Raw genomic sequence first — 58,229 nt, 5'->3', positions numbered from 1 at the left:
GGTGGAGTCACGTGTCTGTACAGCGCCGCAAGCCGCGCAACCTGATTGGCGGAATCGCCGCAGCCGCAACAATTATTCATGGGATTCCATGGGAGCGTGTCCAGGGACAGGGACCTGCACTTCGGAGAATGCATATCATATTTCAGCTGTTCGTAGGTGTTCGGTCAGCTCATTCGACGCACCGAGATATCCTCTTGCCGGGCCTTGTGTTGATATTATCATGTCAACTCAGGCCAGCAGCAGGCAGGCAGGCAAGACAATATCACAATCCTTTTCTGCTGCTTTTTCTTTTCTTTTCTCTAGGTAGCAAGCCAGTTAAATAATTAAATGGACGGACAGACAGACAGGCAGACGCATGGGGACGGGCGGAGTGGTGTGGGCTACATGTTGTGCTCGGCAAAAAGGAAATGGTGATGGTACATATGTTTACATATATCATGATTATTCACACTCAGGATCTGGATGCCGAGATGGCGACACAATATGTACGGCGAGGAGGTGTAAGGGAGACAGGGGACGGAAGAGAGATGGAAATGTGAGTTTCATTACTACCGAGACAAGAGTATTGTCACCCGGGCTTCCCGGCCGACAACACCCCATGGCTGTTACAATGGCTGTTACAATGGCTGTTACAATGTGCCTCCCGGCCGACAACACCCCATGGGGCGAGTGGCCCCCAAGTGCCAAGGCGGCCACCACAAGGTATACACAGGAAAAGATAAATAGGACCTCTATTCTCGCACTACTGGAGGAGCCCTCAACAGTGCGAGAAGTCGATGTCTCAAGGACACCTTTATACAATCAAGAATCAAGATACGTGTTCAACCCTCTGACTCTTCGTCTAACGATCCCACCCCAAATCTCTCTAACACTACTGCTATGGCTATGATGGCTACCGCGATAGCTATCACGATCGCTGCCTGCTTGCAGAGTGAACCCGACCCGACTCGGCTCGGCTGGATCGACATATCAGCTCCTTTCACTCTCCGAATACCTAACGGATACACCCGTTCGTACGCATCCTCCCAGCTCTCGTCAACCCAATAGTTAGTCCAGAATTCTTTCATCTTCTGCGGTTTGATAGAAATATCTATCTCCCTCCGAATTGCTGTATCGCCATAGGTTCCTTTAGAGATTTTCAAGAAAGGAAGATTTCTTGATGGTATCTCTCCGAACGCGAAAGTCTCCTGAAAAATCGACTCTGGGACACCAGTAGTATCCCGTTCCCACACCTCCCATAGTATCTTCGGTGTCCCAATCACCTTGGCGGTACCGCACCAAATCACACCGGTTGTCTCGTCTCTTCGGAATTCCTGAGAGACTTCGGTCGATACCGGAGATTTGAATGTTGGCGTTTCGGTCATTTTGATCAGAATAACGCGTTGAATATCAGCGTTATTATTCAAATAGAACGGAGCGAGACGTCGGAGGTCTGAGAGAGATTGAGTCTGGCCCACTTCGATAATCGTATGAATTCTATTATCGCCCATACTCTTTCTCCATCGAATAAATAAGTCGGGTATTTTTTGCGCTGATACGTAGTCTCCTGTGACCATCCTGATAGCTGAACCCTGCTTGACTGATATCTTCGACGCGAGAGTAGATATTAAGTTTGATCGAGTATCACCCGCGAGTTGCGTAAGGAATTTGAGGACGGTCTGGTGTCTGTAGCTTGGGGGAGACATAATAGTGATAAGAGAGAGCGAGCTATCGAAGAAATCCCGAAATAATTTCCTAAGAAATATCAGCGAAGGAAGAGGAGTCTGGGATCTTGGGGCACCGTACCTTTCTATACACAGGTCAAAGTTGGAGTCTTCTTGCAGTTTCAACCACGACTCTCGAGAAATGGTGAATTTGATGGGTTCGTCGTCTGGCGTGAAACGAAGTTTGTGTGAGACGACGTCTTCTGCGAGTTTGAGCACTTCCTGCAATTGATCAGAGTGAGTGGGTAGTGGCTGAAGATTCGACTGTTGTGGTGATGATGACTGCGGCGCGCAGGACGTATTACTATCAGAAGAAGAAAGCGAGCCGGGCGCCTGGCCAGGAGCGCTAGGCTTCAGCGCGTTGTTTGAGCGTGAATTCATCCTGTGAAGGCTGTGGCACATATGTCACATCAGATGGTGAAGATAGTAAGGCAGTGCGAGGGCGGACACGTCTTTTGTGTGCGGAGGCAGTTGTATCCGGTCGAGTACTTTACATATTCATGTATAACAACGGTGGAGCAGGAATCACCTCAAGTGCATAATACACCAAAGCCTTTGTTGATACTGGAGGCAGATCCACCACAGAAGCCTTTGTTGATACTGGAGGCAGATCCACCACAGAAGCCTTTGTTGATACTGGAGGCAGATCCACCAGGGCTGCTTTGTTGATCGGACACGGATGCACAGCAGTCTCTGCCTTGATAACACGGTGGCTTTGTTGATGACACTGCGATGTCTGCGAACAGAGCCCCACCAAGGCTTTGTTGATCGAACACGGATGCACAGCAGACTCTGCCATTATGACAGGGCGTCTTTGTGAATTGCACTGCGATGCCTGCAAACAGACCCAAGTAGGGCTTTATTGACTGCACAGGGATTTACTCTGGCTTGATGAAAGGGTGGCTTTGTGGATTGCACTGCGACACACTGCAAACAGACCCAAGTTGTCACCCGGGAAGCAGGGCTGTTACAATGACTGTTACAATGCGCTTCCCGGCCGACAACACCCCATGGGGCAAATGGCCCCCATCAGGCGCTTGGCCCCCATGGGGCCAACGGCCCCAAATGCCAAGGCGGCCCCCACGAGGCATATACAGGAAAGAGATAAATAGGACCTCTATTCTCGCACTGCTGGAGAAGCCCTCAACAGTGCGAGAAGTCGATGTCTCAAGGACAGCTTTATACAAGAATCAAGATACGTGTTCAACCCTCTGACTCTTCGTCTAACGATCCCACCCCAAAGCTCTCTGACAAGTATGGATGGGAGAGTTTCCAGACTTGGCAACTCTGAGGGTGGTGTGCTGGTGATCCCGTCCCGATAGGCGCCGAAGGGACAAACTGCCGCCTAAATGAGGCTCTGTCCAGGCTCGGTGAGGCCCGATCCACTGCCCCCTCTAAGAGCTCTCCAGGCTCCAATTTAGGCACTAGGTAGTTAAGTGCACCCGACTCCATAAGCCATGCTGGATCAAGAACCCATCCCCCCCTCCATCCCCAGCCTCCTCCGTCCACCTTCACCTCACTTCGACTCAACTTTGTTGGGAAGGGGCAGCCTGCGTTAGGTATTTTAATTGATATTTCATCACAACCCGAAAAGATATCGCCCTGCGTCAATACTGCCTCCCTCGGTCAACTCCAGCTCAGCACTCGGAGGCGATCGCCCGCTCATACAACCACGGGATTCAGAGGGCTGGTCCTCCATCACGGTTCGGACAATAGTGTTGTACAGCCGTTCAGTCAGCTCGTGCAGACGCTCCGTGATAGTCATTCTCAGTTCATGCAACCACGGGGTTTCAGAGGGCTGGTCCTCGAAGATGTCATCGCTGCTGGAGTCGTTAGAGTCGAGGTCAGAGTCGAGGTCAGAGTCAGAGGCAAAGAATCATACCATTGTTGAGCCGCTGAGTTATAATCAGCGCCGTCCCTATAATTGTTCCTGTCCACAGCCCCGTCTTTGTTTGAGCCGTTCGTCACCATCATCGCCAAAGGCATTGACGCCTCACAGCAGCGTCCTCCGACAGCAACAGGTACCGCCTTGCTTACTAGTGGGGTCGAGCCCGCGCCATTCGCACTTTGTGCCCCGGTTGTGTTTGGTCTCGTGGCGGACGTGGTCCTTGTTTCTAGAAAAGCCGCCGGTGAGCGACGTCGCCACGGCGTCCTGATGGCGAGGACGGGTGCAGGGATGTCACCATGACCGACGTTACCCTGTGTGGCATTGGCCTGACCTTCGACCGTGACAACTGTGTGTAGTGCATACAAACTCGAAGTCGATGTTTTCTTCCTCATCAGCGTCGCCTCCCCCACTAGAGTCGATGAAGCGTTCGTCCAGGGAAGATTGAAAGTCATCGGTGTCATCATCAGAACTTTCCTCGAGCCGAAGGTAAGAATCTTCGTCATCCTTTTCGTCATCCTTCTGGTCAAGGAAGTCGTCCCCGGAGTCTTCCACCGTGCCAGCCAAGAGAGAGTCGTCAAGCGGCAACAGGTACCGCTGGAATTCCTGAGACTCGGTCGTCAAGAGAGAGGTCAGACGCCACGAATTCAAGAGACAAGTCACCTCTCACAGCTTCTGACTTATTTAGTACGTAGAAACGTCCGGATCTGTTTTCTACCAAGTCTTTTGGTCGGTTAGATCCTCGCCATCTTTCGACGGAGGTGACTTGTCTCTGAAGCCCGTGAAGTGTATCCTTGCTCTTGACGATGGTGGCGTCTGTGTTCTCTCTTGACGACTGAGGTACTTTGTGTCTGGAAGACATGATTTCTATCCTTGCTCTTGAAGACACAGTGCGCGGACATGTGCCTGCAGCGGTCAGCATGCGAACAGCAATAGGTACGGCATCGCTTACTGGCGGAGGAGCAGGTAAGGAGTTGGTGGTGCAGAAGCTGCTGTGTGCATGTCAGAGACCTTTCCTTGTGCAGATCGTATGGAAATCGTATAGACTTACAGCTGACGACAAGCTATGGGGGACACGCAAGTCGGAACCTGTTCAGCGAGTCAGTAAGAGACTTCCGTATGAGAAGCGGAGGGGAAAACCACTCACGGTGTGATGGTGGTGATGGTGGTGGTGGTGTTATTGTTGTTTACAGGAAGCTGTTCAGGGAGTCAGTAACAGACTTCCGTGTGAGAAGCGGAAGGGAAAAGCACTCACAGTGTGGTGATGGTGGTGTTTTAGCTGTTGTTGTCTGCAAAGGCAGAAAAAATAGAGAGAAAAAAAAAGGAAAAAGAAAGAAAAACAATAACCACAGGACCAGTTCGGATAACCAGTGGGCTTTCAAAAGGCACCATCCACCTTAGCCTTGGCAACCACCAAAATCCTGCACCACCAAACTCATCTACGCGCTGCTGGCGAGTAGCGTGCGGGCCTTCCGAGTTCCCACGGGGTGTTGATCTCTAAGCCCATGAGTGGAGCCTCGTTCTGGGGTCGCGCCTGCGAATCCGTGATTCTCACCCAATCTAAAACCAGCGCCGCGATCAGGCTGAGCATCAAACAGTGCCCAGCCCCTTCCTTCGTCTTCTGCAAGCGGTCCAATTTCACCATCAATATATCTCTTCAAGCACGTACCAACGCTATCGTCATCCCTCCGCCATCCCGGATTACATACCGATACATTTATTTCTCTCGCATTTCGCGTCCAGGGCTCGCAAAATCACCCTTAGCTTGGCCACGCTCGTTCGTGGCCTGCCTGCACGTCTTTCATTCCCAGACCACGGACATCCCTATACAACCTTTGGCAGAAAAGTCCTCTCCTGTGCCCATAGAGTATGACGAACAAACGTTCCCGCAGCGAGTCCAGCACGCACGGTTCTACACCTCGCAAGCGCCCCGAGCGCCGCTCAGAGAATCCCGCCTCGCCTGAAGTGCCGGGAAGCATCTTGTCCGCATCGGACGAGTCGATCGACGAGTCAGAGAGACTCTGGCCCGTCGAGAAACTCCGGAATCACCGTGGCAAGCGGAACAAGTATCAGTATCTGGTCCAGTGGGCCCCGAACCCCGACACCGCGGAGACCTATGACCCGACCTGGGAGCCGGAAGAAAACATTGCAGATGACTTGATCCAGCCCTACTGGGCGGAAAAGAAGGCAAAGAAGCAGCAAATCAAAGAGAGGAAGAAGAGCAGAAAGAGTCAAAAGCAAGCAGAGAGGGAGAGGAAATCGGAGAACAACACGCCCTCCAGACGTTCGGAGCAAGAAAAAGATGCCAATGAACAGCCCGACAATCCGTCACCAGGACAGGCAGCAACCCACCCGCAGGACTGTAGCAAAGCCAAGGTCGATCTCATCTTATCCTCGAGGACTGGGTTTTGGGACGAGGCTGATGACTCCTCAGACCACTGGTTTCCGCCGACACCAACCCCGGCGGGAAGAGTCCACGTCTCAGCCGACGTCCAAGCCAGCCCTGAGTGGGAGGCTCTGGTGGAATTCGAGCCCGACTCTCTTCTAGAGTGACTTGTGGTCTGGAATTGAGCCAGGTCCTGCTCGAAAATCAGAGGTGCAAGGTGAATGGGGGAGAAGATCAAGAAGAAGATCCGCGTCAGGAGCTGAGGCAGAACAAGCATCGAGGCAAAAGGACAGGGAATGCTATCAATTTGTTAATAAATTCCAGGCACTATTATAGATAAGGATAACGCACTGTCACTCACGACAATATAGAAATTGGCAGCGTTCCCCATTTTTAAGCATTCCCAATCTCGCCATAAAAGGTACGCATGAGATGCTTCGTCTCCCTAGCTGACTGCCCAAATCACAATCCAGATACTCTGGGCCATCCCTTGAGGCGTCATTCTCTCGCTATCTCACTTCTGCTGGGGCGTTCGAAATACCTATTCTCGTCTGGTGCCTAAATCGCAGTGAATTGAGCATTCCAAATGTCTGACCAGATAGTTGCACCAATCGTCCCATGTCCTGTCACGGTTGCTTGCCACGGCTGGTCAAAACATACGTTATATAGTCGTATGACCGTGCGATATACGGTTGGCACGCGGATAGCAACAGGTACCGCATCGCTTACTGGCGGAGAAGTAGGCAAGGGGTTGGTGGCGCAGAGCTGTTGTGTGCATGTCAGACAGAACCTTGCCTTGTGCGGATCGTATGGAAACCGTATAAACTTACAGCTGAAGATAAGGTATGGAGGACACGCAAGCCGGACGTGTTCAGCGAGTTAATAACAGACTTTCGGTTGAGAACTGGAGGGTAAAAGCACTCACAGCAGGGTGGTGGTGGTGGTGTTGTTGTGGTTGTTGTTGTCTGCAGAGACAGAAGAAGAGAAAAAAGGAAAAAAAGAACAACAAAGGGATCACCTCGGATACCCAGTGGGCTGCAAAAAGCTACCGACCATCTTGGTCATGGCAACCACCAAATTCCTACACCACCATCTCCAAAGTATTGATTTCTCACCCACTTCGTGTGCTATATAATTACGCTGTAGCCATTTCAAGAGCCCAGGTGTCTTACTACGTAGATACCAGGGTTAAAAGTTGAAAATCGCGTATACCAGACCCTGGCCTCAACAGCAGCGTTGAGTCTCTCGTCCATACTCTTGACCGCATTCTTGATCATTTGCCTATCGATACCAGCCCAGCCCTTTGTAATGGCGCTTGGAAATCGATCAAGTACCTCTTGACGTCCTCCTGTCGTGTGTCAAAGCACTGGATCGATCGCCTTGGCGAGGTATTTGAGCTCAACCCGGAGGTCCTCAAGCGGGTTCAAGTCTGGCGGAAGTGGCGGCCATTCTCTCAACACTGTTCCATGATGTAATGAAATTCATCTTCGCCCCGCTGTCGAGCAGCGTGCGGACATTCCGAGTTCCCACGTGGTGGTTGGTCTCTGGCTCCATGGCTGGTGCCTAATTCTAGAGCCCGAACTACTGGTCCGTGCTTCTGCGCTAATCCAAATCCGGCGCGGCGATGGCGCCCAGCCTGAAACTGCGCCCAGCCTCCCACAGCGCCCAACCCCTCCTAACCCCTCCTTCCTGCGCCGTCTGCAAGCGGCTCACTTTCACCTCACCCACATCTCTTCGATTAAAAACCACCGCCCACCTTCATCCATCTCTCGTCCCCGAGAGATTTGCAATACACGTCGGAACATTTCTTTCTCTCCCATTTCGCGCCGCAGAGGCTCGTCGAAGGTGCCCACAGCTTCGACCACGCTCCTTTGCGGGCTGCCTGCACGTCTTTCATCCCCAGATCTCCCACATCCCTCAACAACCTTTCGCACCAAAGTCCTCTCCTGTTCTCGCAAAAGTATGACGCCGTCAAAAAAGCGTTCCCGCACCGAGTCTAGCGCACAAGATACTCCATCCCGCAAGCGCCGCTCAGGGAATCATGCCTCGCCTGAACAGCCAGAAGGTCTCACGTCCGCACATGATACTCCATCCCGCAACCTCCGCTCAGGGAATCATGGCTCACCTGGACAGCCGGAAGGCCTCACGCCCGCACACGATACTCCATCCCGCAGGCGCCGCTCAGGGAATCATGGCTCACCTGAACAGCCGGAAGGCCTCACGTCCGCACCCCACGAGTCGTTCGAAGTGTCGATCACGGGGCAATACACATGGTGGCCGATCGTGGAAATCCTCAGTCACCGTTTTCAGGACAACAAGCATCAGTATCAGATCGACTGGGAACCACATCCCGTCACCGGGGAGACGTATGTTCCAACTTGGGTAGGTCATATGCAGCACTTTACACAATGGCCTATTAACCGGGGTATAGCAGAACGAAGATGACCTTAAAGAAGAGTCGCTCACGTCCTATTGGAAAAGAAGGGACGCAGCCGATGCACGAAATCAAGTGAAAAGAGAGAGCTCACAGACTCAAATGGACGAAAGCGACGACGAACCCATCTACTTAGGGACAAGGGTAGTGGGTCCCAGGTCTCGTTCCTTCCAAGGCTCCTCAGCTCCGCCGGCACCACCCGGGGAAGAAGAGTCCACGGCCCAGCCAATGTCCAGCCCAGAGCCTGAGGAAGCGTCCGAGCCTGAGGCAGAGTCAGAGCCCGACGAAGCGTAAAGCCGGAGTTCAAGCCCGACTCTACTACAGTGTGACTTGTGGTTTGGAATTGAGCCAGGTCTGCTTGAGGATCAGAGCCGGAAGGTGAACGAGGGAGAGGGTCAAGGTCAGGATCGGAGTCAGGAGCTGGGGCAGGACATCAATCGAGGCAAAAGGACAGAGGATCGGAGTCAGGAGCTGGGACAGGACATCAATCGGGGCAAAAGGACAGAGGATCGATCGAGGCAAAGGGACAGAGGACCTTATCAACAGTCGATGGATTTTAGGACCTCATGGAGATAGAGATCACACTCTTTCATTCATAGCAATACAAAAATTGGTGGAATATCCCACTTCTGCGGACTCCTCATCTGGCGATAAAGGTGCGCGGGAGATGCTTCGTCCCCCGAGTTTGCTGCGCAAACCATACTCAGGATTCCCTGCACCATCCCCTGGGGCGTTATTTTCTCGCCATTCCACTTCTGCTGAGGCGTTTGAAATACCCGTTCTCGTCTGTCGCCCGAGCCGCAGTGAATTGAGCACTCCGAGTGTCTGACGAGATAACTCGGCACCAATCCTCCCAGGTGCACTGCAGTCTCTGTGAGCCAAAGCCCATTCGTATCTCGTTGGGGCACGCTTTTTCGTCACTCCCGGACGCTTTTCAGCCATTCATTTCTTGATGGTATGGGTGTGAAGAACTGTACGAACAGAGCTGCCACACACATCGATCTCAAGCCGATTCCTCAAATGTTTGCAGGTGACCTTGGGTGAAAGGTCAACAGTGCGCAGTCTGAGTCTTTGGGTGCTTTTGGTGGGGGTTGAGGTCCTCCTCCCGCTCCGGCGTTCTCATCCGGCCGAAGCTTTTGTGTCACAACACAACACAACACAAACTGCGGTCTTTGGGAATATTTGAAATTGTGGCGGTTTGCCGCGCGGACTTGCCAGCTACAAACAAAGGCAATAAATTATTGTTCTTGGGGAATCTATGTGTGCATGACGCCCAGGCATAATGACAAACGAAATAGAACTCAAATTCGTGATTATTGGTTGAGTAATTGATGATCGAGTGTGGCGGAGAGGTGTTTCGACGCTGGTTGCTATGGGACTGGTGGTCGGTGACATTCCGAAGGGTTCACTCCCCCCTCTAGGCGCTCTCCAATCCCTAAATGGGGATCCGCCTAGGGTGGTGAAATCCCATCCACTCCCCTCGTAGGCGCTCTCTACGCCCTAAAATGGAGGTCTGTCCAGGCTCGTGAAGCCCTATCCACTCCCCTCTCCAGGCGCACTCCAGGCCCCAATTTTGGCACTGACAGTCAAGTGCACCTTGCCCCCTCACCTCACCCATACGGGATTAAGAAAAAGAGTCCCCATCTCCAGCCGCCTCCGTCACACCGTCACACTCAGCTCGACTCGGTTGTGCCGTACTGAGAAATAACGACCAGGCATAACGACACACAAAATGGAACTCAAGTTCATGATTAATGGTAGAGTAATTGAGGGTTGAGTGTGCTGGGGAGGTAATTTCAGTGGTGGTTGTTATGGGACTGGTGGTCGGTGATTTTTGAAGGGTGCTGATAATAAGGGTCTGTCCTGGCTGGTGAAGCCCTATCTACTCCCCCCGTAGGTGCCTCCAATCCCTAAATGGAGCTCTGTCCAGGCTGGGGAAGCCCTATTCACTTCCCCCTCTAGGTGCTCTCCGGGGTCCGATTTAGGCGCTGGCAGTTTAAGTGCACCCTGCCCCCTCACCCACGCGGAATTAAAAAATCCCCCATCCCCAGCCTCCTCCGTCACCACCGTCACCCTCAGTTCGACTCGGTTGTGCGGTGTTGAGAAACGGCCACCAAAAGCACGACTCTCACTCCCAGCCCCTGGAACCACGCGGTGATTGTCACCTTGCAAAAGGGCAGTAAAGAGCGGTTTAGTCCTTCATCCAATATATTCAACAGCAGCCTAATGTTTGGATCACAACCTGAAAAGTTATCGCACTACGTCAACACTGCCTCCCTCGGTCAACTCCAGCTTAGCCTCCTCAGCACCCCCAAAACCCCCGTCAACAGTGCCTCCCTCGGCACTCCCCAGCCCCTCCGTCAACACTGCCTCCCTCGGCGCCGCCCAACCCCCCCGTTAACTCCAGCTTCGCCTTCTCGGAGGCGATCTCTATGTTGAGGCTCTCTTCCGTATCGATGTTCTGCCTAACATACAGGAGGAGCTTGAGGAGGCAGCAGGAAGACCGAAACAATAGTCCAATCCTCCTGCTTTCTTCCCAAGCTCCTCCTGTATGTTAGGTGAAACATCGACACCGAAGAGAACCGCAATAACACAATCCTCCAATTTCTTTCCCACTTCTTGCACTGATGTAGCTTCATCCTCGGACCCGGATGCTTCTCCCCTGCGAGTCACGTGCTCTTCTGCTCTGTTTGTGACACTCCGTGAGAGTCAGAGTCAGAGGCAGCAGGAGGACGGACGCGATAGCACAATCCTCCAGCTGCCTTCCGCTTCCTATCACGGTTCGGCACCTGACAATAGCGTTGTATAGCAACATGTCCAGGCGCCGAACCGCGATATGTTTGTTTGTTTTTTCGATATGACCGCGTCCAGAATCTCAGACCTTGACGTAGAGAATTCATATCGTGTTTCAGCGTCAACAGTAGTTTTGTCAGCTCATTCTGACGCTCCGTGACCTGGTCTGTGAGCCAAACGATCTTGCTGAGTGCTTGGCTGGCGAATTCACACGTAGTGTTCGGATGATCGACAAGGAAGTTCTCATAATCGCTCAGGTTCTTGAGTGGTGAGGAAATCAGGCCTGCCGGAAGCTGATCGACTAAAACTTGTTGTCCCTCTGCCGTGGTTGAGTGCTGAACGAGAAAATTGAGATCGGGGCCTTGCCTCTGATTGACTGTTATACTTTGGCCGTCTTCTATTCTTTCTCCTTGACCCTCGGTCTCCATGTTCAACCGATCGGGTTCATTTGCAAGTGTCTGACTACCGTGAGGGAGGATCTCTGGAGAGGTAGGACCCAGTCGGGATGAATCTGGAAAAGCCCCTGGCGGACGAACTCGTGGTGCGGCAGGCGACCGGAGGTCCAGTGTTGTAGGGTAAGGACAATGCTGAATCGTTGGTGGGACGGTTCCTTGGGGTGCGGTAGTCTGGCGCTCGGCTACTTTCTCAGGGGCCTTGGCCGTCTTTTGAGATTCCGAGGCTGAGCGCCCTTCCTTCTTGCTTGTTCTGCTGTTGACAGGTCTTCTTGGGATCTCTTCGTCCTGGTCCGCCATTTTATTCCTTGTGTAAATGCGGTGGATGTCCGGTCGGCGAAGGGATGGCAGTGTTCGGAGAGAGAAGTGGTGAACAGTGAAGTGGTGTAAAAGGAAGTGGTGTAGGAGGAAGTAGTGTCGAGTGAAGTGGTGTAGAATGAAGTGGTGTAGGAGGAAGTGGTGAACATTGAAGTGATGAAGGATGGTGGTCAGCCTGCGGAGCCGGGCAACGATCAGGATGAAAGGGCTTGCGAGTGAATCGACGGATGAATCGATGGGTGAATTGATGGATGAGTTGGTGGATGGGTTGAGGAATGGTTTGATGGTTGTAGGTGTCGTTGAAATCCCGCAAAATTGCTTTGGGCTTGATGTGGTCTCTGTCAAGGAGCTCTCTTGCCGGTTCACAGAGAAAGAGGAGGTGGAATTCCCACAGGAGAGCCTTGAGATTTGTGCAATCTCTGTCAAGGCGTTCTGTTGCAAGTTCGCACACAAAAAAAGGAGAAGAGGTCGCAAATGCCACGCACCGGCACACTGTGCAGAGAAAATGATATGAACACGCACTCGAGAGAAGAGTTCCCAAGTGTGCCAGCCTGCGACGTGGTAAATAAACACCGCAGGCCGGCAGCCAAATGGTCACGTGCCAACCAGGACTTGGCAGAACCGTGACAAGAACATCAACCGGGTTTCTGTGATGTCAAAGCAGATCGGGCATTCATAAGCATCCTTTGCCTTCCTCAGTCGTTCGGCCCCCTTGGCTTCCAGCTGTTCTGCATTGCGAAGTATCGCATCCGTATCCAGCTGATTACCCGATGTTGGACGAATTCTTTGCTTACAATGATACGGGTCGGGTGGCAACAGGCCTGCCGGAGCCGAAGGTTCTTTTCTGCATGTATTTGTTCACTTGGATTTGAGTACATGTCGCTACGGCTTTGTAGGATTCAAGCTGATCTTCGTCGAAGATGACCCGTTCCTCCTGAGTCTTTTAAGGAGTGAGCTGGACCATTGGTTGGCTGACCATGTATCTTCGACTGCTTGGTTCGCCTCAGAAGGGATAGCCCGCAGGAGAGCTTGTAGTGGTAACATGGCCCGTTTCCTTTCCAAGACCATCCCTGCCTTTGAGCAGACGTACAATGGTCGACGTAAATCTCTCCCAATTATTTGTTATGGGGTCGAACCCGAGTGAACCTGATGAAGGTGAAGACATGTTCGGTAGAATGTTGCATCGGCGTCCCAGAGAGAGCCCAGCGAACTCGACACGCATACGACACACGGCAACGGCTGACTTTGTATTTCCATTCCTCATGTGTTGTGCCACGTCAAGAAACACGAACCGGGGACCTGTCTCCGAAGAGGATCGGGTAATCACTGCTCAACAACCGGCGGTTTCCCATCCTTCAATTTCTCGGCCTTTTCCATTGAGAGCATTCTTGGGTTTCGGCTCCGCGGTAAGAAGTCCCTACATACTTTGTCAGAACTACATCGGAGGCTCTGAGCACGGACCGCGTGGCTTTGCGGCCGTCGCCATGGAGGATATGGACATCCAGCCGAACACGCGGGAGAACCATCCTTTCGATTTCTGGCTTCCATTGATGCATCAGTGCCATGGTTGCCATGACAAGGGTAGGGCAGGGTCGGCGGGAGGGGGGAGGGGGAGGGATGTCCGAAAAAGAGCGGGCTCAAGCGGCTCGCCAACTCCCTGCCGATGTTCCCATGACAAAGAAGGCATCAACGTTTGGCATATAACATACCGTAGCCGAGAATGGCGACGCGGGGCTTTTTGGGAGTGGACTGGAAGACCATTCTTGCAGTAGGTGATCCTGCAAACCCGAGTGCATGGAATGGTTGGATGAGTCTATCTGCATAGAGGCTGATTACTTGAGATGAACCTAGCGGCGAAGAAGTATTTGCAGGACGACATGGCCCGGAAGCTCGGGGACAGGGAGGCAAAGACTCTCGATAATGGACAGTGCTTCCTGTGATCATGGCTCAAACGAAATCTTCATTCCCTCTACTTGTGCCGTCGTCGCCAGTCGCCGGTCTTCCGCGTAGAGTGCAGTTGTGTGGAAACGGCGGAGCTTCGGTACGCCGTTTCATGAGGTGCATAACCAAGACCACCGTCGACTCTGAGGTAGACAGCTGGCCGACCATTAAGTCCACCATCAAGCCGGCCTCGATCTTTGGGACATCAAATCCGACCCAAAAATCTCCGTATACCTCTCCAGCATCGGGGAGTGTCCCAAGGTCGCACCCGTCCAGGCAGGATGACATTGTGGGCTCGAGATCCAGGGAAGTGTGGCACATTCCGGACTTCTCGTTTGCTGAACATCGAAACGTCCACATCTCGGCCTCGGCGTCTGACGAGTCGGAGTCTGCCACTTTGAACGTCAATGACGATCCTCTGCTTGGAATGTCCTGGGGCTTCAATGCTTTTTTCCCTCTTGCGTCTCCTCTGGGTCATGCTGGGAGCTTGAGCCCGAGCTCGAAGATTCCGGGACACGGTGCACGGCTGTTCGCAATCGGTACGATGTCTGGCATTGTCATGCTCTGGGACATGCGGGCCAGTCTCTCTCCCAGTCCCGAAGTGCCCAGCACCGTCTCACCTCGGAGGGTTACCTACACCGAATCTCCCCAGATTGCATCCCTTGCGTCTTCGACGAAATCGACGCCATCGCCTCCCGAGGGACGAGTGGCAGCGATCTCACGTGACCAGAAAGAGCAGGCCGGAGTGATACTCTGGATTGAGATGTTGCCAACACCATCGTCCTTCGACCGACCGCCTCGGATCTTGGCAGATGCACACGACACATCCAGAAACGCTGCAGGCCCTGGTAGCCCTAGACCTGGCGCCGCCAGCAGTCTGTGCTCTGAGACAGGGAGCGCTTGATTCATGCTTTGGATTTGTTGGCAATTGCTTCGTTCCGTCGTGTCTCGGCTGTCTCCAGCTGAAGGCAGAGCTGCTCTCGCTCGATGACGAGGATATCTGACCAACATTGGTGGAGATCGCTCACAGACTTGTTGAGGCTGAGGCAGCCGCAAGAATACGCCTCGAAGTTACCATGACGCCGTCAAAGAGTTGGAGATCCTGAAAGCCTCCATGACTGTCGTCTTCAAAAAGAAGGAACACTTGGCCACGGATGTCACTATTCCACGCATGGATTTCAAAGAAGTTTCGTCGAAGCTTGGAGTGATCAAACAGAAATTCATCAGCATCGAACACAAGGGTGGCAGCCTGCAAACGGAGCTCAAGTCTCTGAGGGAAGAGCTCATCCAGGCCAAAGAAGCAAGGGACAAGGCACTTACGGAGCTCAAACAGGCGGGTCCCGAACGTGATGTGGCTATGCAGCATACGGACGACGCAATCGGGGACCGAAAAGGTGCTGTTGGAGCGCGTGACAGCACCATCTTCGACCACCAGTGTGCGAACAACGGTCTTGTTCGAGACCAGACCTTGCTCAAGAAGTGCCAGTTGAATCTGAAGTCGCTGCAAGGTCGGTGCAAAATAGTCATCAATGAGTGCGATGATGCCATAACCAACCAAACCAGTCCGGAGCATGACCGAGATGAGCTCGTGGAGCAATCCATGGAGGCTGCCGCCCGCGCCCATCACGCCGAGTTCGAGTCCGAGAAGGCAGTCGGGGGAAAGGCAACATTTGCGCTGCAGTTTCGCGGGCGGCGGAGGGATGGACGTCTTGTGGCTCCTGACGGGGAAGTTGAAGGGGAGTATTCGTGAGTCCTTGTGGCAGGGTTTTGTAGATCGTGGGCCGGACCATGAACTCTCAACGCAAGGAGTTTGCCTGCCAGGCGGTGTCATCCCATGGATTCATCAACCAACTCGACTCCGAGTAAACATGTGTGCCTCGTTTTAGCCGAAGATCGCGAGGCGGTGACTTGGACTACTCTGCCCCTCCGTTGCCTCGCCGACCCCGTCGTCGGGACCATCAACCAACCTCCTCCCGGCCTTTCAGAGATGAGGATGAAGGGCCTTGGAGTGATGCATGCTACAGGACCGCCTCCGCATCATGCCCCTGCCAGAAGGCTGACGAATTTCGGGCGTCTGTGTCTGCAACAGATTGTGGAAGATACTTGCAGATAGGCAGCCATCATGCATTACAATGTGGTACACATGGCTATCTAAAAAAGTTGCAGGATCAGTAGCAACCATGTCAGTGACATTTCCCGCTCTAAGCCTTCTCTCCGGCCTCAAAACCCGTCTTTTTTGGCCCCCGAAACTCCCTGAACTTTTCTCGCCATCAAATATTCGTCTATGCCATGACGGCACACCATTCTCAATCACATCAAGTCTGATCCTTTGTGAAGGACTCCTAAAATACGGTATCGGATCCTCGCAAATCCCCTCAAACTCAACTCGACCTCGTTCCCTTGACGTCAATCGTGCTTCTGTTGGGTTAGTTAGCTGGTGAAGCACTTCTCTACCAAGTATGTCGGGCAGTACAGACTTGAGAGCAACTCCTTCACACGGGACGAGACGTACCTGGTTCCTGTGACTGTGATGCGCTGAGAGTGTTTTGACTCGGTTCAGATCATCGCCACCACACTGAGAACCCATGCCGAAAATTCGCGCCAATGCGCGTCCTCCAGCCATGCTTGATCAGTAGCCACTGGAGCGCGGCTTGGATCACCATCCCCTCGTGGAGCGCACTGTTTCTCTTTATCTTCAACATCTGCGGGTCGTCCAGAGGCTTCGACGGAGCAGCTGAGCTGATCGTTGTTTGTGTCCTGCAGCTGTTGGCTCAGGGGAGGGGCTCCGCTTTCGGCACAGGCCTCCGGGTCCTTCGTGATGTCTGTGAGGTTTCTGTTGCACTGTTGTAGTCTCTGGACAGTGTTCTCAAGATCTGCAACCCGGGTGACAAGCATCTGATGAGACCTCTTCAGCTCTTCGTGCTGAGTGTGCTCCATTCGGAGTTGGCGGTCGAGACTCCGTACTGAGCTGAAAAACGCCTCCGGGCGAGACATGGCTGACTCCATGAGCTCCGAAGTGGTTCTAAGACGGAACTGCTCAAATCCTGTCGTGAATGGCGAATTCGGGATGACGCAGGTAGGCATCTCGACGTGGTCATCATCTGCACGAGCCTTTCCTTTGCCTTGTGGCTCGTCCACCGGGACAGGAGACGTATCGACAGTGTTTGGGACTGCAGGGGGTAGATTGTCTTGATTTTCTGTTGGGTTCATGCCATTGTCTTCCGTTGCTTCTTCCCCCGGGCAAGCTCTCTGTCCCGCTCTTAGACGGAGACTTGCGAACGATAGGCGGCTGAAAAGTCGACGAGTTCGAGAGGGTTGGTCTGTGGCTCGTGTGGGAGGGCGGAGCGGTGCTTTGCCGGCGTCCATGGTTGTCAGAAGAGGAATGGCTTCAGCAGCTGAATAAAGAAGGTTGCAGGCTCAAGGGAAGGTCAAATAAATCTTGCAAGAGGTAACAGCCGAGCCGAAGTAGTTGTGAGACAAGAGCAATGAAATTGCCGAGCTGAGGACACAATTGACAAAGGTGGCAGGATCAACTGAAGTTGAAATGCGTGTCGAAAGAGGTAACAGTCCGACCAAAGTTGTTGTGAGATCAGGAGCAATGAAGGCGCAGAGTTGACGACACCGTTGACAAGGGTGGCAGGATCAATTGAAGTTGGAATGGGTGTCGCAAGAGGCAATAGCCCAACTGAAGCGGCTCTGAGATCAACAGCAATGAAAACCTGGAGTTGACGACACAATTGACGAAGCTGGCAGCAACTGAAGCCCAAATGGGTGTTGCAAGAGATAAGAGTCCAGACGAAGCTGTTCCAGGACCGACAGCAGTGAGGATGTCAAGTTGACAACCCAATTGATGAAGGTTACAGAATCAAATGGAGCTCAAGTGAAAGCTGGACGAGGTCATGCCCAATTTTGAAGATCTTATGCTCAACAGCAATGAAGAGGTCAAATTGACAGCTCAACTGCAGCTTGTAGAGTCGACAGTCCGAATCAGAAGAATGTGGATTCAACAGTAATGATGATGCAGGATGGGAAGCCCAACTGAAAAAATGCACAGTTCTCAGCCTAGTTGATGAGAGTGAGAGCATCTGCAGCAGGTCAAAGAATGCTTGCTGTAAGAGATCAGAGCGCAATCTGAAGACTGTAGGTTCAAGAGCAATGAAAGTGCAGAATAAATATCCCAGCCGATGGTTGCAGAGTTTTCTGCCCAATTGTGGAAGGCGGCAGGTGCAGGACGAACGATGCAATTGTGCACCACAGTGCAATCCATGGACAGGTGAGCGTAATCAACCACTGTACTCTTGTACTCTTCAGAATTGGCTACTCGCTACTCATCTGTGCCCGTATTTGCTGCTTCCCACGGGCTGCCTGTAACAAAGCCACCACGTCTGCTCACCCCCAGCTGGCAGGGCACAAGACGCGGCAAAACTGGAGAGAAAGAACATTACGTTCAGCCGTGATGGGGACAGGGGAACAAGACGTCCGCTGCGACACTCGATCTGTGAGTATGACTTGTTCCTCATCTGCTCTTCGCTGCCGCCACCTCGCTCCGACAGAGACAAGAAAAAGGTGCAGACGTACATGCTGATTTGCTCCGGAACAGCTTCTTGCCCTCCTCGTCCTCTACGCACTCGGTTCCCATTCTCTCGAGGCACAGCTCGAATCAGAACAATCCATCTCGCACAACATGTGGGTAGGTCCCGCTGACGAGGACCAGCTCTTCGCAGAGGAGGTCGTAATATCTTGATCAAGGAAGTTGGGTTTCGAGATGAAGATATTCGGAGGCTGTTATCTATCGCCAGCCTCATACCAACCGCCGCCCATGTTGCCGCATTGGACAGCCAGAGAAGCCTCGCTCCAGGCTGCGCACACCCGCCCTATACTCGAGGATCTCTGCCTGTTGTTTCGTGTTGAGCTGCTGATTGCATCATTTGACGACGGGCTGTGGAGCGGGTTGACTGCAATTCGTATGTGGTTAGCTAGTTCATCTGGAATCATCTCTCGGTCTGGGAGTTTCGGATAACTGTAGCTGAATGTCCTCGTGCTGCGGACATCGACAGCGGTGACCAACGTGCTGCCATCATCAGGATGGAAGGGCGTCAGAGCTATTGTCTGTTAGTTCCCACACCGTCAGCGGTTCGGGTGACACCGACCGATTGTTCCCGAATCGACACACCCAACATTTTCACGACCCATATGCATTCACAGTTGGCTGGATGTAGCTGTCCCGGTACAGCTTCTGTCCCATGGCGAACAACCGATCGAAGTTGGCATGAGGCATCGAGAACGACAGGTCAAGACCTGCGGTTTCTGAGATTTGCATGTGACCATACCCTCCTATGCTGTTGAGGATGCTTTTGTGAATGGACTCAAGTCCATGCTCTGAAGAAAAGCTCGTGGAGGGAGGAAGCATGCGTCGACATGCGCCACATATGAGGAACTGCCAGAAAATCATGAAACTGACTGTCTGCGTATGGCCATTGGGGGATATGCATACCTGTATGGGATTGTTGGTGTTGCTGAAAGTCTTGCCGCACGTGGCGCACATGTCGTGAACGTCGATATCGTGGGAGTCGGGATGACCTGGGGTCTGGAAGTCCAGTCTACACGGTGTACAGATGGTCGTAGCACAGGGAGTCGACGATGTGAGCCCGGCGCACGGAAGGCGACACGAACAGCCATGAGAGGGGGCAGTGGTTCAGGGCGCCTTGGAAGAAGCTGAACTGGCGGTCACAGACACGGCAGGAGTCGGAGTGCTCGTCGTGGTCGACCTGGAGCTGGTTTTCTGGGATCATGATGATGGTGGTGATGGTGGGTAGGTAAACGAGGCTGCGATGGGTGGGAGGTGCAAACACTGCAAACATCGTTCCTCCAAAAATGGGATTCAGCATCTCCGCGGCTGCTCGCCGACATTTGACATCTTCTTCACTCACCTGAAAACTCCCCGGGCCACAGTAACGTTTGAAACATCCCCGTTCTCACCCTCAGAGTCTCAAATTGTAACTGACATCTCCTCAACAAGCGCACTCTCCCCTGAACTGGGAAGATTCAGTTCAGGGGAGAGTGTCATCGGAAAACATGTACCCCTGGCAGCAGTCTAGGCCATCCTCTTCCCATTTTTCGCCGCACTGCTGAACTGGTTTGTGACAAGATCAAAATGCCACATTCTTCTACGGCTTGCTGACACCAACTTTCACCTGTCTACGGCAAGTTCAAGACTGCCCCACGGCATGTCTCCAGCCGCAGCAATATCTTCTTCAGTTGCAGGCCTCCTTGCTGGCGCATCTGCGACAACGTTCTCAACGCCTGGAATCTGCCGAACCTCGAAAATCGAGGAGCCTAATTCATGCAAGCACTGCCTCACCAAAACTCCTGGAGGATCCGTCGCCGGTTGATTCAGCTTATCCGCGAGAGTCATCGAATCTGTCTTCACTAAAAAAGCCACACCATACAACCAGGGTTTGAACTTCTTGAGGCTCTTCAACAGTGCTTGCACTCTGTCTTTCCAGTATCATATCCAGCTTCAAATTTCGACCCAATACCACTCTCATACCTGGCAGGATGCCGACGCTTCAAGTTCTGTTCTGACTGCGTCAGAACGGCGCCCCATCCGTCGATACTGGCATCAAATGCAAGGATAAACAAACCTGCACCTTCGTCATAATCAACACTGACCAGCGCCGGCGCCGTGGCCAACGCGATTCTCAACGCCTCCATGCAAACATCATGTTCTTCTTTCCATTCCCATTGCGGAGCTCGGTAGAACAGTATGGAAACTCAAGTCGGCACCACCGGCAGCCACCTGCGCCTCTCAGCTGGTGAGGAGAAAAAAAATCAACCACCGCCATATTCACTCAACAGCCTCATCGACATGGTCACTTCGGTCTGTCAAACGAGGACAATGTGAAGACAAGGGGCTCCAGCCCCGTCCCCCATCTCCAGCTTGATGCCCTTTTCAACAACCGAAAAAACACTCAAACGCAAAATGCATATCCTTCGATCCAAACCCGATAGTAAACAAGATACCCAAAAAACCTTTCAACTCCGTTCGGTTTCCCGGTGTTGCCCATCTCACAATCTTCTCGAGCTTCACGGCACCAGGGTACCTTTCTTCACGGGCACAGACGTACCCAATAAGCTTGGTACTGGCCATGTCAGACCGAGATTTCTCGCCTGGAGCAGTCGCTCCAGCACGCTCGGTATCACACAAAACTTGATCCAGATTCTGCAGATGCTCCATGATGAGCTTCCGAAATCCATGAAGGCATTCCCCCTCAGAATAGTCGATCTTCGGGCATTTGATCGGCATATCATCCACAAAAGGTCGGGCAGTCTTTGGAATCTGCCCTGCCAAAACGTTGTTGGAAATTTTGATAAACTGAGCCATCGAATTTGCGCAGAGTTGTTGGTTTCACCAAGCCCAATGCCATCTGGACTGCATTCATGTCTCTGCATCCAGTTGCCAGTTCAATCTGATCGTATCCGGAAAACCAAAAGGATACACATGCCACCAAAGTCCTCAGCAAAATTATTCGAGGGAAAGTGGCAAGATTGAATCGCGAATGGTCACCCTGTTCATACTCATTGCCGGATTTACCATTTGACACTCGCCTGGCTTCTACTTGGCCATCAGGAATAAGGTTCCGATAACGTCCATGGCAAGTTTTCACAACGCCCTTGTTCACATGATCTCCAACCAATTCAATCATCTTTGGTTCCAATGCCTTACGAATGTGGAAGCTTTTCGCTTGCCATGGCTCATGCGGTACTGCTCGGATCAGCTGAGGAGCCACTTCAGAAATGGTCTTCCCACTCTCTGAGAAAGTCCAGGAAAGTGCCCCTTCCCTGTTGAATAGAAACTCAACCAAAACATCTTGTTCCGGGTGACGTTGACGAGCTTCATGCCCGTGACGAGGAAGAGGTTGCTGACGATGGCAAATCTCTTCCTGGGCTTCCTCAGACATGGCTGCACGGCCTCATGCACGTATCCCTGGGTCGGCTGCATGAACTCCTCCGGAAAAGTCTCATTCATCGAGAGGAGCGAGACGGGTTTCCAGTACGGTCTCGGTGTCTTCCCATCCTATGCAGGCATCCGTGATGGAGGCGCCGTATTTCAACCCGGCCTTGGCCTTCCGGCGGGACTTTTGGTTTCCTCGACGAGAAGGGAATATAGTCGAAACACACAAGCTCCGAACTCTGAGCCGGGTACGATTCCCTTGCCTGGAGCTGCTCTCTTCTACAGAATGACCAACGCCTAACGAAGAGATGGTCAAACGTGACACTCCTCGAGCCGAGCCAGTCAGGATGTCGGCCACCTGCACGATGCTGTTCATGGCATTGATCTGGTGGATGGGGATCGTCAGCTGCCCACATGAGTGGTTGTACACGCGCTGGGACATGGTGCATATGCAATGTTCCAATTTTATGCCCAGTGGAGCGAAGTCCGTCATGCAAGAAGTAAAAACATCCTGATGGGCGCTGGATCTTCTTATCTGCTGCTTGGCTCTCGGCTTCTGCGTCAATTATTTCGCCTTCTGCAATGCTACCAATACACCCAGGCCACAACAGCGGCAGAACAAGCGGAAATGGATGTCAGAGAGGAGTGAGGTTAACTGATTCTCTTGGTTATTGCATCAACCCGATGCAAAAGAGTTGAGAGCCTATCACATCCTGGCAAAAAGAACACCACCGCTGGCACCTGCAATGCTGGGGTATTCTATGAGGGACCTGCTGGTCGTTCCGTGGGAATTGTTTCTACAATGACGGTGTCTACCGAGTAACCCAAACGATATCGCTTGGAAGGGTGGCTGCGCTCTGGAGAAGCTGATACACCGTCACTCGCATGGGCTGGCACGATCCCCCGGCCAAATCCACCACCCGCCACCTCCCGTGCAAAATAAAAGTCGCCTGAACTCAAATGGGCGTATTGCATTCCGGAAGATGCTGCAATTTCTTATCAGCCAAAAATCTTGTTGTGGACGTGAGCACCACCAGATTGACAGTTGGCTGGGCTTTGTTACACACCGGGCACGACGGTGATCCTGCCCGCCCGATTCCGCAAGGCCGTCATCCAGCGCAGAGAGACCATCCTTCTGTCCGCCCAGACGGTAAATCCAGTGGTAAATCCCGCCGGTGATGCTGCAGGATTCTTTTCCGGACTCTCTCAACCCCCGTGCAGTCTTCTTCCTGTCACTGTCGGAGGCTGCATAGTGTTTTTTCAGAGAAATTCATCCCTTCTTCGACGATCTGGGCGGGTGGGAAGTTTCCTCTGAACAAGTTGCTGAGAAATACTTCAGCCCATCAAGCAGAACCCTCCGTTACCCTCGGGGAACGACGGTACCTACACTGCGCACGATCGGGCACTCTATGCACTCCTCCAAAATTGCCAATTCACGGAGCCGTTCCAGCTTTCCGAAGACAGACGTCAACAAGACAGAGGAACCACCTGGGTGGAATACCTTAGCCATGTCTGCCGCATGGCGGAAAGGCACAATAAAGATGGACGTGCCGTGATGTGGCAAGCTCAATTACCACAGGAAGAGATGGTGCTCCTCTATCAGTTTCCCTCAAGTTCAACAACATTCACGAGACCTTGACCCCTTGACAAGCAACCTGGAGCGGTCAAGGCAGAGCCGTATGCGAGCATGCAGAGGTTCACCATGTGCGTGGAGGACATGAAGGAATACCGACGACTTACACATTCCGCTTGTCCGCCGCTTTCAGGTGCGGGCAGACTGAGTCCATCAGACGCTGCAATCCGTCCGTCCGGTACCATATGCCGAAGGACAGAAGATCGAACACGAAAGCAGCGGTGAAGACGAATTTCTCACCCCCAAACTGATCCGCAATTGAACGTCGAACGCCTCGGGACTCGTTTCACGGCCTTAAGCTGGGCAGCGGAGCCCACACCACATCTGCTGCGGCCACGGCTTCCGATCGGATCTGCAATTCGGTGCGCAAGTGGTAATTCATGATCCCCGTGCCAGATATTGGCCGGTGGTACGGATCGCTACCAACAAGCTCTTGTTCTGTAGCAAGAGAGCGCTGCAGGAAATCTACAGCCCCAACAGTGACTATTTCAAGCCACCTCGATATGCAGCATTTGGTCGCAATAGCATGTTTACAATGGTCGATAATGTGGCAGCCACTGCGGCGGCCCACGCTCAAGTGGTCAAGTGGATGGGCCGAATCACGGCGACGGAAGCTTGCGTCTTCTCGGCAACCGCCCTCATGCAGGCAATATCCAGCACCAGCAGTTGGAGCAATGTTCGTGGAATTTTTCAGTCCATCCGAATTCTTGAGCGCGATCGAATACAACTTTCGTTTGTGGAGGGTCGAGTGCGATGACAATATGACAGAGCTCGAATAGGTACTGGGAAGTGGGGAGCAGCTCTGCTTGGGGCCCATGGCTGAGCACGGTGGACACGGTCCGGAATGACACAGGAGATCCCAAGGGTGCAGACAGACTTTCGGGAATGCCCACGCCCGGCCACGAGTCTGGCCGCAGGAATGAGACCGCAAACCAGGGACATTCTTCCGGTCTATTTCCTATTCACACCAGCAAATGTACACCCATGGCAGTCCTTCCTTTGGTGAAACGCAACCAGGACATCTCCACTGCTTACCTGACTGCGTCTCTTCATCACTCTAGCCTGCGGAGCCAGGCACGGCCGAATCCTCTTTTTTCACCACCTCTTGATGCAGCCAACGTTCGAGTGCCTGATTTGCACAAACGAGTTTGGTCGATCTTCAAAGGACAGAAATCGTCGGAAATGAAGTTTCTCGCGTTGGAGATGTATTCCCCTGTTGCTCATTCACGAAGGCACGGTCGATTGAGAGAGAATATTCTGCAGTGAATTGACAACATGGGCTGCCCCCTGTCTATTGGGAGTGGAAGTGGGCCAAGGTTCCCATGAGCCGGAAAGTTTTTCGCTGGTCAAAAGATCATTGCTCCGACCTACACTATCGTCTTCATTCCTGGCACAAACTTCTTCGCTTTGACATACAGCGCCGTTTACCCACTTTATCCGATACCAGGCGGACCGGCGGAGCTTACCTGGGGGTTCCCAGTCACTTCTGGACCGATGTTGGTTGGCTCAATGCCCTTCGGTCTGATGGACGACGGCCGTGAACCGTTGTTCGGTGCCACGGTGCTCTTGCATAAGTTTGGAAGCCCCTCTCCACATTTCAACCACAGCCACCCACGGGATCAATCTACCAAACAGAGGCCACCTGTCTAGCTTCATCCCTCCAGTATCAAACAATCACATCAAACAATCACAAACAGAGCAAGGAACCCGAAGCGAACCATAAGGGTTTAAAAGCACGCTGCTCGCAAAAAAGAAGCGTCCCTCTGAGCCACAGTACACTCAAGAGGAAGGATGGAAAAACCAGAAAGCGATAATGACTCGCTCGACAAACCCCATGGCAAGTCGCATTGGCCGACTCATTCATAGTCGAATCTCTGAAGTGGCCGAGGGCGATCTTACAGGCTGGGACGGAAACTTTCAGCCGGCGCACCTTGAATGGGGACATCGTCCCAGCTTCAACAAACTTATTCCAAGGTTCATCGCAAATATTGATCACCGGCTTTGTGCAAACACGACGAGAACCATAGTGCGCACCCATGATGTCGATTTCTCTGTCTTCTCCACAGAAGAAGTCCAAAACACAGATAACCACGCTGATGGCGTTGGTTTCACCTCAAAAGAGGCGGTGATTGACATGAACAATGCAGAGCGCTACGGCCTCGCAATCACCGATGAGTACGCTGGGTACTTTTCATCCAGCGGACTTCGTAACGACGCAAAACTGGATCTTTCTGATCCCGAAAACGCTTGTTACGTGGATGACACCAGCGTAGGTGTTCATCTAATTATATATATCATACCTCGCACGCGAGGCAAAGGAAGGGAAAACCAATCCCTATCGCGTCCAAGACGCTGTTACCGGCGAGCAGGAAATAACACAACGCGAAGATACCAGCGCTCCCATAGCCATGACAAACATCTACCTTCGTCCCGCGGTCAGTGCGGACATCCGCGGTATGAAAGCCATTCTGAATGGGCATATTGCCCGGGGCGTTCGGCCCTCAGAACTGTCAGAAATCACTGACGACGACATGCACCAGCGGCTTGATCTTTCAACCCAAGCTCGCCTACCATACATCGCCGCCGTGGAACGGAACCGTAAAAACACCCGCACCAAGTCTCGTAAGGTCCCGAGAGTCAATCCCAACCATCCCATCCAAAATATCGACCCTAACTACGATGGCCTCGTGAAGGATGAGCCCATCGGCGGCTGGGCTGCTGCCACAGACTGGTCAGCGTCTGATTACGTTGAAACCATCACAGCGGAACTGGAGCTGCATATGGCGCCTGGTCACTGCAAATCAGGTGTGGGACGATGCTTGATGGACGCTCTACTGGATGCTACAGACCGCGGATACCTGGCACCGGAGATTTTCGAGTTGCACCGGAGATAAAGCATCTGTATTGTGCCGGTGGTGGACGTGATTTGCACAAGTTGAGCTTTCAGGTTCAGACTTAATTCAGGAGGAATGCTGGTTCTCACTTGTTGGCAGACTTCGAACAATTGACATAGCGACGTGACGCCGCGAAGAATGAGCTCGATATGGCCCGAGATACGGCTCGCACGTATTACCAATAAATAGTCCATAATCACTTTTTCCCACCGGATTGATCCATTCTTAGGAGTGCAAGAGATTTGTCCTCGGTTTGGTTGATGGTGACAGTATGCCGTAAGATTGGCGGAAAGTCTTTCAATAACCGAATGCCCTATTATCTAGAGTAGTGCTGCTGGCTGAACTGGTTTTCCCGGCAAGAGTGGACGGAGAGCCACGCTGCTGCTAGAGATAGATAAGTGACTTTGCGAGATTATTCGGCTCTCGGTTCTTACATCTGCGCTCTGACGATGACCCTCCCCATGCCGCCGCCCACCAACTTGAGTTCCAACAACTTCATCCCATCACCACCAACCCGTTCCTTAACGGCCTCAATCCTATCGGTTCTGTGACCTTGAAATCATCTGTGAACAGCCTCCTTACAAGTTGTGGAACTGTGAAACTGACGGATTGCAGGACCCTGAAATCGCGTCTGGTCAGTCGTATACCTTCTCAATTCCTCCGATTAATCTCTTCCTCCACCCTCTCTTGCCTCCCGAAGGCCTGCTGGCATTGGACAAGAAAAGGTGGAATCGTGGCATTACAGACCCTAGTCAGACTCGCAATCAAAGTCGGCATGGCGCAGTCAGTCGACCACAGGTCTCTGTGAGTACCATCATACCTATACACTTTGTGGGCGGCGATGGTGACGTGCCTGGTGCCCAGCAGACAACTCCAGGATCGGCCCAAGGACAAAATGCAAGATCATCTCCAGGATCACCTTCAAGATCACCCCCAGCGCCACCTCCAAGGTGCAGAACCGCCTCAGAATTTTTGTTGTTGTTGTTGTTGTTGTTGTTGTTGTTGTTGTTTTTGCAACTCGTCGCCGTTGCCGGGGCATCCGAACCCGCATTCAATAACAACTTCATCACCACCACAACAACAACCATTCATTAAACACTCTCAATCTGTTCGTTTGGCGACATCCAATGCGTTGATGGCAAGTCTTCCCTAAACATCCCCGGCGCTGAGTTATGAGTCGGCGAAACTAACTGATTTACAAAGTCCCCTTGAATCGTGTATCATCGCTCCGAACCCTTCTCCTCTCTCCTCTCCTCTCTCCTCGAAGCAATCCTCGGCCCTTGGAGGCCCTGCTTGCGTTGGAAAGAAAAGGTGGAATTGTGGCATCACACCCTGGCCAGATCGAACCTTTCTCCTCTCTTCGAAGCTCTCTCCTCAAAGGAATCTTCAGCCCTTGACGGCGCTGCTGGCGTCGGATGGCAAAGGTTGAACCGTGGCGACACAGACATTGGGAGCGGTCTCAGAGGCGATGATGCATCCTTGAGATGGCTCTGGAGGCGGCTCTACAGGTGTCCCTAGAGGTGATCCTCTCTCCTCGACGCTCGCTTCTCGATGCAATCCTCAACCCTTGAAGGCCCTGCTGGCCTTGAAAAGAAAAGGTGGCACTGCTGCATCACAGACCCTGGTCAGCGTCGCACCCAAAGTCGGTTACAAGACCCAATGGGCAGTCAACAAAACAATACCTGTATGCTATATCTGCATAGTTTGTGGGCGCGATGGTGCCGTTCCTGGTGCCAGGCAGGCAATCCCCATGATAGCCCGCAGGATCACCTCAAAGGCCACCGCAAAATCACCTGAACGCAGAATCACCTACAGAATCACCTTCAAGACCACCCCTAGGACGACCTTGAGGCCCATTGAACCGTTAGGAAGACTACTCGCTTCGATGGGGCCTTGAGGAGTCCCAACGGACTCACGGCTCACAGTCTATTTACGCTACTCGAATCGCCCCCAGTCAGACCGAAACCTTCTCCTCCCCTCGAAGGTCTCTCTTGGACGCATTCCTGAGCCCTTGAAGGCCCTGCTGGCGTTGGACACAAAAGGTGGAACTACGCCATCACAGACCCGAGTCAGACTCTCAAACAAGGTCGGCGTGGCAAGACCCAGTGGGCAGCCATTTGTCGCAGTCAGTCGAGCGCAGGTCAGGTCTCTGTGTTTGCCAGCAAGACATTACCTATTTGGCTACAATACCTATTGTAATGGGCTGCAGTGGCGGTGGTGGCTAGTACAGCCACAACTCTGTACAAGGATGTCTTCACGCATCAGAGGGCACTGGAAGCGATGGCCAACAAGAAACACTACAAGCTGCGGTGGTGGATCAAGTATTGGGCCTTGGTTCATAGAGAACAGACTGCCGGTTGCATCTCAGTCTATCTTCATCTTTCTTCCTGCCCAAGTGCCTGTGTCCCCTCGACCCGATGACGCACGGTCATTTGGGCCATTGTTTGTTTGTTGTTTGTTGTGGCGGTATGGTCAGTGCCTTGACCCGGAAACACTCCCCAGCAACCGACCTGCGGGACAGGCCCCCATGCTCGCACGTGCATGCCAAATACCTTCCGAATCCTCGTACAATATAGGCGGCGATGGTGACCTGCCTGGTGCACAGCAGGTAATCCCGGTTCTCCCCCAGAACTGCCCCCAGGATGCGAGATCACCTATAAGATCACCTTCAAGACCACGCCCAAGGCCATATGGAGGATGCGGGACCACCTCCAAGACCACCTGGAGGATCACCCCCAGGGCCGCCCCCGGGGTGTGGGGATCAACTCCAGGATCACCTTCGAGACCAGCCCGGGACAACCCTCAGGCCCATTGAACCCTTAGGAAGACTCTACTCGCTTCGCTGGCGCCTGGAGGAGTCCCAAGGGGCTCATGCCTCACAGTTACTTTGACTGACGCCACCATTTTCTCGTGAAGTTGTGTCCGGAGGTATCGAGCAGTGGAAGACAAAGGCCCTGTGGACTCCCAAGGTATGCCTCGGTGACGGGTCTCGAGATGTGCTCTTTGCACGCTTGTCATGTCCCGCGGCTACATCAAATGCATTGGAAAAGCCAGGGCCTCTTGACCGGCGCTCATATGGCTTCGGCTGGTGAGCGTTGTTAGCGGTCACGATATTGACGTGTGGCGGCGAAGCTTGAGACGTGCGAGATTCAGGCGGCAGACGTGGACCAGCACTTGTTCGCGCTGCTCGTGGCTCGGTGTATCATTCACCACCGACATTATCGCAGCGAGAGCGCTTTGGACCGAGAGCCCCGGCTCCCTGGGCATATCAGTCACGAGGGGCTCACCCTCTTCCGGGACGCCATGCTGTCGGTTGCCATAGCTTTCGGTATGGTGGAGATCGTGGAGAGGCTTCGGTGACGGCACACAGCAACGAGTGCCAGAGTGCCTATCACGTGGATAGTTACCCGAGTGATGGTTGCCCGAGTGATGGTTGTCCGAGTGATGGCGCTGTCAGAGCATCTCGTACATGATTAGACGAGTTCACGGCCGAAGCAGGACTGGACGATGGTCTGGGCTATCTGTTTCTCTTCTCCGGGTTTGGGTACACCAAGGTCACCTACATACAATGGGGACGCCTCATGTCCCGGCACGAGCCCAACGACGGGCTCCTACCGACCGTCTCAAAGAGGCTTGCGGGGAGCGAAGACGACATGGCGAGCAAGGGCTGTCCAGATCGGAAAATGCGCCAGATAACGTGTCCTCCAGCAGTTCGATGGGCATACCGACAAAATAGGTCCAGTCGCGCCAGTATGCGGATCACTCGGGTAACCATCACCCGGGCAACCAGCATTCGCCGCGGCGGCAACGCCAGGTGCTTCCACGGGAGATGCTGTGGTCGCTGGTGATTACCTCGTTGCCACGACTCAGCCGTCCCCCATCGAGACACGGCTTGGGGGCAAGACTCGTGCGGGCGGAAGTGAGGGCGGCCGACGATACGAGGGCGCCGTGGTACGTGTGCGTCAGGGTCACGTAGCGGACGCCATGCACCCAGGCTCTCATATCGATAGTCTTTGGACACAAACCCCTCGGTCCCGGGTCACGACGACCCGGCAGATACCATGCCGGTTGGGGGGGCAACCAGGATGCCTCAATCAAGATCACCACGTCCGGAGAATGGCAAGACGCAATTGGTTATGTGCCGCGACAAGTCCTGCCCGGTGATGCCCCATGCATTTGCGGCAGCTGGCTCTGCGAGGATGGGGAGGACCTCGGCTTGAGGCCGTTCAGTCCACCCCCCGGCCCTCCTTTGTCTCCAGCAAGCCACATATGTTGTTGGGCGCACTCAGCATACCTTTTACAGGTAATTCAGCACCAAATAGCGGTATGCCGGCCTCAGATGTATGTGCTGCGTGTTATGCCACAGCCCCCAAGCAGGGCAAACTCGCCAAGGACCGCACGCCCGAACGGGAAGGATAAGTAGCGTGTTTCCTCGCACACTCCTCGAAAGCTCTTCAAGGCCTCGAGTTTCTGTATACAGAGGCCACAGCTACCTGGCCTTGGTTCATTCCTTCTATCGACCCATCCAGTAGCCCCCGCGGGCTTCTCATTCAGTCCAGCTGAGTTTGAACTATGTTGAGCTTACAGACACTTTCCCCACAGAGCGTAGCTGGCCTCTAGCTATGTTGACTCCTGAGTTAAGCAGACCACAGAACTTTCCCAATATGGTTTAGCGGGATCTGAGCATGTTGAGCTAAGCCGTTTACGGATTAGGCACTTTCCCAATGTGGTCTAGCTGGATTTGCTCCGGCAACCATTCAAACGCCGTGTTTTTCCGAATTCGGGTTAGACTGGTTTGGCTCACCCATGAGGACAGGAGGATGCCATGATGTCTGATCAGGTCACTGAGGTGACCACGCTGCCACGCGGGACCGGGATCGACTCAGCAATAGTCGACAAGACGATGAGAAGGTTGGAATGACCGATAACTGGGGGGGACGAGCCACCGCGAGCAGAATGGCTGCAGGATATGTCAAGCACGGTCTTCTCGACCACGACCAATCCAAGACCTCCAGGACCATGATCAGTAGTGCGGCACGGATGTTCGAGGCGCTGCATTCCATATGGGAGTCTTCTGGAATTGGTCGTGCCCCTACCCGTATGAAAAGCAGTGTCGAAAGGAGATCCAACATTTCTTTCACCGGCGGTACCTTGATGGGATTAAAAAGGTATAATCTCCGAGATTTGCTCGCTGAAAAATAAAAAAATAAAAAATCGAGGATATGCCACCATGAGGCAACAACCCGCCATCGACGAGTCCAAGGTGTCCTGAGACGTCTATCCCGACGTAACCATCTGTGATGTGTGCACATATGCACATTGGCTGCAACCGGACGTCTTTGATCCACCAAAAAACCACCGATATCACAGAGCCACTTTCGGAGACTTGTGTCCACGATGGCGCTCACGGCGTACTCGAGCAGCGCGTTCCTCGATAAAGGGACATTCCCAACACTGGCAGATGGGAATTGAGGCCATTCGCCGTCTGCCTTCACAGCAGCCATTGGCCATGCCATACATACGCCATGCCCCCGCCTCTTGCTCTCGATGCCATCACGTTCGCGCAGCTCAAGCGCTGTGGATATCCCATGTCCGCACCGGCCTCGGACCCAGTGGACAGCTATACGTGCCAGTTGACGGCGTATAGCGTGACGGGAAACATGACCGAAAGGGCACCAAAGGGGAACCTCTGCAGAACTGAAGTCCAACCTGCCCCGAAGGAGTTTCTCTCCGAGCGAATTCTTCGTGCAGCATCTGTGCGTCCAGGCCCCATGCTCCGTGGCATCTCGCATTGCCCATCACCGGGAGGCACTGGGTGTGGGAGAACATCAACGGGAGCGAATGCCATCGCAGGCGTGGTCGACAACCCATCTGTGACCTGTTCGATACCAAAAGAAGCGGAGAACGCTTCCCGTGTGACACGATATCGAGAACCACGTCCAAGACCAATTCCGAGTGATCAGTGCGGGGAGTGGTGATGACGAGTCACCGCGAGACACCGTTTCCCAAGAGCGTGCCGGGGACGAAAAATGATCGTTCCTCTCACCTGGTCAGCATTGTGAGGGGGCTAGGAGCGGATGTCCTGGATCTCTTCGCCAGCCTCTTCCCCGAGTGCCAGATTATGAGCCCGGGAGACGAAATCGATGCCAGTTCTACCCGCTCCCATGGGTCTAGCTGGGCCGAGTGCACCCTGCCTCAAGGCTGGGCATCGAGCGACTGCAGAGTTTTCAGCTTGCTCTTGCCGCAGAGATGGACACGGCGTCGTGGGGCCGGACGGGACACGCTGAGATGGCTCCTGAAGATCGCCAGGACCACCGGATGAGCATTCGAGACAGAAAGGAAATGGTGCTCACGATGTATTATGCCACGCGGCCCCAAATGAGAGAGGTCTCAGCGTCTTTGCCTTGTTTCTGATCTTCCTTTTCCCCTGGTCTGCCTTCTCTCTCCGATCTTCTTTCCTATCGTCCTCCCAGGGCTCGGTCAAGTTGTGCCTGCTCCTTACTCCCTGCACAACAAATGCTGTTAAAGCCACAAAGGGCTGGCTGCTTGATTGCTTGCTTGATTGATCGATCGACTGCTGATGGATCTGTCGCGCCCTCGGCGTTCGGCCTCAAGCTCCTCCCGGAACATCCATGGGCATACGTCTTTGCGTTATCTCAATCTCCGGCTTCGCGGCCATGGGACCGGCGGCAATGGTGTCAAGGTCACCGATCAACGGTCACCAAGCAAACAGCCAACAGCCAACATCTGTCTCCTTCGCTATACGCAATCCGCCATGGTTTTTTTGGTGGGAGGGAAGCGTCTTCTCTCTGCTCATGTCTTGGAGACAAACCATTGTGGGATCATCGAACTGTCCCGTATTGCCACTGCCTTCCTTTCTCTCTGACCATTGTTCTCACTCACTTTAAAACCAAAGACCAACCCAATTTTCGTCACTTTGCTCTCCTTTGCTCTACTTTGGAGACAGTTGGTTAGCTTGACTCGCCCACCCCGGCACGGCATGGCACGGCTTCAACATGACAAACACCACACAACACCAGACGACCTTGTCCACCACATACATGCGTAATGCGTCTCTGTCATTGTCATTGTCATTGTCATTGTCATCAACACCTGCTGCTGCTGTACCTTGATCCGTCGTTGAATTGATTGATTGACCACTCCCCTACTCACCTACACCATCCCATCGTCGTATTCGATTCGACATTCGACATTCGACATTCGACATTCGACATTCGACACTCGACACTCGACACCCGACATTCCGGCCCCCGTGGTCCAATGACATGACCGGTGGTGCGGGTGGCGTGTCTAGTTTCGTCTTCTTCGCGACCGTTCGTCCTCGAGACCATTCGTCTTCTCGATCATACTGTAATGTCGCCATGTTGTCATCGTGTCGCCGTTCTGCTTGTTTGCTCGCTTGCTCGTCGCCGCTGTGACGTGGCATCGCACGGCATGGCATGGCATGGCATAGACAGACTCGAGTTCCGCCTTTCCTCCCTTCCTCCCTATCAACTCACCCCAACCTATCGTGGAACCTTGTGGGCGCATATCAAGGATGGCTTATTGCAGATAGGCAGTGCTCAGTGATAGATCGATTCCGTGGTAATAAGGATCGCCTGACGTATAGCAGTGACAAAACTCAAAGCATAAGGGAAGGATACTTCTCCTGGGAGTAGCGTGCTCTTCCCTCGCGGGTCGCTTCTGCTCTCTTTGTCTGTTTGTGATAGCGCAGTACGTACCATTTGCAACAATCACCCCCTCGAGCGAAGGGAGGGGCTGAATTGTCGACCGATATTGTCACCGTCGTCGTCGTCGTCATTAAGGTATCGTCGCTGGGGAAGCCAGAGCCAAAATCACACGACGAAGCCCAGAGAAAGGAATGAAGGAATGAAGGAAGAAGGATACTGGGCTCATTTCCCATTCGGTGTCCTGTGGCAGTACCCGCACCAGCACCGGGACCGGCATCAGCAAGGAGCAAGCAGCAAGCAGCAAGTAGTAAGCAGTAAGTAACAAGCAACAAGCAACAAGCACGAAGCATGAAGCATGGCCCGGCGGCCCATCCGTCCGTCCGTCTGTCCTATGTATGGCTGTCCGCCGCTGCGTTCATTCGGGATGCCCTGTCTGCCCATATACGCGAAGCCATCTTTCCATCCATCCACGCAGTCATCCGTCCATCCATCCATTCAGTCAAGTTTTGAGGTAGTGCCTAGTGTCAAGCACTGGCCCTCGACGACAACCAACCAACCAACCAACTGGGGATGCGGATGCCGCGGAGGCGGGCGGCGAGGGGGTCGCTCTCGTCTTCCATCAGCACACTGGTTTGCAGAGAGATCCGAAGGAATTAGCATACACTGACACACAGACTGAAGTAGGTGGATGGATGGGGGATCTCCCGCAGCCGCAGCATACACTTACCGTATGTCGAGGTCGTATCTGATTTCGAAGTTGTGCGCTTCAAACTTGCACCAGGTGAAGAAGTGGATGGCCCTGACCCACTGTCTCTCACTCCGCTCCAGCGGCTGGTGGGAGAGGCTCAGCGAAAAGGGCGCGAGCACCCCCAGGCCGACGCGGACCATGTTGTAGTGCCTGATGTAGGCCCAGACGTACATGCGGCGGAACTCGTGGTCGTCGGCGGTGGTCGCCATGGCGTACCAGACCATGACGTGCAGCATGCCCAGTGGGGTGCCCACGGAGTGCATTATCCCACACTTCATGGCCTCCTCGATCCTCATGCCGTAGAAGTGAGCCTGGATGCGGCGGCGGGCCTCGGTCAAGAGCAGGTCCAGACCCTTGTTGTGGGCGGCCAGGAATCGGATGTACAGCGTTTCCTCGTCGGTGGTGTCCTTGTAGAATTTGCGAATTCGGCTGATTTCCTTGTGGAACACCTTTCGCTCCTCGTCGATGTCGAGGTCCTTGGGAGGAAGGTTGGCGGCGGCGAAAGTGACCATTTTGGACACTGGTGAGGCAGAGGGGTTTTGGACGGATCGCGATAACCAAGAACGACGGAGACGACGATGACAATAATGGAGAGAAGAAGAGAAGGAAGAGGAGAGGTTTGTTATCAGTAATTTCAGCAAGGGGGCTTGAGTGACAGATGAGATGGGTATATAGAGGCAGTCGAGCATGTGTAAGCGCTGACCCAGGTAACCATGACATCAAAGTGAAAAGCGCTTGACTTTGGAATGAATGTGAAGTGACAAGTGAAGCCCGAGGGGGGGCCGGCTTTTTCCTTTCCGATCTATTTTCATTTCTTACCCTTTTCCAATCTCTTGATCTCATATGGTGTCAATCAGAGCCGATGTGACGGTGGGTGGGATCATGATTGTGATTCATGCAGTGGGAGTTTTTGAGACCAACCGGATTCATTTCAGTCAGGAATATGGACTCGACTAACAACCACTCGATCACTCGGAGCGTTGGGCAGAGAAAGGGGTTGGTTCCCCTGGAGCTGCAAGAGTGGGAATATTGCAAGACGAATCGCAGACGCCGTGCTGATGGCCGGCTTCTCATTCGCTATGCCAACGCCCATGGCCTGAGCCGAATGCATAAAGCAGCTAAAACCATCTCCGACGAGAACGTCTTCGACCTGTTTGCGGTTGAGTTCAGTGAAGCCACCCGCTCTCGGACCACAGGAGGCTGCTGACTCGAAAATGGAAGCTGCGTCTGCCAACGTCTGCTGCCACCGGCTCATGGATTGGTCGTGTGACTCCTCTGGAACAGACCTTGACTGGTCTTCGCTGAGCTCTCTGCCAGTCGAAGGAGGACCCGTTGATGGTCCTGTAAACCATTACCTCACTCTCTTCCACGCTAGTTGTAGGTCAGTCCAATCCAGCAGAAAAAGTGCAATGTCCCTTCGCATCTGCAAGGCGGCACGGGACTTTGCAAGGAAAGGGGAATCATCATAGCGGACACGACATTTGGGTTCGGTTTGGACCAGGAGACGGACGAGGTTGTGCTTGTTGATGAGGTACTTACCCAAGGCAGCTCAAGGAATTGGTCACAACTCCGCTTACACGCTCGGCCCAAAGCCACGAGAGTTTTGACAAGCAACCCGGCGCGGGATTGGCTGACGGACAGACAATGGCCTCAAAAGCAAACAGGGTGTAGAGATAAATGGCTGAAGATGTTGGTTGAAGCCACTCCATGCAAGCAAGATACCTCGAGGCGTTCCATAGTCTTGACAGGGAAACCTCTGCAAGAGACTTTCCAAGAAATCTGAGGTGGAGGCAACATATAGTAAGTAAGTACATTTTGAATTTCGACTGCAAACACATACACCATGCATGCATACCTGCTGCATTTGGCCTGCATTTCCTGTATCAAAATTTGATCTGAACCGCCTTCACACACACTTGGGTTCCCGCATTTCTAGCCCGCCTTGCGAGGTGGGACACGCGGGTGCCGTGTCAGAGGTGAGTTTCGGTTTGCAGCGTGTTGCTCGTCGATCGATGATGCGACATGTAGGGGGTCCATGTTATATTACTTCGATGACTGAGCTTGCGCTTAACGGATCTCGTCCTCTTCCGCTCGGCACTCTTTCCGTTGTCGCCGCCACATTGCCTCCGTTGCGATACAAATCCCACATTATACCCGGGAGATTTGACTGCGGAAAGCTTTGGGCTCCCGATCGACCTGTGCCGGCGTAAAATGGATCCCAGCGGTGGTGTTTCTGGACGCAGGAGGGGGTGTTGTAGAGTCGCCATTGGGGCTTGGGGCCCGGGAGGGAAGAGAAGAGGTAGCCATACATGAAATGTCCCAGCACGGAGACGAAGGCCAGGCTCGGGATGGAGATGGTGGCTTCCCCGTCGACTGTCGAGGCAATGGTTATGGTATGCGGTTGCGATAAGAGCGATGGCTGTGCCCTGTGTCTATGGTGAGATAGAATGGACCGTGAGGCATAAACCGTTGGGGACTCCTTAAGGCGCCACCGAAGCGAGTAGGGTCTTCCGAAGAGTCCAACGAGCCTGGGGTGGTTCTGGGGGCAGCCCTGGGGATTGCCTGCTGGAGGCCAGAGACGTCGCCATCGCCGCTCACAAAGTGTAGAAGTATTGTGGCCAAATATGTATTGTTTCGCTGTCAATCACAGAGACCTGTGCTCGACTGACCACGACGAGTGACTGTCCACAGGGTCTTGCAACCGACTTTGACTCTCAGTCTGACCAGGGTCTGCGATCCCATACTTCCGCCTTTTCAGCCCACCACGCGCAACATCAGGGAGGTGGGGTGCACCTGGTGGACCGGCTCGGAGATGAACATCAACGCGAAGGTCAGGAAGCGCTCGAACAACGAGGCGGTGGTGAAGGTGACGAGGGTCAGGACGAGGATAGTGCCCGGGTATATCCTGGCGGTCTCGGACGAGTACGGCTTCGACGGCGCCATCAAGAGCGTGATGTACGACGTGGACATGGTCGAGGTTAGGTCCATCATGATGGTCAGGGACGTGAAGACGCACATCATCGCGAGGAGGTACACCAACGACACCGGGGATTCGTACGCGGCCGAGTTCGAGATCGAGGGTAAGGCCACCAACAGCGTCGTGAAGGCCATCGTGTGCATATGTACGGGTATCGTCGGCACCGTCCCCTCGATGAGGGGGATGATCGACCCCGAGTACATAAGTGACATCAGGGCCGCCGACCACGTCGTGATGGACGTCCCGAATATGAACGGGTATAAGGGCCAGTACATGGCCAAGGCCGACGGCGTGAAGGTGTACGTCCTCTGCTATACGTTCGGGTACGTGGTGTGCATGACCGACCCGGAGATGACGGTGTTGTCATGCATGGTCACGATCGACGGCATGAACATGTCCGAGTTGACCAACAGACCCGACGTCGTCGTGGCGGAGATGATCGTGGACGGCTCCATGGTGTACATCGACACCCTGGGCATCGACGGCAGCGCGAAGGCGTCCATGGACACCAGGAGGAACAAGTGCCCGGTCACCACCAAGACGCCGTATATGATCTATAGGAGGGTGTGGGACAGGATGCCGACCACGCTGGAGTTGCAGCTCGAGCCCACGCCCAACGATGGGATCGTGCTCGTGAGCAACTACAGGACCCTGAGGCTGAAGGAGCCCACGGTCGACTTGCTGTACATGGACGACAAGCTGTGCGCGTCCGACAGCGGGGTGATGGTGCCGGTCGCGAACGGGAGCGTGCACATGGAGCAGGGCACGGTATACGAGATGGACGTCGTCAAGATGGCGGACACGTCGATGGTCATGCTCGTGCGCCCGAGGCAGCGTGTGACCAAGAGGATGCCCAACCCCATGGATGTGGTCAGGCGCGCCGTGGTGAGCGCGGTCAGAGACCCGATGATGGACGCGGTTCTATTGGACATCACGGCCATGTCGTTCGCCATGCGCAACCGCGTGTACACCATGGCGCAGTCGCGGGTCCACGAGAAGAGGAAGGTGATCGTCATATTCGGCGCGGGCAGGTTCCAGGAGTGGAGGCAGATGATGGTCAGCGGGTTCTCCTACATAGCGATCGACCCCGAGATCAGCGTCGAGGACCTGTCCAGGCGCATGAAGAGGGCCACGATCATGCCCTACGACTTCAAGAGGAAGTTCGACGACCAGGTGATCTCGATCTCGAAGAGGGCGACGACCGTGCTCTGGGCGAAGTGCAGGTCCGAGGTGTTCATCGACCGCACCATGCCGACGAGGACCATGGCGATGATGAGCATCCCGGCGGTGTTCTCGTTCAGTATCTCGTACCACATCAAGGTTATCAATATGCTCAGGACCGAGGGGGTTCCCATGTTCGGGTGCGGGTTCGTGCACGACGCCATGCCAAGATCGGGCATAGGGCGTGGTCGCGTTACTATAAGGCCCGCGGGGACGGGGAGGATATCGCGGTCGGACATCATCTCGACGTTCGGCAAGTCGACGTACGTGGAGCCGTTCCTAAGTAGGTCCGGGGTACCGGGCCTGGTTTTGGTCAAGGACGCGATGCCCGAGCTATGGAAGACCGTGGATTCGAACACGTACGACATCATGGACAGGGCCGTCATCATGTCTGCGTAATGAACTTGATCCCGAGCGTGACCGAGTCCGACGTGTTGTATATGTACACCTCCGCGAACACCGCCAAAACCAGCATCGAGTACCTAACTATCTTCTCCGTCGAGGGCGGCTTCGGGTACGGGTAGTCGTAGCCGATCACGGTCCTGTTGCAGACCGGGCAGCTGGTGAACACCACGTAGTTGTCCGTCATGATGGCGTCCCTCACGACCGACGTGCAGTTCTGCATCACAATCGCGAGCAGCTCCCCCTCGGACAGCCTGGGCGTGCCCATCCTGTACCTCCCCCTCGGGACGGTGATCGACCTGAACACGGTGGAGAGGTAGTGGTGCTTGAGCGCGGCGATGTGCCTGAGCTGCAAGATGCGCATTATCCCGTACGTGGCCCTGACCGTCCTCAGCTTCTTAGTGGTGTCGGTGAACGTCAACCTCTTCCCGCGCACCACTACGTCCCCTTTCGGCAGCCTAGGGGTGACCCTCTTCTGGTCCTCGAACGACATCACGACCGCCTTCCTGGGCCTGTGCATCTCCTTGGTCCTGAACGCCTCTATGGAGTCGAATATGTTCGTCACCGCGGCCATCTCCCTGACCTGCCCCCCGAGCCCCCTCGCGAGGTTCTTCGTACTGATCAGCATGTTCGGCTTGAACTCCTTGCCGGTCTTCTCGTCGATGATACTGGGCATCTCGTCCTCCGGCACTACCGACGTGACCGTGACCTCGTACGGGAGCAACTCCCCGACGGTGAACTTCAGCCCGTGCATAATCCCGAGCTTGTCGCCGATCCTGAGCACCTTCGAGGCCACGTACACCACCGCGATGGGGTCGCCCGACCTGCTTATCTCGACCTCCAGCACAGTCCCCTCGATGGCGGGCGCCCACCAGTACTGGTCCTTGACGACCATGCCGACCCTGACGTACCCCACGTTCTTGGGCAGGGGATAGTAGATCAACCCGGACCAGGAGAACATCCCGGACTCGGCCAGCTCCTTGGACACGACGTAGGCGTCCTCCGTGTTCAGCGTCCTGTTGACGAAGGCGGTCACTATATACTTGCCCGGGAACACGATCGGAGCCGACTCCGTGGACATCTTCGAAAGCGCGCACATAAACGGGGTCATGACGAGGGGCTTGCTCTCGCCCGTGGCCATAACGGTCGCGTCGCCCTTGACCGGCGTTAGAGATATGGCCTACCTCGCCATCTGGACCCCTAACCCGAGCCTGGGGTCGGCCGTCCACGCGGCGAAGGGGATATACTAGACTATGGAGCCGAAGAACTACTCGGGCTCGGACTCGCGCTGGGGGAAGCGCATGTTGGCGAACGTTATCGTGTCGGACTTGTGAACCGAGACAGTGTCCACTATCGGGCCCTCGTACTTGATATCGTAGTCGTATAGGTCCGAGCTCATCCTCACGACCTTCCACCTGACCGGGCGCACCAACACGCCCGTGGCCACCGAGATGTTAATGAAGCTGAACCCCTGGCTGCGCCTGAACACGTGGATAGTCGGCATGTTGACCTCGCTGTACTTCTTCCACTCGTCCACTATCGCCCTCACGTCCTTCTCCGAGTACGTACTGCAGTACCCTATGCACCTCACGACCCAGTTCTTGGGCGCGATGCCGTTGGGCCTCTTGAGCACGGCGAGGATGCTCGACGCGATCTCGATCGTGCGCCTGGTCTTGATCCTCACCGACACCCCGACGGCCAGCGTCCGCACCTTCCCGCTGGACTTGGAGGACGGGGTGTAGCACGAGTCGAGGAACCCGTCCTGGTCCGGCTTCGGCATCCTCTCGACGAGGTTGGGCTCGGAGTCATCCCCGGCCGCGGTGCCGAGCGAGATCACGGTGTTGTCGTGGCACACGCCGATGAACCCGTAGTTGCACTCGAGGTCCTCCAGGGGCGGGTAGAGGCTCTGCCAGAAGCCGCTGTCCGACGAGTGGTTCATGGCCTCCGTCACGGCTTGGTTGTTGTACGCGCACATCGGGCCGCCCTCGCTGTAGAAGGAGGCCGTGTACAGCATCATGTCCGACACCCTCGACGTGGGGTAGACAGCACCGGGATCGTCTCCAAGGACCCACTTCAACGACCCCAGGCTGGACCTCACGACCGCGTCCGCCATGACGTCCTGGGACACGTCCATGTACTCCCACTCGCACACGCACAACTCCCCGTTGACCATCAGCCCGTGGCCCACGACCGGGGGGTACACCGCCATCCCAAACATGCGCCCCTTGCTGATCCCCTCCCCGTCCGACTCCGGGGTCTCGGATGACGTCGTGACCCTGCCTCTGTTCATCTTGTAGTGCCTCATGGCGTTCCTGAGCGGCAGCAGCATCTCGACGTCCCTCGGGAACTCCCTCAGGAGCGACGGCATGTTGATCGTCACCTCCACCTTCCCGCCTCTGTTCGCGTTTCTGTCCGTCATGATGCTCGTGACCACGGTCGTGTGTGCATCCAGCGTACCTGACCCGTTGGCATGTAGACGTCGAACATCAACACCGGAACCTGCGACCGCGAACGGGAACCTGACGGTGTCCATCTCGACGCACATCCACGTGACGGCGTCCATGATCAAAATCACGAACCCAACAGCGGGCTGAACAGGTACGCGACCATCGTAACCAACATCATGAGGGTCGAGGTCGTCGCCTGCATGATGTGCACCACCACATTGATCATCGCGTACCCGATCAGGAGCGCGTCGATGGTCGTGTACATGTCCCAGGACGCGAGGGTGCCCCTGTTCAGGATCACGGTCTGCGCACGATGCTCATCACGACTGCCTCGTGTTGATGGCGATAACGTGAAGGTGCCCATGTGCATCGGCGTATCCATGGTCCACACCTGGTGCGCCTACAAGAACGGCTGCGAGTACATGACCACGACCCTGAAGGTGAACAGCATCGGCAACGCCTACGTGATCGAGCCGTTGTCGACGATCGAGGACGACACCACCCGGAGCATCACCATCGAATGCCTGTCCAGGGACACGGAGCTGTCCGCGACGCCGTACATCGACGGGTGCTTCTTCAGGGCCGAGTCAGCAACGTCCTCATGACCGAGTTCACGTTCGAGATCACGCTCAAAACCACGAGCGTCACCGCCGGCTGGTACAGCACCAAGAACATGGCCACCAACACGTACAACGGCGAATCCGCGACCATTTGCGCCGTCGGGAGGTGCCTCATGTGCAATGGCATGATCATGAGCTGGCTTGTGGACAAGAGGGAGGCGGCGGTCCTCATCAGACGGAGCAACACGTTCGCGTTGGTGTGGAACATCGCGTGCAGCGTCTGCAAGATGAACCAGAAGACGCCCGTCAACCCGAGCGCGGTCAGCATCACCCACTTGGTCGAGTTCATCGCCGACCGCGCGGGATGCTCGCCGGGGAGGGTGACCACCGCGTGCGAGGGCGCGTGCATCGACGTCCGCACGTTCATGGACATGTTGCCGGACGGCAGCGCCATCATGTACCTACACATGCCCGACCACGGGTGCGCCGTCATGAACTTCTGCGGGGGCAGGAACTACTACACGTCGGGGGACACCTACGACAACAGGGACAGCGACAGCTACACGTACGAGAGCGCGAACGGGACCATGTACGGCGAGACCTACACGGCGTGAGCATCGTGACGGGCCTGATCACGTCCAAAAACGTGCACGCCTACAACCGGTTGTCCACGCACACGCCCATGCAGGCGTTGACGATTATGTGCAGGATCAGGACCACCACGTGTCCATGGTGCTGGACGCCCGGTCGGGTGTCCTACATGCCGTGCGTGTACACGAGGATGTCGGTGGACTGCGTCAGAGACCTGAGCTCCGGCACGGAGACGGTCAGCCGCCAGAACATGTACAGGTGCTGCAGGACGTGCATGACGCTGGACCCGACCTTGTACGTGCAGCCGTCCGCGGGCATCCTCAGGGCCCTGATCGACCTCTCGACCGTGAACAGCCACTTCACCGCCATCGAGGCCGAGTTGGCGATCAGGTCCACCGCCCCGGGCAGGGTCAAGCCGTTGTTCATGAGCATGTTCGTGAGCGTGCCGGAGTTCAGGGACGGCATCCTGCGCATACTCTCGCCCTACGACGTGGCCAGGTTGATGGACGCGGGGTTCACCTCGTACAGGGAGGGCTTGACGAGGGCGGAGATGCTGACGTGCATGCCGATGTACAGGAACCTGTTCACGGACGGGTCGTGGCTGATGAAGATGAACAGCAGCGGGTACACCGTGGTGGTCGTGAGCAGGCACTTGGACAAGTTCTCGTTCAGGAACAACTACCCGCGCAGGTATACGTCCTGCAACAACAGGTGGACGGTGGTCATGCTGTTGGCCGTCGGCAGGAACGGGACCAGCGACGAGGAGAGAATGATGTACGAGAGCAACTTCAGGTCCAGTATCAGGGGCAGGCACGGGTCGTTCGTGATGGACGGGAACGAGATCGTGGTCATGGACGAGGAGAGCATCATGATCTGCCTGCCGAACGCCGTCATGTGGGCGGAGAGCACCACGGACGGGACTCCGACCGTGACGGTGTACATGAGGAGGTGTATGTTCAAGTCCCTGTTCCAGATCGAGTCCCGCGACAGGGTGTCGACCTCGTACACCTACCTGAACGGGCGGATGGAGACCATCATGGACGTGTATCTGTCCAGGACCGAGTGCATCGAGGGGGACGCGGAGAGGAGCGTCTGGAAGACCGAGGGCAGCGGTGTGATCTCCGTCGTGTGCCCGTTCGCCGACCCGCTGATGAACCCGAACATGGTGATGTCGCTGTAGCTGCCGCCGTGGCGGACGCCGACACCACCACGTGGTTGGAGAAGTCACCACCACCATGGCGAACACGAACATCACGACGGGCATCAGGACCAAGAGGGTCACGTTGGCCGACATGGTGACCGGGATCGCCCAGTTCAGGAGCGAGCTCTTCTCCATGCTCTCGGCCACCGAGGTGTCGATAACCGTCCGCGTGTGCAGGGACACGCTGACGCAGACGGAGATGGTGAGGTATTTGAACCCGGTCAGGGACATGGGCATCCACACAAACACGATCATGGACTTGGTGTCGGTGGGGTACGACTGCATCCTCATCGGCATGGACACGTTCGACATCATCTCGAGGATCACGAGCCCGTTCGAGTACTGGGTCCACTCGATGAACCCGAAGACGTTCATGTTCGTGTTGATGATAGCGGACAGGAGGACGGACTCGAACTGGGGCGTGAACGAGCCCAGCGACGTGGTGCTGTACGACATGGAGAGTCAGACGAGGTACTACAAGCGGATCGGGTCCATCAACTTCGTCGAGGACATGGTCGGCCCGAGCCTCATGAACAGCTACAGCTGCGGGAACACGAACCCCATCACGCTCATGTGCCCGAACACCATGGTGAGCAGGTACAACAACATCTCGACCATGGTGGACAGCACGGCGCTCATGCGCATGGACGACCTCGAGTTCATGATCAACAACATGCTGATGCGGACGAACGACAACACGTACTGCACCGGCTACATCAACCTGACCAGGGACCCGTTCAGCGTCGTGAGGATGGACGCGTTCAGGGACGTCGACGCCGGCCGCCGCACGAACCTGTTCATCAACGACGTCCGGCCGGAGGACACGCGCAGGACGAGCATCCAGTTCATATGCATGCACACGAGCATCAACGAGCCCGACGTCTCGCACCGCGACCCGTACATGCTCAACGACATCGTCATCTTCTCGTTCCCGTAGCTGTGCACGCGCGCGATGATGGTCACGCAGATCCCCAAAACCGCGGTCATCACACGCTCACCGACATGATCACGCTCAAGGTCGTGTTGGAGACGGTGCCGGACTTCAGGTTCGGCCTCTACAGCCTCGTGGGGGCCACGTACACCTCCACGATCGAGCACATGGTGTGGGGCAGGGTCACGCTGTCGGGCGACAACATGGTGAGGTACCTCAACCCCGTCAGCGACATGTTCCTGTACAAGGACATGATCAACTCCTCGATCATGAAGGGGTACGTGGTCACCATGATGGGCAAGGACTTGATCAGCCTGGTGGAGAGGATCATGCACCCCATCAAGTACTACAGGTCGGGCAGGTGGATGAACACCATCACGGTCCTGCTGCTGATCAGATACCGGGCCATGGTCAGGGACTACAGCACGTTCGAGAGCTGGCAGATGGGCCCGTTCATGGTGCAGAAGGTGGAGGTGACCAAGTACAGGTACGTGGCCAACCTCGCGGACATGTTGCGCGACATGGAGAGCGACATCATCATCAACAACCGAGTGGACGTGCGCCTGCCGTCCGACAGCTTCAACCCTCTGTACCTGTACAGGGACGGCAGTGTTATGCCGGTGCCGGACGTGGGGGCGGTCCACGACACGGCGTTCGGGACGGGCGTGGTCATGAACAGGCTGCTGGTCGACCAGGTGGAGCTGCCCGCGGACGACGGCACGACCACGCTGGAGATGATGATGATATACATCGACGTGAACAGGGACCCGTTGGTCGCGAGGGTCACCTTCACGTTCCGGCCCAGCTGCGACTGGCTGACCACGTACAAGGCCACGTCCTACGAGACGCTGACGGACCCGTTCAGGGACTTCGAGGGGCTCGAGGCCGTCGACAAGAACACATTGATGATCACCGACACACACGCGTGCTTCCACATGATGCCCTTCATGCTCTCGTGCCAGCCCACGAACAAGCCCGTGGACTGCGGACCTCTTCACGAGCCTCGGCCAGTTCACGTCTCTGACCATCTCCATCACCACGGCGACTTCGACGCCGACGAGATGTGGAGCGACGACGACGAGGTGGTCGACGGGTCCGGCATGATACAAACCTACACCGACGGGCACACGAACGCCGACGAGGACAACCCCATCACCACGGTCGTGGTCATGCCCACGGGCTAGAGGCACAAGGCCTTGACGAAAAGCATCGTGACCACCACCATCATGGCGACCACGAAGGTGACCGTGGACATCCGGACGATCATGGCCGTCGAGCCCATCGAGTACAGCATCTACTACTACCTGGGGGCCACGTACACGTCGATGATGGAGCACATCCTCTACGGCTCGATGACGCTGTCGGACGCGTCCATGAAGAAGTTGCTGCACCCGATGAGAGACATGCCGGAGTACGAGGACTGGGTCACGGACAGAATTAGGCACGGGTACTCGGTACTCCTTATCGGTAAGGACACGCACTACCTTATGGAGAGGATTATAAACCCGATTAAGTACGCGAAGATATACACCATCGGTAGGACGCTCGTGTTGTGGATGGCGGTCGTGGACGTGACTACGGAGTGGTACAGGCGGACGAAGCGCGTGATGGAGACGTACGATACCGGGTTCGGGGCCATGTTCATCAACATGACCAGCAACTGGTTCGTGTACGTGCCCATGATGGAGGGCGTGAACATCTACGCGCCGTGGCACATCAACCCGCGCACCAACAGCGCTACGAGTACGACGTCGGATTCGCACCCCGTCTGGTTCGTCTGCTTGTGCATGATTCTGTTCACCCACACGATGAAGTTGTCCAACGCCGGCTTGGGCTCGGTCGCTACCACCATGTAGACCATGGGCGAGAACTTGCTGATGATGGGACTGTTGTTCCTCCTCGTGGTCGTCCTGATGACCAGGTCGATGTGCCTGTCCTACATCGCGACCGCGGACAGCTGGTCTATCTCGTTCGTCCTGGTCACCTCCATGTCGTAGAAGATGAAGGTGGTGTTCGTGGTCACCTCCATGTTCGTCATCCTCTTGGCCACCGTGTCCACGGTCGTGTGCTCCGTACAGGTGTCGAACCCCGCCCTGAGCGTCATCGCGTTGTACTCCGAGAACGCCGACGTCCTGCTGCACCCGTGCATGGAGCAGGACTTGAACCTGAAGTCGCTCGTGTTCGTGCCCGTGCTCGGGGGCATCCACATGTCGTCGGTGCTGAGCCAGAACGGGTTAGTCCTCCTGGACCTGTGGGTGCGGTCGGAGCCGGGGTTGCTCGTGGCCCTAGTCGAGGGCGACGTCACCCCCATGTCCGTGGTCGGCATCGAGTATGATCAAGATCACGATCACCGCGATAGAGTGGCAGTCCAGCATCGTAGGGATAGTCTCTACACGACTTCGAGTTGGTGCAGGTCACCGCCGTCGACGGGGTCTGGAATACGTGTTCACACCGCACGGCAACATCATGTCGGACATCGAGGAGATCGACCGCCTGATCGATTTCGGGATCAGCAGCAGCACGACGAGCAGGGGCGGGGACGATAACGAGGGTGAGGTCGGGATCGGGAGGTCGAACGTGGTCACGGAGCTGACGGAGGCCGTGATGACGATAAAGATCACTATGGAGATAATGGAGAAGCGCATATCATAGATAGAGCTCGAGATCGAACGTCTGAAGGCTGACGGGCCCGCGGAGAGGCACAGGAACGTCGCGAGGTTGCCGGACCCGGACGCGTTAAGGCACACTAAGTCACCGGCGTTCGGCCTGCGGAGGACGAACACGGACACGACTAAGGACGAGGACACCGAGTCGTTTAGCACCGTGAGCAGGACCAAGAGTGAGTCCTCGAGCAGGATTAGAGATATGGAGGCGTCCAGCTACATGAACAGAAGCCCGAACGCGGCTGTGTTCTCGATATCGTCGCCGGCATTGTTTAAGACTAACTCCGCGACGGCGAATAGGGGCTATAGCAACAAGATGACCCTGTGGGGCACCATATTCACGTCGCTAATGGTTGCCTGCATGACGAAGTACATCCAGGTCACGGGCGAGAGCGGGCACATCATCGACGAGGTGCCCCTGATGAAGGTCTACAACGCCATCGTGCCCGAGTTGTACAGCAGGATCAAGTTCGGGGAGCTACCCGCGGTCCAGAGCCACGAGGCGAAGCTGCTCTCGTAGATGTTCTCGAGGACGAACAGGAACGACGTCCCGGAGACCACCGCGAAGTCGTGGTGGAAGCTGTCCCAGCACACGGACGGGCAGCAGTGTATGTCCGTGATCGAGAGTATATTCACGGCCGCGAAGATGGTGCCGGAGGCGATAATGCACCCCATCTCGCAGTTGGTCATGTCCATGGACCAGCCCGTGGTCAGAAACGGCCCCAACGGCCCGACGTTTTCCATCCCTAAGAGCACGCAGATACCCCTCATCCCGACCAGCATGGAGTCGTTCTGCAGGTGCCTGAAGATGAGCTCGCTCAAGGTCTACGTTAAGTACAGGCTCGCGGGCGACAACGAGGGCAAGACCGTGGCCAGGATGATGGAGACGATGAAGGACACGGAGATGTTCGACTCCAAGAACCTGTACAAGGGCAAGAACCTGCTTGGGGAGATGTCCAGCTCCTAGGGCGTGGACACACTCCCGCCGGTCCTGGTCTTCCGCTCCATCCTCTCCCTCATTATCCTGATGTTGCGCGCGTGCATGCTGCTGACGTCGATCACGGGCGCGTTCTTGCGCACCATCATGGACCTCTTGAAGTCGTAGGACGACGGGTAGTCCGTGTGCAGCTCGGTGACCACGCATCTCTGCATGTTGCTGGACAAAACCCCGATGTGGGGCGGCATCACCTCTTCGCGCGGGTACAAGTGCGTGTCCGCCGCCCCGGGCAGGTTCATGAACTCGGCGTAGCCCACGGGCCCCCTCGACCCGATGAGCCAGAACGCGCTGCTGGTGTCGATCATGGTCCTGAATCTGTCGATAGCCGACCATAGGTGCATATACGTGTTGGGGCTCGTGTTCTGCCACGGCACCGAGAAGTGGTTGACGTCGTAGTTCTCGGCGCTGATCATCCACATAATGACGTACACCCTCTCGCAGTCGGGCGGGTCCGGCAGGTTACGCCAGATAGTGTGCGTGAACGCGTAGAGGCTCTCGTACACCCCCACGAGGTCGTCTAGCTTCCCGGGGCTGATGAGGATGGAGTCCGTGTCGATCGTCTGCCTCTCGCCCACGTACACAGGCACGGTGGCCAGCCTCTTCAGGGCGGCGATGATGTTGTTGCTCAGGGACATGGCTATGGTGACGGTCTAGATCGGATTGTCGTACTCGTCCAAGTCGATGGTGATGTTCTCAGCGAAGCTCTCGGACCAGTCCGCACCGGCGTCGATAGTCGTGACCGCGTCCACGTTCCTGAGCATACGCAGGAGCGTAGTGCTGAACATGTGCATCATCCTGCAGTCGAAGCACATCCTCCTCAAGTTCATAAGCCTGATCATGTGCGTGATCGCGTTTACCACTACGGTCGTGCACTCGGGCTCCTACCTGAACAACGTCCTGATCCTGCCGTTCTTCACGTCCACGACGGCGTTCCTGATCCTCATCACCGCCTTGCCCGGGTCCGAGGCCAGGGTAGTCTCCATGATCATCCTCCTCTCCCTTATCGCGTTGCTGATACTGATTATCGCCGTGGAGTTGGATACGGACATCACGACGGAGATCAATATGTCCTCGGTGCCCATTATCCGCAGGACCTCGTTCAGCTCCACGGACGTGCCCGTCGTGACCATCACGTTGCTCCGGATCTCGCTGGCTATGAGCCTAGTCGTGAGGACGGACCAGTCGACGTTCATATATATGTTAACGTGCGTATTCGCCGTTAGGACCGTGGTGGCGACCTGGTAGAGCTGCTCGCTCAGGGACATGTATAAGGATACGTTCCCGTTAGTGAACACGAATATCTGCATGACCTCGAACAGGTACTTGACGATACCTATATGCCTCCCCGACATCACGTTGAAGCACACTATATTGAAGCTGTCCCTCGGCGACTTCTCGTATATTATGCCGATCTCGATCAGGCACATGACGTCGACTATAATGCTATACACGACCTCGTTCTGCCTTAAGCTCGTCTTCGGCGTTAGGATGTTCACGAAGTCCGTGTTCATCTCCTCGACGGTCGTCGGGATCATAGTCTAGTCGGTGGGCACCCTCTCGTGCGCGTACACGTTCCTATTCTTGCCCATAGTGTGGTTATATCTCTTGCTCTCCCGCGCCATATTGAGCAGCTCCTCGACCGCTAACGCGTCTCTTATCCTACCGTTGAACGTCAACCCGTCTTTTAATATGGCGCCGACCCTATCCTCCAGCCACTTGATCTTCGAGGCGATGCTGATCACGTCGGAGCCGATCACGTTCGTGGACATCTTAGCGGTGATGTTCACCAGTGTAGGTGTAATAGGTTCTTAACGCACTTACGGTCCTACACACGATCACGGTAGCGACGTCGTCAGTATGTACTCCACGTGGAGCTTCGACAGCACGAGAGTTAGCTCGACTAGGCCGAAGGTCTCGACCGGGTACGCGCAGCAGGAGAGGGATAGGAGGACTAACGCCATCGAGCTCGTAAGGACGATAAGGAACGCCGTGATGAGCGAGTTGCCGCCGCTGACGGCGTCGGAGATCCTGTCGATCATATTCAGGTAGAGAGGGGTCCCGTCGCTAGACTCGTTCACGGTCATAATAGTGGGCGCGTTTAGAAGGGCTATGAACTTCAACCCGATCGTGGAGGGGTACGAGCGTAGGTATATACCGCTGGTCAGGTGGGAGTGCCCCGACGTCGTGGCGACCTTATGAACGATCGAGCCGATGGTGTCGAGTACCATCATCAGGGGCAACAGTATCGACGTCAGGTACGCGCACGACATATACTCTACGGAGCTGGAGTGTATCGAACCGATATCCATGACCACGTATATCACTAGCGTTAAGCCCGACAACGAGATCTGGGGTAGATGGGCCGGGTGGTTGGTCTGGCGCGCGTCTAACGACCAGGGCTGGCTCGACTCCGTGTGCTCGAGCTGTAACGTCTCCTCGTCCCTGTTCGCGGTGAGCTTGCACATGCCGAACGCCAATATAATCCACCTGGTCATGACGCCCGAGACCATCAACATCCTCGCGATCCACGCCGGGAGTATGGCCACCAGCATGAACGTGACCGTCACTATGTCCACGGGCTCCTCTACGAGGATGATCATCCAGCCGGCTATGCGTATCGGTAGGAACACGTCCCTACGCCTATTCGGGAACGGGTCCATGCACTTCTGCGGATCCCCGAACGACATCGAGCTTCTATACTCGGCTGCGTACAGGATCGTGAAGAGGGTCTTGGAGACGGACACGCACTCGTTCCTGTCCAGTATGAGGATCATGAGGCCGAACATGGTCTAGGTCACGTCCGAAAACATGATCTGCCAATGACGGTGCCCGTGGTGATGGTCGCGCTCATGTTCTTTTTCTGACCCTGTAGACGATCATCTTCACGTCCGGCTACTTCGTCGTGATGGTCGACGTCTTCCTGCCGCTGGTGGCGCCCCTGAGGTTGCCGCTGGTCGGAATGCGCTTCAGCTCGGAGTGAGGACGCTGTTGATGGCGACCAACATGTCCAGGGGCCCGTCCACCCCCACGTTGACGGACAACGCCACGGGCGCGTCCATGTCCCCGAGCACCCACGCGGGGCTGGGCACGTTCACCAGCACGGTCCTGTTCACCGACAAGTTCATCATCCCGTGGCTCATCAACTGCAGCCGCATGTTCCTCGGCGGCAACGTGAACCTCATCCTCCGCGAGTTCATGCCCACGCACATCTCGACGGTGATCGAGATGGTCTTCGTCAGGTCCACCTCCAGCGCCACGCTCCTGCCGATGTTCGCGTCCATCTGCACCACCACCATCGTCACCATCACCGCTGTCGTCGTGGCCGTCATGTGCCTGTAGTTGGTCGTGACCGTGCACGTGGTCGCGAACGTCATGATGGTCGTCATCGTCGTGCTCGCCCCGTTCTACTGCACCATCGCGTTGACCCTCATGCTCATCACCGGGTGGCTCATGACGTTCGTCGTCAGGATGCTGTCCGAGAGTCGGAGCCGATCCCGATCTTCCTCTCGATCCTGACGGTATTGGTGATCCCGGTGCCGATATGTCGCCGTCCAAGAAGATGATGCCGTGCCCGGTCTTGTTCCTCACCTCGGTCACGCCCAGGTACGAGACCCTCACGACGTGGATGATGTACTGGACGACGTCCTTATAGTGGTTGTCGCACTCGGGCTGGGTCGTGACCGTGTTCATGCCCTTGCACGTGTCGCAGAACGTGAACTTGAGGCTGTTCCTGACGTTGTTCCTGTTGCTCTTAGCGTGGTTGTGCAGCCACACGTTGACGGGCGTGTTCGGGTACCTATTCGGGTCGTACTCCTTGCACGCGACCAGCACCGGCGTCATGCCCTTGCAGATGACGCAGGCCTTGATCAGCCTCTTGCACATCTCCGGGTGCGGGGCCGTGCGCGTGGTCAGCGCGCTGGTCCTCACGGTGTACACGATTTTGTCCGCGGTCACGATCAGCGTCGTCTACGTGTTGATGGTGTTGTTAAGGAATAGGTCGGTCAACGCGAACATGTACGACGTCGTGATACTGACCACGGCCGGGTTTATATTGACCGTGGCGTACTTGACCCTGACCCTGAACGAGACCAGGCACGAGGCCTCGCCCCTACCGATGACCTTGGTCATGCCGCCGACCCCGCACGCGGTCCTTATGATCAGGTCGTCCCCGGACTTGGCCGTGTAGATGAACTTGGTCCTGGGTATGTCCTTCAACACGCCCCCGTTCGTGTCCATATTCAGCCAGCAGATCCCGTCCCTGATCTCGCCTACGCGCCCGCACATGTTCAGCGCCGCGTACATCTTGCTGAAGGCGCTCATGGGCAGGCCGATGCGCACGTAGGTCGTCGTGTGGCTGATAATGTTCTCGGACGGCAACAAGACCAGGGCGTCGGTCACGACGATGTCCAGGGCCACCCAGCCGTCGATCAAGCCCACGATGGACACGTCCTTGTACCCGACCGACTCCCCGTGCCCGGCCCTGTCGAGCGACCAGTTGGACTCCTTGTTCATGAGGCTGAACCCGATGACGTAGCTGTCCGTGACGAGGTTCGAGAGGTACCCCGGCTCCATCACGTCGTTGGCGTCGCCCTCCCCCACGCTGACGAAGACCCCGTTCACGTCCGGGTGGTTAGTCTTGAGCGCGACGGTGTCGGTGATGTCCATAATGTTCCTGTCACGCTGGCGTTGATAGTGCCGTTCGCGTGCTTTTTCAGCTCTGCGCCAGGATCATAGCTGCAGCCGAGTGCTAGTACGAGCTCTCGATGGCGTCCAGCAGTATGAAGATGAGCTCGCCCGAGGACATCTGCCTGATCTTGACCACGACCATGCACACGATGATGTTCTTGTCCGAGTGCTCAATTATGTCCCTCATGGTGATCGAGCTCGTGAACACGCCGTTGTGCCGGTACCATATGCTCCCCATGGCCACGTCGTCGTCGTCGAGTATGTCCCACTTCAAGGTGATGCAGACGATGTCGTTGTTCGAGTCGACGGTGGTCATCTCCACGGGGATGGGCGGCGACATGGCCGCGATCGTGGACGTGATGGTCACCAGGGGCACATAGGCCGACAGGGTCCTGGGCATGTTCGTGCGGATGGACGGCACCCAGTCGGGGATCACGATGGCGCAGTTGGGCATGGGGAGCACCCTCTCGGCTATCATCCCCTCGTTGGCGTTGCTGTTCATGGTCGAGTGCGCGGTGATGTCCATGATCGTGTCCGGGAGTCTGTCCGTGCTGGTCGCGGCGTCCGTGTTCAGCGTCAGGCACACCTCGTGGACGGGTGCGTGGTCAGCGGGCTGTTCTTGTTTTGATCGTGCGCTAGGCCAGCGTCATGCCCCTGTACGTGTCCATCATGCCGTTGATGTCCGTGTTCACGAACTTCTTCGTACCGACGCCGGTCAGCGAGTCCGTCCTCGCGGGCGGGGTGATGTGCGTCTGCACGAACGTGATGACGTTCATAGGCCTGTCCTCGGTGTCGTAGTGGATCGGGAACCCGTACTTCGCCCTCTCCAGGGTCAGGTTCGTCATCCCCATATCGATCAAGTTCCGGTAGAAGCGCATCACCGGGGGCACGTCGCCGCACACGTCCGTCGAGTCGCGGATGCCCATGGCCTCGTTCTCGACCACGCAGTTGCCGCAGAACAGGATCTTGACGGAGCCTGTGGGCATCGTGCCGTACCAGTCCATGTGCGTGTACCAGAACTTGTACGAGTGCTTGGTGATGCACATCCCGGAGGACCCGCCCCTGCACATCGACACCGTCTCGCGGCTGTTGAGGCACTTGTAGCAGATCGTGTACTCGCAGCGGCACATCTCGGACCACATGGGGGTGTGCGCGTACAACTCGTGGTTTTTGAACATCATCACGTGCGGCGTGGCGAACGTCAACATACACACGTGCGTCTACGCGTCCACCGCCGCCTTCATCCACCAGACACAGTCCGTGGTCTCGTCCATGCTCTTGAAGAAGGCCACGGTGTTCTTCCTGTCGATCCGCATGCCCCTGTACGGCCTCCCGTTCACGGGCACCTTCACGGTGATGTCCAGCGACCTCCTCCTGTTCATGAAGTTCACGATCTTCGACGCCCTCAACATCTGCATGGCGTTGGTCAGGGACGTGTCCGCGCACAACTCCGGCTCGCTCACCAGGCACACATCGCACAAGATGGGCACGACCAGGATCTTCAACTCGTACGACGGCTCGTGCTTGGCCGCGATGCCGCGGATCGTCTCAGTGATGGACATGCACATGTTGTTGCGCGGGCACGAGTCGATTAACTCGAGCGAGTACAGACAGAGAGTGCAGACCGTGAACGTGATGTTGCACATGTTGATGACCGTGACCAGGTGCGTGCGCAGCTGGCCGTTTTGGTCAACAACACCTCCGTGTTCGCGCTCATCTACACGGTGTCGGCCTTGGGCGTCTAGGGGTCCTTGTGGCTGGTCAGGTCTATGTTCAGCTCCGTCATCTTGGTGCCGTCCGCCGGGCCGACCAGGTAGACCGTCAAGTTGATGTTGAACGCCGCCTTCAGGACCGCCTCCTTGATGTCGTCCGGGCTGTCCCTACACATCGTCAACGCCGTCATGGACGTGTTGTCGCCCACGCAGTCGGTGTGGCACGAGACGATGATCGTCTGCCTGTTGATGCAGTCGCTGGGCGCGAAGAGGACGATCCCGGGCGCCTCCTCGGTCCTCTTGTCGCAGGGCCTTCAAGGGCTCACGAATGCGTTTAGGAGAGGTCTTCGAGGGGAGGAGAAGGATTCGGTCTGACTGAGGGCGATTCGAGGGGCGTAAATAGACTGTGAGCCGTGAGCCCTTTGGGACTTCTCAAGGCGGCAGTGAAGCGAGTAGTTGTTCCAATGGTTTAATAGGCTTCAAGGTCGTTCTGTTGGTGGTCTTGAGGTGATTCTGTAGGTGATTCTGCATTCAGGAGGCGATTCTGGGATGGTCTTGGATGTGGACCTGCGGGTGATTCTGCATCCTGGAGATGGCCTTGGAGGTGATCCCGTGGGCTACCATGGGGATTGAATGCCGGGCACCAGGAACACCACCATCATCGCCCACAAAGTATACAGGTACTGTAACCAAGTAGGTACTGTTTTGTTGGCTGCCCACTGGGTCTTGTAACCAGCTTTGGGTGCGAGTCTGACCAGGGTCTGTGATGCCGCAGTTCCACCTTTTCTTTGCAACGCCAGCAGGGCCTTCAATGGCTAAGGATTGCATCGAGAAGGGAGCCTCGAGAAGAGAGGATCACCTCTAGGGCCACTCCCAAGGCCTTTCTTGCCACAGTTCCACCTTTTCTATCCCACGCCAGCGAGGTTTTCAAGGACTGAGTATCACGTTGAGGAGAGAGCTTCGAAGGGAGGAGAAGGGTCCGGTCTGATCAGGGTTTGTAAGGTCAGAGTTCCACCTTTTCTGTCCAATGCCTTCAAGGGCTGAGGATTGCGTGAAGGAGCAGGCCTCGGTCTGACTGGGGGAGATCTAAGGAGCATGAAATAGACTGTGAGGCGTGAGCATTGGCACTCCTTAAGGTACCAGCGGAGCCAGTAGAGTGTTCCCAAGAGTTCAATGGGCGTAAGGGTCGTCATGGTGGTGATCCTCCAGGCCCATCCTGCATCCTGGACGTGGCCCTGGAGGTGATCCTGCAAGTGATCATGGAGATGATCCTGCAAATGGTCCTAGGAGGGGTCCTGCGGATTTCCTGCTGGGCATCAGGAACGGGACCATCGCCCCTAACAAAGTATACAGGTATTGTATCCAAGCAGATATTGTTTTTCTGGCAACCGCAGAGCACTGAGCTCGGCTGACCGCGACGAACGGCTGCCCACGGGGGCTTACCACGCCAACTTCAATAGCGAGTCTGAACCGCGTCTGTAATGGCAGAGTTCCACCTTTTCTATCCAATGCCAGCAGGGCCTTCAAGGGCTGGTGATTTCTTCGAGGAGAGAGGTTCGAGAAGAGAGGAGAAGGGTTCGGTCTGGGGGCGATTCAAGGAGCGTAAAATAGACTGCGAAGCGTGAGCCCACTGGGATTTCTCAAGGCACCATCGAAGCGAGTAGTCTTCCCAAGGGTTCAATGGCCTGAGGGTCGTCCTGTGGGTGGGTCTTGAAGGTGATTCTGTAGTTGATTCTGCATTCAGGAGGTGATTCTGCGGTAGTCTTGGAGGTGATCCCGCAGGTGATTCTGCATCCTGGACTGGCCTTGGATGTGATCCTGCGGGCGATCTTGGGGATTGCCTGCCGGGCACCAGGAACAGCACCATCGCAGCGCACAAAGTATACAGGTATTGTATCGAAGTAGGTATTGTTTGTTGGCTGCCCACTGGGTTTGCAACCGACTTTGGGTGCGTGTCTGACCAGGGTCTGTGATGCAGCAGTTCCACCTTTTCTGTCCAGCGCCAGCAGGGCCTTCAATGGCTGAGGATTGCGTCGAGGAGAGAGCTTCGAGAAGAGAGCTTCGAGAGGAGAAGAAGTGTTCGGTCTGACTGTGCGCGATTCAAGGAGCGTAAAACAGACTGTGAGGCGAGAGCCCTTTGGGAATCCTCAAGGCGCCAGCGAAGCGAGTAGAGTCTTCCCAAGGGTGAGTGGGCCTGATGGTCGTCCTGTAGGTGGTCCTAGAGATGATCCCGCAGGTGATTCCGCATCCTCCATGTGGCCCTGGGCGTGGTCTTGAAGGTGATCTTGTAGGTGATCCTGACCGCGGTCCTCAGGATTGGCAACCGGCCACCAGGAACGTCGCCATCGCCGCCCACAGAGTGTATAGGTATTGTAGCCAAGCAGGTGTGGTTTTATGACAACCACAGAGACCTGAGCTTTGCTCGACTGACCGCGGCAAATGGCTACACTGGACCTTCTCACGCCGACATTGACTGCCAGTCTGCCCAGGTCTGTGATGCCACAGTTCCGCCTTTTGCGTCCAGCGCCAGCAGAGTCTTCAGGAACTGAGGATTTATTCCGACGAGTGCTTCGGGGAGCGTTCTGCGAGGAGACGAGAAGGGTTTGGACAAACTGCGAACCATTGGGAGGCCTATGAAGCGGTTAGTTTCACGGTTCTTCAGCCCAGCAGGCAGGGGCTATTTGGAGGAAGGGCATAGGCGGGTTGGATGTTGCCAAACGAAGCGGTTGAGACTGCTGAGTGAATATTGGATGTCGTGGTGGCGGGGTTTGTGGATGAAAGCCGAGTTGGAAGCGGGAGTAGCGGCATGAGATGGTAATAACATGCCAACAGAGAAAAAGCGCAGTGTCACGGCCAGGTGGTTGCCATGGTTACTCCGCACAAGGCTGGCTTCCCCACACGAGGTTGCCCAGAATGCGCTTTTATTTCTCGTAGGGCAGCCGCCACCACTGGTTACATTCCTTCGTCTCAGAAGTCATAACACAATTGCACCCTAACAGTGTCTTTTTT

General features: G+C 55.4%; 27 protein-coding genes across 27 annotated transcripts; 13 read left to right on the top strand and 14 right to left on the bottom strand.

Annotated features, from left to right (window-relative positions):
- Positions 1-821: 821 nt before the first annotated feature.
- On the bottom strand, positions 822-2,084 carry AYL99_11835 (hypothetical protein; the record flags this gene model as incomplete). Its single annotated transcript, XM_018843339.1, has 2 exons — positions 822-1,734; positions 1,786-2,084. 2 exons carry the CDS (start codon positions 2,082-2,084, stop codon positions 822-824), a joined length of 1,212 nt encoding a protein of 403 aa, XP_018687322.1.
- Positions 2,085-3,282: 1,198 nt separating this feature from the next.
- AYL99_11834 (hypothetical protein) lies at positions 3,283-4,450 on the bottom strand (the record flags this gene model as incomplete). Its single annotated transcript, XM_018843338.1, has 4 exons — positions 3,283-3,526; positions 3,586-3,902; positions 3,955-4,194; positions 4,259-4,450. 4 exons carry the CDS (start codon positions 4,448-4,450, stop codon positions 3,283-3,285), a joined length of 993 nt encoding a protein of 330 aa, XP_018687321.1.
- A 1,007-nt stretch (positions 4,451-5,457) lies between these two features.
- Positions 5,458-6,141, top strand: AYL99_11833 (hypothetical protein; the record flags this gene model as incomplete). Its single annotated transcript, XM_018843337.1, has 1 exon — positions 5,458-6,141. The coding sequence occupies one exon, from the start codon at positions 5,458-5,460 to the stop codon at positions 6,139-6,141; it is 684 nt and encodes a 227-aa protein (XP_018687320.1).
- A 1,795-nt stretch (positions 6,142-7,936) lies between these two features.
- Positions 7,937-8,702, top strand: AYL99_11832 (hypothetical protein; the record flags this gene model as incomplete). The annotated part of the gene is made up of 2 exons (XM_018843336.1): positions 7,937-8,356; positions 8,406-8,702. The coding sequence occupies 2 exons, from the start codon at positions 7,937-7,939 to the stop codon at positions 8,700-8,702; spliced, it is 717 nt and encodes a 238-aa protein (XP_018687319.1).
- Positions 8,703-11,077: 2,375 nt separating this feature from the next.
- On the bottom strand, positions 11,078-11,953 carry AYL99_11831 (hypothetical protein; the record flags this gene model as incomplete). Its single annotated transcript, XM_018843335.1, has 1 exon — positions 11,078-11,953. The coding sequence occupies one exon, from the start codon at positions 11,951-11,953 to the stop codon at positions 11,078-11,080; it is 876 nt and encodes a 291-aa protein (XP_018687318.1).
- A 1,960-nt stretch (positions 11,954-13,913) lies between these two features.
- Positions 13,914-14,816, top strand: AYL99_11830 (hypothetical protein; the record flags this gene model as incomplete). Its single annotated transcript, XM_018843334.1, has 1 exon — positions 13,914-14,816. One exon carries the CDS (start codon positions 13,914-13,916, stop codon positions 14,814-14,816), a length of 903 nt encoding a protein of 300 aa, XP_018687317.1.
- A 210-nt stretch (positions 14,817-15,026) lies between these two features.
- Positions 15,027-15,662, top strand: AYL99_11829 (hypothetical protein; the record flags this gene model as incomplete). The annotated part of the gene is made up of 1 exon (XM_018843333.1): positions 15,027-15,662. The coding sequence occupies one exon, from the start codon at positions 15,027-15,029 to the stop codon at positions 15,660-15,662; it is 636 nt and encodes a 211-aa protein (XP_018687316.1).
- An 806-nt stretch (positions 15,663-16,468) lies between these two features.
- On the bottom strand, positions 16,469-17,278 carry AYL99_11828 (hypothetical protein; the record flags this gene model as incomplete). The annotated part of the gene is made up of 1 exon (XM_018843332.1): positions 16,469-17,278. One exon carries the CDS (start codon positions 17,276-17,278, stop codon positions 16,469-16,471), a length of 810 nt encoding a protein of 269 aa, XP_018687315.1.
- Positions 17,279-20,102: 2,824 nt separating this feature from the next.
- AYL99_11827 (hypothetical protein) lies at positions 20,103-20,626 on the bottom strand (the record flags this gene model as incomplete). Its single annotated transcript, XM_018843331.1, has 2 exons — positions 20,103-20,406; positions 20,463-20,626. The coding sequence occupies 2 exons, from the start codon at positions 20,624-20,626 to the stop codon at positions 20,103-20,105; spliced, it is 468 nt and encodes a 155-aa protein (XP_018687314.1).
- A 4,707-nt stretch (positions 20,627-25,333) lies between these two features.
- On the top strand, positions 25,334-26,393 carry AYL99_11826 (hypothetical protein; the record flags this gene model as incomplete). Its single annotated transcript, XM_018843330.1, has 2 exons — positions 25,334-25,768; positions 25,818-26,393. The coding sequence occupies 2 exons, from the start codon at positions 25,334-25,336 to the stop codon at positions 26,391-26,393; spliced, it is 1,011 nt and encodes a 336-aa protein (XP_018687313.1).
- Positions 26,394-34,608: 8,215 nt separating this feature from the next.
- On the bottom strand, positions 34,609-35,344 carry AYL99_11825 (hypothetical protein; the record flags this gene model as incomplete). The annotated part of the gene is made up of 2 exons (XM_018843329.1): positions 34,609-34,711; positions 34,812-35,344. 2 exons carry the CDS (start codon positions 35,342-35,344, stop codon positions 34,609-34,611), a joined length of 636 nt encoding a protein of 211 aa, XP_018687312.1.
- A 2,300-nt stretch (positions 35,345-37,644) lies between these two features.
- Positions 37,645-39,429, top strand: AYL99_11824 (hypothetical protein; the record flags this gene model as incomplete). The annotated part of the gene is made up of 1 exon (XM_018843328.1): positions 37,645-39,429. The coding sequence occupies one exon, from the start codon at positions 37,645-37,647 to the stop codon at positions 39,427-39,429; it is 1,785 nt and encodes a 594-aa protein (XP_018687311.1).
- Positions 39,430-39,512: 83 nt separating this feature from the next.
- On the bottom strand, positions 39,513-40,573 carry AYL99_11823 (hypothetical protein; the record flags this gene model as incomplete). Its single annotated transcript, XM_018843327.1, has 2 exons — positions 39,513-39,572; positions 39,635-40,573. 2 exons carry the CDS (start codon positions 40,571-40,573, stop codon positions 39,513-39,515), a joined length of 999 nt encoding a protein of 332 aa, XP_018687310.1.
- Positions 40,574-40,699: 126 nt separating this feature from the next.
- On the bottom strand, positions 40,700-41,995 carry AYL99_11822 (hypothetical protein; the record flags this gene model as incomplete). The annotated part of the gene is made up of 1 exon (XM_018843326.1): positions 40,700-41,995. One exon carries the CDS (start codon positions 41,993-41,995, stop codon positions 40,700-40,702), a length of 1,296 nt encoding a protein of 431 aa, XP_018687309.1.
- Positions 41,996-42,055: 60 nt separating this feature from the next.
- AYL99_11821 (hypothetical protein) lies at positions 42,056-43,053 on the top strand (the record flags this gene model as incomplete). The annotated part of the gene is made up of 2 exons (XM_018843325.1): positions 42,056-42,435; positions 42,471-43,053. 2 exons carry the CDS (start codon positions 42,056-42,058, stop codon positions 43,051-43,053), a joined length of 963 nt encoding a protein of 320 aa, XP_018687308.1.
- A 167-nt stretch (positions 43,054-43,220) lies between these two features.
- AYL99_11820 (hypothetical protein) lies at positions 43,221-44,210 on the top strand (the record flags this gene model as incomplete). The annotated part of the gene is made up of 1 exon (XM_018843324.1): positions 43,221-44,210. The coding sequence occupies one exon, from the start codon at positions 43,221-43,223 to the stop codon at positions 44,208-44,210; it is 990 nt and encodes a 329-aa protein (XP_018687307.1).
- A 55-nt stretch (positions 44,211-44,265) lies between these two features.
- Positions 44,266-45,168, top strand: AYL99_11819 (hypothetical protein; the record flags this gene model as incomplete). The annotated part of the gene is made up of 1 exon (XM_018843323.1): positions 44,266-45,168. The coding sequence occupies one exon, from the start codon at positions 44,266-44,268 to the stop codon at positions 45,166-45,168; it is 903 nt and encodes a 300-aa protein (XP_018687306.1).
- Positions 45,169-45,233: 65 nt separating this feature from the next.
- On the top strand, positions 45,234-46,346 carry AYL99_11818 (hypothetical protein; the record flags this gene model as incomplete). The annotated part of the gene is made up of 1 exon (XM_018843322.1): positions 45,234-46,346. The coding sequence occupies one exon, from the start codon at positions 45,234-45,236 to the stop codon at positions 46,344-46,346; it is 1,113 nt and encodes a 370-aa protein (XP_018687305.1).
- A 42-nt stretch (positions 46,347-46,388) lies between these two features.
- On the top strand, positions 46,389-47,018 carry AYL99_11817 (hypothetical protein; the record flags this gene model as incomplete). Its single annotated transcript, XM_018843321.1, has 1 exon — positions 46,389-47,018. One exon carries the CDS (start codon positions 46,389-46,391, stop codon positions 47,016-47,018), a length of 630 nt encoding a protein of 209 aa, XP_018687304.1.
- Positions 47,019-47,162: 144 nt separating this feature from the next.
- AYL99_11816 (hypothetical protein) lies at positions 47,163-48,345 on the top strand (the record flags this gene model as incomplete). Its single annotated transcript, XM_018843320.1, has 3 exons — positions 47,163-47,538; positions 47,576-47,763; positions 47,815-48,345. 3 exons carry the CDS (start codon positions 47,163-47,165, stop codon positions 48,343-48,345), a joined length of 1,095 nt encoding a protein of 364 aa, XP_018687303.1.
- Positions 48,346-48,788: 443 nt separating this feature from the next.
- On the bottom strand, positions 48,789-49,457 carry AYL99_11815 (hypothetical protein; the record flags this gene model as incomplete). The annotated part of the gene is made up of 1 exon (XM_018843319.1): positions 48,789-49,457. The coding sequence occupies one exon, from the start codon at positions 49,455-49,457 to the stop codon at positions 48,789-48,791; it is 669 nt and encodes a 222-aa protein (XP_018687302.1).
- A 46-nt stretch (positions 49,458-49,503) lies between these two features.
- Positions 49,504-50,067, top strand: AYL99_11814 (hypothetical protein; the record flags this gene model as incomplete). The annotated part of the gene is made up of 1 exon (XM_018843318.1): positions 49,504-50,067. One exon carries the CDS (start codon positions 49,504-49,506, stop codon positions 50,065-50,067), a length of 564 nt encoding a protein of 187 aa, XP_018687301.1.
- A 293-nt stretch (positions 50,068-50,360) lies between these two features.
- Positions 50,361-50,591, bottom strand: AYL99_11813 (hypothetical protein; the record flags this gene model as incomplete). Its single annotated transcript, XM_018843317.1, has 2 exons — positions 50,361-50,464; positions 50,486-50,591. The coding sequence occupies 2 exons, from the start codon at positions 50,589-50,591 to the stop codon at positions 50,361-50,363; spliced, it is 210 nt and encodes a 69-aa protein (XP_018687300.1).
- Positions 50,592-50,657: 66 nt separating this feature from the next.
- AYL99_11812 (hypothetical protein) lies at positions 50,658-51,608 on the bottom strand (the record flags this gene model as incomplete). The annotated part of the gene is made up of 1 exon (XM_018843316.1): positions 50,658-51,608. The coding sequence occupies one exon, from the start codon at positions 51,606-51,608 to the stop codon at positions 50,658-50,660; it is 951 nt and encodes a 316-aa protein (XP_018687299.1).
- A 106-nt stretch (positions 51,609-51,714) lies between these two features.
- AYL99_11811 (hypothetical protein) lies at positions 51,715-53,487 on the bottom strand (the record flags this gene model as incomplete). Its single annotated transcript, XM_018843315.1, has 2 exons — positions 51,715-52,788; positions 52,858-53,487. The coding sequence occupies 2 exons, from the start codon at positions 53,485-53,487 to the stop codon at positions 51,715-51,717; spliced, it is 1,704 nt and encodes a 567-aa protein (XP_018687298.1).
- An 82-nt stretch (positions 53,488-53,569) lies between these two features.
- On the bottom strand, positions 53,570-54,686 carry AYL99_11810 (hypothetical protein; the record flags this gene model as incomplete). Its single annotated transcript, XM_018843314.1, has 2 exons — positions 53,570-54,143; positions 54,169-54,686. 2 exons carry the CDS (start codon positions 54,684-54,686, stop codon positions 53,570-53,572), a joined length of 1,092 nt encoding a protein of 363 aa, XP_018687297.1.
- Positions 54,687-54,728: 42 nt separating this feature from the next.
- AYL99_11809 (hypothetical protein) lies at positions 54,729-55,411 on the bottom strand (the record flags this gene model as incomplete). Its single annotated transcript, XM_018843313.1, has 2 exons — positions 54,729-55,265; positions 55,319-55,411. The coding sequence occupies 2 exons, from the start codon at positions 55,409-55,411 to the stop codon at positions 54,729-54,731; spliced, it is 630 nt and encodes a 209-aa protein (XP_018687296.1).
- Positions 55,412-58,229: the final 2,818 nt, after the last annotated feature.

Source organism: Fonsecaea erecta (genome assembly GCF_001651985.1).
Source record: "Fonsecaea erecta strain CBS 125763 chromosome Unknown Scaff17, whole genome shotgun sequence".
In the NCBI taxonomy this organism is placed as follows: Eukaryota; Fungi; Ascomycota; class Eurotiomycetes; order Chaetothyriales; family Herpotrichiellaceae; genus Fonsecaea; species Fonsecaea erecta.
The sequence above is the reverse complement of the archived record's forward strand: the minus strand, read 5'-3'. Positions and strand labels throughout refer to the sequence as shown.